Raw genomic sequence first — 72,089 nt, forward strand, 5'->3', positions numbered from 1 at the left:
GAAATTAAATGTCAAAATTAAATTTGGGGATCAATGTGGAAGCATCAACTTTTAATTTTGTCAAATGAGAACAATAACCCTTTTTTATCATATTCATAACTTCAAAAAAGAAAGACATTTGAACATAAAAATATTAAGTAGAAAATAAGCTCAAACTAAAGAACGAATCTTTATGGAAAAACTCTGTACATTGTCTTATCTTGTTTTTTCCATATAGATTGGGAAGAAAATGCATAATTGATAACAAAGATGAAGGGAATTAGAAAATCTAAAAATCTTAAATAAAATCAGAAGGGTCATTTGCTGTGTTTAGATAAAAATCATTTGAAACTATTCTTTTATAGTAAGTGAAGTTAAAGAGCGAATGATTTAAGGGTTTTAAAAAAATCTGCCCCTTCAATTACTGTAATTCTATGGGACATGTTCCTTCAATAGGATAAGACTGTTCTTAGAACATCATCCCTAAAATTAGACTGCAGGGAAATTTATCTCAGTATTTTCTAAACTTTTCAGGTGGCCAAATGAAAGTCATTATTCAAGAGGTTATTAATATGGTGACTTTAACTGGTAGTGATAATAATAACCATATATAAATGTTAAAGAATGGCAGTCCTATATAAAACAGTATTTCCTGGTAAATCTATTTTTAAAACATTTTAGACGGAAAATTATCATACCCCACAGAACAAAAAATTTGCAAAAGATGTTTTCAACTCCTTTCCTATCCAATTCTCATTTCCTGTCCACTGGCCTCAGGGGTATAAGCCAAGCAAAATTTCAAAAGCTCTTGGAAAAACAGAAGCTCTGTGTGTGTGTGTGTGTGTGTGGTGGGGAGGTGGAAGGCCATTAAAAGAAAAACAGATTTAAAATATCCCTTTTTGGGGTAATTTGTGTATCTCTTGCAAAGGCTCAGACACACACACCCTCTGGCTTTGTGAATTTCCCTGTGATTGCAGAGGCTGATTGATGATGTGCTGTGATGAGAGAATCCAGTGGAAGCATTCACTGAAGGAACAGAAATGATTTGGGAGACACTGAAGTGATCTTATCATTTGGGTTATCAATAAATAAGCCTCTATAAATATCAACACTTCATCCACTACATAGTGAAAAACACAGAGGCTACCAACTGGGATCTGGACTGGGTGTAATGCAACAATTCAGTACCCTTTGGAGTTGGAGGGCCTGGCTGAGAGAGGGCCACACAGTGGGGCTGTGGAGTAGAAACGGGTGGGAGCAGCCGTACCCACAGTTAGGGGTCAGTGTGTGTTCAGACACTACAGTGAGCATCGCTGCGAGGATAGGTTTATGCAGAAAGAAGAGGGATCATGAAAAGTGCAATCCTTGTGTCCTGAGATACTCCAGCAGTATAGGAAATTGACATTAGTGTCTATGGTTTCCTGTAAACGGGGAATCTAAGAGAAAAATGTAAAAAAAAGCCACTTGTTTCAACTATAAAGAGATGTTACCCAGCTTTCTCACTCTGTAAGTGCCAGGGACAAACATATGACAGGCAGAACAGGAGGTCAGAGAACAGTAATGCTAAAAGATAGGAATAGGATGTGTGTAAAATATTCCCTCAGTACATTGCTGATAACCTGTCAGGAGGAGTGGGGCCGGCTAATGAGCTAATAAAAAAGAATAATGCAAATTAGAGTTCATATTTACTATGAAATGATTCTGTTTCAGGCTCTATGCTCAGGGTTCTATTCAGTTACCAAACCTGTGCTTCTGCAAGAGGACAGGGTAGATTAATAAGGAAATCAGTTATTGGTAGCTGCCTTTTGTCATCAACACTGGCAAATTTGCTGTCTTTACTATGCCTTCCAAGTGACTAATATCAGTAGATTTGGTTAATAGAAAGAATGAAGTCTAAATACTGAAAAAGAATAAACAAAATGCAGATAAATATTTTGAAATGATTCAGATTGGGAAAGTCCTAATACCACTGCTAAGCTTTCAACATTTTCCTTGCCACAGAATGATTCCTCTGAGAACAAAGTAATTGTTGACTTCAAAGAACTCTGAGGAAGTTCAGTGGATGGAAAGAATTTGGCTAGCAACAGGATGAATCAAATCTAGATTTTTTTCCTATCACTAGTGTATGTGTGTGTCTCTGTGTGTGTATGTGTAGAGCACATGAATATTTCTATACAATTTAACTCACTACCTAAAGTGTTTCTCAATATTAAAAATGCACTGAATGGAAATGCCCTTCCTATTTGGTAACTACTCCAAAGCTGCCTTGGAGTTGTTCCATATCTGGGCTACACCTGGACTCTATTAATTATGGATAGTAGTGGTCCCCAAATCTAGCTGGGCCCCAGAATCATATGAGGACCTTTAAAAGTATTTATTCTTTTACCATAGTCCTACTGAATTGGCTTCTTCAGAGGTGGAGGTGGAAATAGATATATTTGTGCAAGTGATGCTGAAACCAGTCTGCGTGTACACTTACATTTAATTCAGGTTGGCAGTGAATCTTGTGAGACACTCATTTAAACAACTCAATTGACAGGTTAAGTGACTGCTACCTGTTCCAACTGAAGTTATTCCCTCAATAACAGCAGATCTGGGTAGACCCCATCAAGGACTTTAACGGTAATTGATTGACCCTCCATACTCACCATCTGAGACCCTGCTTTTCATTCTTGCATTTCAAAGAACATGTTCCACTGTGAAATCCCAAGATATCTTGGCCAACCTGGCTTTGAAATTGCCTGGTTGTGGGAAATGATGCCCCCAAAATGGATTTGGAGAATATGCCTTAATATGCGCCCTCAGCAAGATAGATTTCAAATAAGCAGTTCAAACCTGGACGCCTCCCACATGGTACATGAGACATTACAAATAAGCTCTTGGTTCTGTTGATTCTTCCTCTTTTAGTTTTCTATGTTTATACAGTTTCTTGGTTTTAGAAACCTCCTCACTACAAACTCTGCTTATCAGTCTATTATAGCTCTCCACCACACAGAATTGCATGCATGAGACAAGAGCAATCTGCCTGGTGAAAGCCTGAGACCACAGTTGCTTAGATTTTTTGGGGGCACTAAGTGTCACCGGAGGACAACCCACTTCAATTATGGTTTTTCTTTCTCTCTTTCTTTCTTTCGTTCTTTCTTTCCTTTCTTTCTTTCTTTCCTTCTTTCTTCTTTCTTTCTTTCTTTCTTTCTTTCTTTCTTTCTTTCTTTCTTTCTTTCTTTCTTTCTTTCTTTCTTTCTTTCTTTCTTTCTTTCTTTCTTTCTTTCTTTTTTGAGACAGAGTCTCACTCTGTTGCCCCAGCTGGAGTACAATGGTGATCTTGGCTCACTGCAACCGCTGGCCTCCAGGGTTCAAGCGATTCTCCTGCCTCAGCCTCCCAAGTAGCTGGGATTACAGGTGCCTGCCACCACACCCACCTAATTTTGTATTTTAGTAGAGACAGGGTTTTGCCATGTTGGTCAGGCTAGTCTCGAACTCCTGACCTCAGGTGATCCACTTGTCTTGGCCTCCCAAAGTACTGGGATTACAGGCATAAGCCACCACACCCGGCCGGTTTTTCATTTTTTTAAAAGTATTTCATCAGCATCTCATATTGTGTGTTTGCGAGTCTGGCAGAGCACAGCAAGGCATTTCAAGATCTCAGCATTCATTTCTTGCCTGGAGAGACAGGAAAAGGTGCACTTGTTCTCGTCCCTGGGGAAATGGTCCCTCATGAGTGAAAAATCCTTTGTTCCTGGTCAAGGCAGTTTCAGAGATACCGACACTGCCTTTTTCTTCCTAGTCCAATCACCCCCTTCCTTTTGGGTCTCAGCAGGTATAGAAGTTGAGAAGACTGAATTCACTGTTGAATTCATTCACCTATCAATTCACCTCAACATTGATTTCTCATTGCCATGTGCCAAGCACTTTGAGGAATACAAGGTAATCCATGGAGAGAATAAATTATATAGAATTTCCAATGCAAAGTAGAAAGGGGTTAGCAGCATGAAAGAGGAACACAAAAATTGCTATGTGAGCTTTGTGGTCAGAGCTCATATATTATACAGTGGAAGAGAAGGTTATGGGGAAAGCTTCCCTTTCTTTCTCTCCCTATATCCAGTCCCCCAACTCTAAAGTATTGGGTGTAACATAACTTTTGGAAAGCCTATAAGGCCTTATGTTTCAGGAATCTCTGTGACAATGCCAGCATTTGTGGGATTCAGGAAGACTGAGGCCAGCTTTGCAGTAGAATGTTGCAGAATCACCTGGGAAGTTTGGGGAACAAAAAGATTCTTGCTTGGACTACAGAGATTGGGATTCAGTCCTAGGGTGGGTCCCTCATGTCATCTCCAGGTACATGTGCAAAATTCTCCCAGGAGTTAGGCTGGTATCTCTCCACAGAGAGCCACAACACTGACTTAAAATGATTTTATGTTTCCTGCAACAGCAAATCCAGAAGAAGATAGGAAGAAAAGTAACAGTTGGCCATGTAGCAGCACAAGCTTTATGGCATTTAGTGCTCACATTAAACCCACCTCACAGATGTAGAGACACACTGAGAAAAAGACCAAGTTGTTGACCTACAGTCGTAGGTGGTCAGTGATAGAACCTGGCTATCTACTCAGATTTCCTGATTCCAAGTCCAGTGCTATTCGCTTGTCACCTCACAATGTGCATGGTAGTTATTCAATTAGTATCCATTGAAAGGAATTGAATCAGAGACAAAATAGTGCTTCCAGAGCACTGGTGAAGAAAGCTGCCCTTGTGGCACCTTTTCTTAGAACAGGGCTCTCAGACATTGGCGCCTGGGTGATCTTTCACTGGGGCACCTAGGTGATCTTTCCACAGACACAGCTAGATGGCATCTGCAGCCAGTGGCGGGTGGCTGGAGCCCTTCCCAGTCTAGCCATCACAATATCTTTTTTCTTTCTCAATTCTGTCATTCTAACAATGGCTGAGTAGAGGTTCAGGATGATGTTGGCAAAAGATCTTTTCCTGGGCCTCCCCTTTGAGACAGAGAAAGGGAGAATCCACCATAGAAGGTCCTTCCCACTGTTTTTCCCTTCAAACTTACCTTCATTTGTAAGGGTGGCCAGAGCAGATTTCTCACCCTGATTTCTGAACAGGTTATGCTATCCATCAAAGATGCAAGCATCATGTGAATGATTGTGGTAACTGGGAACTTTGCACCTGTAGCCAAGGCAGAGTTTGCTGCAGTGCATATTTACAATGTAGTTTTCTTTCAAGATATTAAAAATCATATTTATCTTTTATTTCAAGTAATTTCTACTAGTAAAGGATGTTTTTATAATAATCTGCAAATCAATTGCGGAAGAAAGAAAACTGAGTATTGGATGCATAAGTTGACTAATATCTACATGAAAATTTTTGACTTGAGGTATTTACATGAAAAAATTCAATTATTCTTCTTCTCATTAAATATTTTCTGTACCCTGAGATAAAAAAATGTTTATAAGCTTTATTTCCCCTTCATGGTTCAAAGTCTTTATCTTGATTAATCTGATCTTTTGGCTTTCTTCTTCGATGCTATGATTCATTGGTTTCCTGTCATTTCACTCTGCAGAGAGTCTGGTTTTCCCATTGACAGCCTGCCATATAGTCTCAGCAACAAGAATTAGCCTGAAGTAATTTGGGGCTGTTACTGTGGCTCCCTGACTTGTTTGGATCTACAGGGAGACGGCCATGACCAAACAAAACAACAACTAAAGGAAAGCTATCAGGTCCTCCTGTATTTGGACAGCCCAGATGTTATTTACAGCCTTGTTTATAAAGTATTTTCTTGACCCCGCTGGCTAGGATCCACACACTTTGTCCTTTTAGAGCCCACACGTCCTGTCACATGGTGACAATGTGCCCTGAACAAGTAAACAGGCTGGAAGACTATGATAACAGTAGAAAAATCTTTTGGCCTAACACTGCGCTCCTCCGCTCCACCTCTAAAAAGGACAAAGGAAAGCATGGAGGAAGAGAACCAAGGACTGTTTTAGTTTTAGATTTTCAAATGACCATAACTCATGCCACCATTTTGAAACTCCTACTATGTGCAAGGTGCTGTGAATAAAGAAGTTACATAGTCCACAAGCCCATCTCTCCACGATCTCAGGCTCCCATTCTAGTGGTATTAATAAGCCCAGTGGACCACCTACAATCTGGGGGCATGGTTGCTGTAACACACTTGGGCAGGGGTACCAAATATTCTCAGTATTACAAATAATCTGTGCACCCTACCGTTTTTCAGTGACCATTATCTATCCCATTATAAATAATATTGAGAATATAGGGACTATCACGTGTCTCAAATTAGGAGAAAAATTAACTAAATTACAGTCTGTCCCTACAATAGAGGGCGTTGCCGTCCTGTTTACTTCTACTACCAGCAGAAGTCTCCTTGGCCAAACCTCCTCCCCAGCCTCTTACCCAGCATGGCAAGGTACACTCTGTAATCTGATTCCGTCTCCCATTATTCTGATCATTTCCCACACCCCTCTACTAGGCTGTTGCCAGCAGACTCCTCTATGTCTTGAATACATGCTTGGAACATCCTTGTTCTAACTGAAACCTGAATAGTACCTGAGAATTATGCAGCCCACTGGGCCCTCTTAGGAGAACGTTGTTGCTTTGTCACCTCTGGCTCTCACAGCGGCTGAAGGTGCGTTGGAACCTACCTTGCTCCTCTCTTGAAATCTGCAGTTCTTTTGATGCTTACATGCCATAAGAATCTGGCTGCTATTCATACTTATTGCTGTAATTAACTGACAGCCTCATTATTCTTCCTCACTCACTAAGGGTTTTGGCACATGACTCTCTACCTTTCCATCTACCACCCCTCCTGACATCATTCTTGAGGACTTTAACACCCCCATAGTTGATCAGCTAATGTCCTGTCTTCAAAGTTTCCTGCTATCATCGTTCTTTTTTTTTTTTTTTTTCTTTTTTTTGAGACAGGGTCTCACTCAGTTGCCCAGGCTACATGATTCACTGAAGCCTTGACCTCTTGGGCTCAGGCAATCCTCCCGCCTCAGCCTCGCTAGTAGCCAGGACTGCAGGCACACACCAGCACACCTAGCTAATTTTTGTAGTTTTTGTAGAGACAGGATTTTGCCATGTTGTCCAGGCTGGTGTTGAACTCCTGGGCTCAAGAAATCTACCCTCCTCGGCCTCTCAATGTGTAGGATTATGCATGAACCACCGTACCCGATCTAAGCTCAGTTCTGATGCTCATTTCCTTTACAACCCCATTTCCAACTTCTTCAGTGATTATACCCTAGAATTTACATAATCAATTAATGCACCGCCTCCAACATTTCTGGCTTCCCATTCTCTGTCCACCACCTGCTTTTCCAGCTCACTTACTGTAGTACCATTACTCCATTTAGGGTAGGCCAATCTATGTGCCTTACCATTTTTCAGTGACCATTATCCATCCCATTACATGTCCTTTATCCCTTTTCTTATTAGACTCTATGGTTCATTGAGGTAATCACTTCTTTGCATATGCCCTCAATTCTTATAGTGAATTGAACAGTATCTCCCCCAAATCCATGTCTACTCAGAGCCTCAGAATATGACCTAATTTGGAAATAGGGTCTTTGCAGATATAATGAGTGAAGATGAAGTCTAAATTAGGGTGGATCCTAAATCCAATAACTGGTGCACTTATAAGAATAGAAGAAAGATACAGGAAACATAGACACAAGGAAGAGGACCATGTGAAGATGGAGCTAGAGAATGGAGTTTTATGCCGCCACAAGCCAAGGAATGCCAAAGACAGCAGGCAATACCAGAAGACAGGAGAGAGTTACCCACTCCATCACTTTCCTCTCCTTTATAATAAAACTCCTCCAAAGAGCTGTCAATATTAAATCTCTCACATCAACCTACTTCCATTCATGTCTTCATTCCTATCAATAATGTTCATTTTGTCAAATGCAGTGGTCAGTTTTTAACCCTCATCTTAGATACTTCTTAGCAGCATTTGAAGCAGTTGACCACAAAATCTTCTGTAAAATATATGTTCTTAAATTGGCTTCTGGGATATTTGTTTTCATATCTTCCTCTATACTCATTGGACTCTCATGCCTGGTTTCTAAGTATCTGAATGGCAGAGCAGCCAGGGTTCAATTCTTGGAACTCTGCCTCTGTACCTACATTCATGCATTCTTTAGGTAATCTCATCCTGTTTCATTGTTCAAAAACCATCCATATATATGAAAAGGTGCCCAACATCATTGATCATCAGAGAAATTCAAATCAATACTACAATGAGCTATTCCCTCACCTCAGTTAAAATAGCATATATCCAAAAGACAGGCAATAAACAAATGCTGGCAATGATGTGGAGAAAAGGGAACTCTCGTACATTGTTGATGGGAATGTAAATTAGCACAACCCCAGTTGAACAGTTTGTAGGTTCCTCAAAAAACTACAAATTTAGCTACCGTGTGATCCAGCAATCCCACTGCTGAGTATATAGACAAAAAAAAAAAAGGAAATCAGTATATCAAAGAGATATCTGCTTGCCTATGTTTGTTGCAGCACTGTTTACTACAGCTAAGATTTGAAAGCAACCTAAGTGTCCATCAACAGATGAATGGATAAAGATGGTACACATACACAATGGAGTACTATTCAGTCATAAAAAAGATTGAGATCCAGTCATTTGCAACAACATGGGGTGGAACTGGAGATCATTATGTTAAGTGAAATAAGCCAGGCACAGAAAGACAACATCACATGTTCTCACTTATCTGTGGGATCTAAAAGTCAAAACAATTGAACTCATGGACGTAGAGAGTAGAATGGTTACCAGAGGCTGGGAAGGGTATTCTGGGGGCTGTGAGGGAGGTGGGAAAATGGGTACCAAAAAAAAATAGAAAGAATGAATAAGATCTACTGTTTAATAGCTCAATAGGGTAACTATAGTCAATAATAACAATAATACATTTAAAAATAACTTAAAGAGTGTAATTGGATTGTTTGTAACTCAAAGGATAAATATTTGAGGGGATGGATACCCCATTCTCCATGATGTGCTTATTTCACATTGCATGCCTGTATCAAAACATCTCATGCACCCCATAAATATATACACTTATGTACCCACAAAAAATTTTAAAGTGTTAAAAAAATTAAAATGCTTATTAGCAGGTAAAAAAATAACTAAAAAATAAAAAAAACACCATCCATATGCTACTGACCCAGATGTTATCTACAGCTCCTCAGAGCTCTAGACTCATGGGTAACCAATGTCCTATTCAACATTTTCACTAATAGACATATCAAATTCAATATGTACAAAACCAGACTTGATTTCCTCACTTACCAAGTTCAGTGCTCCCCCATTCTTCCCAATCTCATTTATCCCTGTCTCATTCAGCCCAAAATGTTAGATATTCATTATCCTGGGCTCCTTTTCATCATTCCACATCCAAATCTAGCACCAAACTTTGTGAGCATTACTTTCAAATCATGTACCCTTTTAGCATCTCTACAACTACCACCCTATCCCAACCCCCATGTCTCTTGTCTGTTACTGAGTCAGCAAGATGCCTCCCAACTGGCTTTTCCCATTAGACTCATTTGCTCTTGTCTTATCGTTAGCTCCTCACACATTATCCAGAATGGTCTTATTAAAATATGAATCAGATCATGTCATTCCCCTGTATAAAATGTCCCAATGACAATTCCATTATACTTGGAATAAAAGCCATACTCCATACCGTGGATCCCGAGACCCTACCTGGTCTGGCCCCTCCCAGTCTCTCCGACTCATTTCCTCCCCCTCTGCTCCAGTCATCTTTGCCTCCCTGACATTTCCACTAGGGCAAGTGCATCTCGAGTTCAAGGTCTTTGTACTTGTAGTTGTCTCTGTCTGGGAGGCTTTTCTTCTCTGATATCTGTAAGTCTTATTCCCTCACTTTACTCAGAAACTTTTCTTAACTATTTCCTCCTCAGAGAGGCCTTATCTGATCGTATTATTTAAAATAATATTGCATCTATACCATATCCAATCATTTTCCATATCCTACTTTTATTTATGTGTTTTTGGGGTGACATTTATTGGTACTTGAAGTTATATACATATATATTTTTTAATTTTTATTTTTATTTGAAGTTCTGGGGTACATGTGCAGAATGTGCAGTTTTGTTACATAGGTAAACATATGCATGGCGGTTTGCTGCACCTATCAACCCATCACCTAGATATTAAGCCCAGCATGCATTAGCTATTTCTCCTAATGCTCTCCCTCTCCCCACCCCACCCCCCGACAGGCCTCATTATATGTTGTTCCCCTCCCTGTGTCCATGTGTTCTCATTGTTCAGCTCCCACTTATAAGTGAGAACACGTGGTGTTTTGTTTCCTGTTCCTGCATCAGTTTACTGAGGATAATGGCTTCCAGATCCATCCATGTCCCTGTACAGGACATGATCTCATTCCTTTTTATGGCTGCATGGTATTCCATGGTGTATATGTACCACATTTTCTTTATCCAGTCTATCATTAATGGGCATTTGGGTTGATTCCAGGTCTTTGCTATTGTGAATAGTGCTGCAATGAACATATTCATGCATGTATCTTCATAATAGAATAGTTTATATTCCTTTGGTTATATACCCAGTAATGGGATTGTTGGGTCAAGACATTATATATTATATTTATTGACTTACTGGCTTATTACCTGTCTTTTTTACTAGAACATAAATATCAAAGGGCAGGGGCTTTGTCTTGCTCACTATTTTAACTCTAGAAGCTTAAACATGGTCGTCATTAAATAAATATTTGTTTAATTAGTTGAGTAAAATCTCTATTTATGAAAAATTTAAGAGCATGGAGAAAATGTATAAAATAACACTAATAATCAAAATCGCTAATAATCACTGGATATATGCCAGGGAGTCTGCTAAGTACTTTACAAATACGATCTCTTTAATCCTTGTATCAACCTGAGAGGTAAGGTATTATTATCTCAATTTAACAAATGAAGAAAGGAGAGTTTAAAAAAAGTTTAAGAAACTTACTGCAGCCAAACAGGGCAGTGGGGCATGTTCCCTTCTGGGTCACACTATGCACCTCCATGGATCCCTCAAACCCAGGAGGTCATCTCAAACCCTTTATTCAGAGACAACCAGCTTCTAGGCCGAGGCTTTCTACTTAGCAGAGCAGCGCCCTCACTGTGGACACAATTAAAAACAAACAAACAAATGGATGAACAAACATCTAACTTGCCTATGGCCATACAGTTGTAGGTCAAATAACTGAAATTCTAACCTGAAATTGAGTGGTGTCAAAGCCCGAGGATTCAATATCTCAACCATGTAAATGTTTATTCTTATTTATGGTAGAAAAAGGACTGGTTATGCTTCCCATAGTATGCTGGAGTAGTACCCTAGGTGGCTCTCCTGACTAAAACAAAATCTTGGACAGAATGAAAATGCTGCATTGAGCTGGCACAAAAGTAAGGAATTCACTAAGCCTATAAAAGAAGGGAAACTAGGAACCGTGGGAGGTAACCAGATGCTGGAGGCTCTTAAACTGGGGAATTCTGATTAAACCTGGAAACCTTGGTTGTTGCTTGAGGTTCAGGGAATGAAAGCTAAACCTCAGAGTTCTGCCAAGGTGAGGAATCCTTGTATAAACTTAGGAGAATCTCGAGTGGTTGCATCCTCTATGAAAAGCTGCTGAATGAGAAATAAACTCCACTGTTCAGGAAAGCTACAAAATAACTTGCTTCATAACTTTTGGTTTTGAAAAGAAGGAAAAAAGATCTTCATTGAAAATGCATAATCATATTATAGTCCCATGAAAGATGACCTGTCAGAATTCATGCCTTCAAGCTGAGAATTGAATTAAATAATTTTTATTTGGTAGCACTTCCAGGTAACTAGCAGAAGTAGACACAAATCCACTATAGAGGAATGGAAGTTCAATTCAGGTCTCAAATAATTTTCGTAGAAAAGGTTTTAAGAGAAATGAGCCACTTGTAGTCACAAATCACACACACAAAGCAACATAAAGGAGAATTTCAAAGAGCAGACAATAGTCACAGACTCCGAAAGACTCAACCAGCTTGATTTATCAATGCTAAATAGAAGTTATACTTAATGTTAAAAAAAAGATAAGTTGGAAATTGAAAATATGAACAGAGAAAAGGCAGATCTTTTTTTGAGGCAGAACTTCTAGAAATTAAAAAGGTAATACTTGAAAATAAATTTTGGCTGATGACTTCATTAGCAGGTTGAATAGAACTGGATAGAACATACTGAGATGGAATATGGAGCTCTAGTCCAGAGAGCCAGGAGTGAACTGCTGAGCCAACAGGTTTATTAGAGGGGGTAAGGGACAAGTGAGGGACAATAGCCCAGGGCATTCTAGCAGGCTGTATGGAAGCTGAGAATCTCAGATCTCAAGTTGCTCCAGCAGCAGGCTAAGGATGGGGCCATCAGGATGAACACTTTCCAGATGATAACAGGCAGCTCTGCAAAACAGCAGATACTATGAGCATTCACCAAAAGCAGCATTCACCAAAGGCCCAGCATGAGAATAGGATGTCCTTTCTCCCTAATGTTACAAGGATACATAAGCCACACATCTCCCTCCATATATTTGGACTCCCTCCTAAGGGGCAAGGGGCTCTGAGAGCTCAAGCATTTTTATCAAAATGAGGTACTATTACCCGACTTTAAAAAATTTTGCAAATAATATCAATATTAAATCAGAATGCAAATTTAGTTAATTTTTATCCACAAAGTGGCTAGGGTTATAAGTAAAATGATATTAATTTCAGACAAAATTATAGAGCTACATTTTTCTGCCACATCTCCATATATGACATCTCTACATTTGTATGATTTTTTTGTTTTTTGAGACAGAGTTTCACTCTTGTTGCCCAGGCTGGAGTGCAATGGCGCAATCTTGGCTCACTGCAACCTCTGCCTGCTGGGTTCAAGTGATTCTCCTGTCTCAGCCTCCCGAGTAGCTAGGATTACAGGCTCTCACCACCACGCCCAGCTAATTTTTGGTATTTTTAGTAGAAACAGGGTTTCACCATGCTGGCCAGGCTGGTCTCGAACTCCTGACCTCAGGTGATCTGCCTGCCTCAGCCTCCCAAAGTGCTGGGATTACAGGGGTGAGCCACCACGCCAGGCCTTGTATGATCTTTTATTTAAATTGGCTAAAATTCCATCTAGTTACTTTTTTTCTTCGCCTAGGCTGGAGTGCAGTGGTGTGATCTTGGCTCACTGCAACCTCCACCTCCTGGGTTCAAACAATTCTCCTGCCTCAGCCTGCCGAGTAGCTGGGATTACAGGCGCCCGCCACCACGCCCAGTTAATTTTTTGTATTTTTAGTAGATACAGGGTCTCACCGTGTTGGCCAGGCTGGTCTCGAACTCCTGACCTCAGGTGATCTGCTGCCTCAGCCTCCCAAAGTGCTGGGATTACAGGTGTGAGTCATTGTGCCTGGCTCCATCTAGTTACATTCAAATCTAGTTAGTTCTCTTCCTCATACATTTATAATATCGAATGGAAGATAAAACTAAAGATATAGTGGACGACGGTTTTATTCCAAGTTTCACTGTTTTAGTGTTTCTGAGACCTCCAAGTGGGGCTTGAGAATGTAAGTTTTATGCAGCATTCCTTTATGCACCACTCAGATCATGAAGTATGTAATAAATTGTTTGATTCTTTGGTCCAGAGACCTGCCTTCAGTAAACCTTTTAAGTAATTTCACAAGTTTGGTAAGGGGAGGCTAGAGGAGACAGAGATCTAGAAATAATGTTTCTTTTTTCTGCTTCTGTGCAAAATTCCTGGCCCCTAGATGTCAGAAAGGAGAGGGCATTTTGAGTAGGCTTGGAGTGACAGTTGAGACACTAAGACAGACCCTGCAATACCCTGGTCATCATTGCATCTTCTGTCTCAGGGCAGTCATTTGGAATGAATAAAAAGACAACTGACTGAGTAGCAGAAAGAGGGGTCTTCGCATCCCAAACAGTGCCTCTGATAGGTAGGTGATGAAAGGCCCACAAATGTATAAACATAGATGCTGACATGGAGATGCTGAGTCATGACTCAATGACTGTGATGTTATTATCTATTTTGCTGACTCATTGTGGCTAGTTGTCCTATAGTTGTACCTGGCCCATTGGCTGGGGGTTTATCACTATATGACTTGCTCTGAAAGAATTCCTAAAATTATTCTGTAGCAGAGGGATATGATGGGAGGAAAAAGAGTTTTCTTTCTGGCATAGACTCAATGGCTGTACTCTAAGTAAGGAGGAAAGATCAGTATGGATGTATCATTTTAGCTCATATATTTCATATCTCACTCATTCTTGAGTCCAAACTATAACTTACAGAGAAACTCTGGATGAGTATGTCAGAATCTCACAGAGTGAAACTGAGGAGGTGTGGTAGATGTTGCTAATTCCAGTCTTCTACTGTAGGAGAAACTGTTCCTGTCTCCATGGCCTCTGCCTCACATAGGACTTTCTCCCACCAGCCCTGCCTGGGAGGAGTGGCCGGGAGTCCAGTCCCTCAGGAGGGCACATGTTCTTCTCCCGATCAAGGCCTCTCTTTGTTTTATAAACTGGTTTATATCCAGTTTAACTCCTGGGATCACCTATGATAAGATTTCCCCTGATCCAAACAGAACCCTTGTCACCACCTGTATTCTCTTCACTACGTTCAACTGTTATCTCTGGTGACTCTTACTACAATCTGTCCAAATTTGGCTAACATTCTAGTAGAAGTCTGTTTTCTGACTTGTAATTTTCTTGCTTCGAAATTTTATCTGTACTCCGTTAAATTCTATCTTAACTGCCACCACTCAAAAAAAAAAAAAAAAAAAAAAACTATTTCAAAAATAGTACAAAAGCTTTGGGAAAGCGTCAGAAATGTTTATAATTAAATTTGGTCTGATACAATGCTAACTTAATATTAGATTCACCACAAGCTATAAGGAATGAATGAATAAAATAAATAAATTTTTAAACTGATATAACTGAAAGCAAGAAAGATGGGCTCCTTCTTAAAGGAAGAGGCATGACAATATTTCTTACCTCCTTTCAGTTAATGACAGTCTATCCAATTTCTTAAATAGCTCTAAAAATGTATTTCCACCTCTACATTTCTTTTTTTTTTTTTTTTTTCAAATAAAACTTTTTTTTTTTTTTTTTTTTTTTATTATACTTTAGGGTTTTAGGGTACATGTGCACAATGTGCAGGTTTGTTACATATGTATCCATGTGCCATGTTGATTTCTTGCACCCATTAACTCGTCATTTAGCATTAGGTGTATCTCCTAATGCTGTCCCTCCCCCCTCCCCCCACCCCACAACGGTCCCCGGAGTGTGATGTTCCCCTTCCTGTGTCCATGAGTTCTCATTTCCACCTCTACATTTCTACCATCACTTTTAGTTAAGATTTCATTATCTCTTGCCTGCATTCTTATGAGATAAAAAAAAGTAGAGAGTAGAGGGAAAGAGACCAGTTATTGGAGGCTTACTATGTGTTGGGCAGTTTGGTATATGGAGATAAAGGACTGAATAAGACACAGCCCTTGTCCTTAAGGAGATCATAGTCTTAAGGGGAGATACATGCAAACAAGGAATTATTTTATAGTGTGATTAAGATGACAATAGTGACAGTATGAGATAAAGCATTAGCACTGAGGAAGAAATAACTAAGTCCTGTTGAGGGGTGTTAGAGAATCCTTTCCAGAAGTCATGCCTGAACTGGTAGTTAAGGGAGTAGGGCAAAGCAACCCAGGAAGAAGGCACAGACAGATACTTGGCCTGCTGCAGATGATCCAGGCCGTGCCCGTCTTCTCCATCCTTTATGTCACATACATGAGCTTGGGCAACCTCAAAATGCTTATGGCTTCCCCAGAGATTCCATGTGGTTTCATGCCTTTGTACTTTTGTGTGTTTTGCTCTCTTCATTTTCTACCTTTTCCTGTAAGTGGTGATAGTTAGGGAAAGTTTTGAACAAAAGAGGAACATGATCAAGCTTCTATTTTAGAAATAGAGAAAGCTTGATTTTAGAAATCAACCTTCTATTTTTGTGGTTTTGTTGGGGATGAATTGAAAGAGAAAAAGACTATAGTTAGAGAAACCAATCACAATCCTGCTACGAGAGTTGATGAGACGCTAGACTAAGGAAGTTGCAGTGGAGAGGAAAGAACTGTGTGGATATGAGAGATGATAAAAGGTGGATTCAAAGAGACTTGATGATTTATTGAGTGGGATGAGTAGGGCAAAGGAAGAACAGCATGGAGTGAGAGGAATCTATGATGAACCTTTTCTGTCCTAAGTCGTTGGGTGCTTGGTGTTGCCACCAACCAAAGTCAGAAATAGCAGATGAAGAACATATACTGGGGGAATGTTAATTTTGTTTTTTGACATAAATGGTCATGTAGGGTGACTTGGGTAGAGATGACAGGAAGTAGCTGGATTTGTGGCTAGAGTTCAGGAAAGAGCTCTGGGGTAGGGATTTGTACTGGGAGGCTTCATCAAATAAGGGGTAGTTTAAATAAAGGGAATGCATTTGAAAAGTAGAGAAAATAAGGGTGAAACTCCTGGTTTGTGGCTGAGGTGACTGATTGACATGGTTGACTTCTACGGGGAGGGACTCACTGCTATTGTAGAATGTTTTTTAGGAGTAGCCCAGCTGGACAGAATGCTACAGATACCAAAATAAAATAGTGCTGGTTTTTTCAAACTGAGGTGACTGAGAATGATCCATCTGGCATAGGAAACGTCCACCCTCCCGGATTGAGGCCCTTAAGCACTTTCATCGTGCAATTAGGATTATCTGGGTGCAAGAAACTATCATAGGTGTGCCTGACTGAGATGATTTGCAAATAGTTTAATGATTGAGGTACTTTCCTCTCTAAGTAATTACAGGAAGACTTACAACCTTATGAAAGACACCAGGTTAGGAAATTATTTTGAAATAAAGTAGGTATGAGTGTAATAACAATAAAAACAAAACAATAGTAGTCTTACAGCCCGGTAAAAGAGGTCCAGAAGAATGCCCATATTTCTCTAGTGCTATTCTAGATAGGGCTATATCGACTTGCCAACACAATGTATTGATGGAGTTGGCAGGAAGAGAAGATCTCAGAATAGTAAAGAGAGACACACCCAGCAACTGTAGTGAAATAAAAATCTCTTAAGATCACTCAGCGACATTTATGCTGATGAGCACATAGTAAAGACTTAACAAATGCTTGTTAAAGGAATCAATGACTTATTGTTTATTAAGCAATCTTCTAACCTTAATTTGCTTTTCCAAGTAAATTTCCCTTTTGGAAAGAGAAGATGTTGACTATCAGATAGGTAACTGTTGTCAAGGAGATGCCTCCTATGTATCTGGCACATAGTAAGTGTTCAATAAATATTTGAGGGAGGAAAGAAAGTATGGGAAAAAGGCGAGGAAGAAAAGAAATGAAAGGTTAGGTAAATTAGTTTTCCCATACATATTCGTTCTTAAGACCTTGAGCTGTCTAAACTTATGCTCTAGAATTGTGCTTTTTCACTTAGGTTGTGTCTGAATTACTTGAAATGCTTAAAAATAGAGACTTCACTGGGTGTGGTAGCTCACATCTGTAATTCCAATACTTTGGGAGGATTGCTTGAGTCCAGGAGTTTAAGATCAGCCTGAGCAAGGTAGTGAGACTCCATCTCCACAAAAAATAAAAAAAGTTAGCCAAGCATCCAGGTATGGTGGTGCAGGCCTGTAGAGGTTTGAGGCTGCAGTGAACTGTGACTGCATCACGGCACTCCAGCCTGGGCAACAGAGTGAGACCACATCTAAAAAAAAAAAAAAAGAAATTCAACAAGGCTCCACCCCAGATGCATTGATTCAGAATTTCAGGAGATGACGTCAGGCCGAGTATACACTTTTAAACCTCTGCTGATGATTGATGCTGTTGCATAACCTGGGTTGAAAATTGTTATTTTCAGATGCAATAGCTCCTGGTTACATTCATTAAGTAAAGCTCCAAGCCTATAGAATTGAGAGATCTGATCTCAAACCCAGATATCCTCACTCACATGTAGGACACTATGGGGCTCCTCTAACCAATCTGCCAGGTCTTGTTTTTGTCTGCATTTTACTCATATTATATAACACCAAGCTACCCAGTGGATGGGGATAGAAACCCAGACTGATTCTTGATTAATTTTTATGTTTGAGGGTTGACTGATTGTACCAAGCTTAACTATCTCTCCTCAGCAATGCTAGTCTGGAACTATCCCTCCCCAGCAATGCTGGTGTTGTTTTTACTTAAACTTCCAGCTCCTCTACAACTATTAGGACAAATGAAGTGGCTGAACACACTTCATTCAAAACATTAAACACCTAATAATCTTTGTAAAGTTGTATCTTCATCATGAAATCTTTGCCCATCTTTGCCACATTGTCTTCCACAATGGTTGAACTAATTTACACTCCCACCAACAGTGTGTAAGTGTTCCATAATACATCAGGAATGTCATTATGTATTATGACATTCCTGATGATCAACCCCAATGTTTAGATTTCATTTTCATTCTTATAGGAAAAAGAAATACCAGCAAATCAGCACTTCACCTGTCCTCAGTTATCTAAAAGTAATTCTTTTTTTTTTAAACTTTTAACTAAAAGTAATTCTTTAATAAACTTTCTTGCCCCCAAATCCAAAGCTGGTGAGGCAGGAAGATAGTCAGGGCCCCCAGGGCTAGACAAGGCTGTGGCCAGGGAGGTAGACCTTCTGTTGTCACACTTTTCTTTTTGGGCAACTTCCTCCAATTAAAACATGGCTCCCCAAATAGCCAAGGCAATCCTAAGCAAAAAGAACAAAGCTGGAGACATCACAGTACCCGACTTCAGACTATACTACAAGGCTACATTAAACAAAACAGCATGGTACTGGTACAGAAACAGACATATAGACGAATGGAACACAATAAAGAACCCAGAAATGAGGCCACATGCCTACAACCATCTAATCTTTGATAAACCTGACAAAAACAAGCAATGGGGAAAGGATTCTCTGCTCAATAAACGGTGCTAGAATAACTGGCTAGCCACATGCAGGTGATTCAAACTGGACCCCTTCCTTACACCATATACAAAAATTAACTCAATATGGATTAAAGACTTAAATGCAAAACTCAAAACTATAAAAACCCTGGAAGACAACCTAGGCAATACCATTCTGGACATAGGAATGAGCAAAGATTTCATGATGAAGATGCCAAATGCAATTGCAACAGAAGCAAAAACTGAACAGTGGGACCTAATTAAATGAAAGCGCTTCTGTATAGCAAAGGAAACTATCAACTGAAGAGAAAACCTACAGAACGGGATAAAATTTTCGCAAATTATGCAGCTGATAAAGGTCTAATATCCAGCATCTATAAGGAACTTAAACAAATTTATAAGAAAAAAAAACCCATTAAAAAGTAGGCAAAAGACATGGCAGACACTTCTCAAAAGAAGATGTATACGCAGCCAACAATCATATGAAAAAAAGCTCAACATTACTGATCACTAGAGAAATGCAAATCAAAACCATAAATGAGATGCCATCTCACACCAGTCAGAATGGCTATTATGAAAAAGTCAAAAGATAACAGATGCTGGTGAGGTTGCAGAGAAAAAGGAACACTTACATGCCGTTGGTGGGAGTGTAAATTAGTTCAACCATTGTGGAAGACAGTGTGGCAATTCCTCAAAGACCTAAAAACAGAACTACCATTTGACTAAGCAATCCCATTACTGGATACATACCCCAAGGAATATAAATCATTCTATTACAAAGACACATGCACATATGTGTTCGTTGCAGCACTGTTCACAATAGCAAAGACATGGAATCAACCTAAATGCCTATCAATGATAAACTGGATAAAGAAATTGTGGTACATATATACCACAGAATGCTATGCAGCCACAAAAAGGAATGAGATCATGTCCTTTGAAGGAACATGGATGGAGCTGGAGGCTATAACCCTTAGCAAACTAACACAAGAACAGAAAATCAAATACTGCATGTTCTCACTTATAAGTGGGAGATAAAGGATGAGAACCCATGGATACATACAGGGGAACAAGACATGCTGGGGCCTATTGGAGGTTGGAGGCTTGTGGGAGGGAGAAGTTCAGGAAAAATAACGAACGGATACCAGGCTTAATACCTGGGTGATGAAATAATCTGTAAAACAAACCCCCATGACACAAGTTTGCCTGTGTAACAAACCTGCACATGTACCCCTGAACTTAAAATAAAAGTTAACAAAACAAAACATGGCTTCTACTGCCTTGGAAACTTTAATAGAGGGGCAGAAGCAGGAAAAACTATGTTGATCCATGTCAGTGACAACCTGAAATAGCCAATGTTTCTTGTACCTTTGAGTAGCAAGTATTCTCTAAATGACTGAAACTAGTTTGAAGCTTTTGAATACTTTTTTCTCTACTGAAACATTTTACTTTCTAGTGGATTAAATAGCTTACCTAGGGGTTACAAAAAGTCTTTACTGTCGCAAATATCAGAAAGTTTTTCATTTTCATAGATCTGCTTTATTTGTGTGCTAACAGCCCTGTCTAGATACAACAAGGCAATCAGAATGCTTTTGATCAAAGAAAATCAGCCAACTGGAAATCCTTCCTAATTCCAAAGATGAATGTTGCACTCATTTATGGCTATTGTTGACTTTTCCAAAATCAGGTTATCTTTCTGATGGAAAAAAAATGGATTTAGTTTGAACAGCTGCACATAAATGTCCCTGGAATTGAAGTTGGAAGGGGAAAGACTCTTTAGATCATGATGAAGCATGAAGTTGTGTCTGACAGGAATAACAGCTCAGGAAAAACTACCCATGAGAACGGACTTCCAGACAAAGGTGGTTCATAGTCCAGGGGGAAACACCCCTGACAATAGACACACAGATTCAGAACCACACACCCCCTACTGATGCCAGGGAGATCCGTGGGCAAATCCGGCCTTATTCCATGGAAGACTAGTCCACATCTAAAAATGTATTTATATTCCATTTATGTCAGTAGGAACCCATATCATTAAGTAACCTAGAAAGAAAAAAAGGCAATTTTCAGGAAATACTTGTAAAACACTGAATGAAAACTTCTGAAGTATAATTTACACATTCCTCCTTTATGATGACTTGGTGCTTAGAAGAGATTAAGATTTCTTAGAAGAGATTAAGATTTCTAGGCATAATGATTCATAAAACAAATTCAGAAAAGGAAAGGAAAGATAGCCATCTCCACAGATTCATATGTTTGAGTTTATTATATTATGTACACATACATATGCATACTCCTTCCCCAATACGAGGACAGCTCCTATGTTTAAAACTTTCTTTCCAAATTTGAGGTGATGATGGATCCATTACAGTTCCAGTAAAGATTCAGATACCATATTAAAATATTTAACTGAAACTAGTTTAAAGAAGGAATTATTTATAGTGGCATGATCAAGATTAGGGAAATCAATAAGGAATGGTGGAACGTCAAGGGACTAGGAACAAGAGGAAGCTATTCCTGGCACTGGTCCTGAATGAACGGGGGGCAGTGTTATCAGAAAGGGATGGCCCTGGTGCCCTGAAAGAAGCCCCTCCACAATAGAAGCTGGTAGTAGAGAAACTTAATGAGGCAGGGAAGAAGCAGTGATGGAGTGGGAGGGTTTATCACCTGATCAATTTCAGATACCTTCCATTGGCCCAATTCATCTGGTAGCCAGAGGGCAAGGCAGGAGATGATGCAACCCAAAGGCTGGCCTCTTAAGGCCCAGAGCAAAGCAGAGAATAGATTTGGGGAGGTAAACGAAGAATAACCACCTTAATGGGAGAGCAGACATACACAGATGAGTCAACTAATGACACAAAACAGAAAATGGCCCTGCAAACCCATCGTGACAATCTATATGGACAATAGGTGAAAACACAGTCTAGTAGGTAAGAGCATGGACTTTGAAGGTCAGCAGGTACTTCTTCAAATCCAGGCTCTGCCACCTCACTCCTCTATGTGCGACCTGGGTACATAACTGATTCTCTTTGCTTCATACAGATGAAAATAATAGTGCTTACCCTATAGAGTAATTTTAAGATTTAAATAAATCCTTTGACTTGGTTCCTGGCACATGGCAAACACTCAATCAATGTTAATTACTATCATCATCATCATCATCATCATTTTTGTCATCATCATAGCTATCAATAGGTGGATTTAGTAGAGGAATAACTTACCAATAACTTCTAAGGTCAGAGAAGGATGGGTAAAATTCGGAAAAGCAGGAAGTGATAGGAAAGAATTCGGAAGGGGTTTAGTTGGGGAGGGATGGAATGAACAAAGGTTAGGATGCAAGAATTCACAGAGTATGTTGATGGGGTTATGTCAGGGGCAGTAGATGCAGATTGGGAGTGATAAAATATAGGAGGAGGGGATGATCCAGGGATACAGGCTCTCGGCTGTCAAGACATATAAGTTTGGCCTTTGTCTTGTGCATCGTGGGAAACAACCAAACATTTTTAAAGCAAATTACAAGGTAATACTAGTATTTTTAGAAAGATTTACAATGTGGCAGAATTTAAAATGAATTTAGGCATGAATCCGACTACTAGTCAAATTATGGCAGTGAATTATCAAATTCCTTGAAAAAACATGGGGAATATTAATACAAGTAAAGCTATTAATTAATATCTATGAGTTAGTATAATTATACTTCCCTATTCATCCTCCTAACAGTTACTGGGATCTTTGTATTTTCTGAGTCTTGGATGTTGCATCTGTTGAAACTTCAGTCTGCTTCGGCATTCACTGACTCCAATCATAGCGACATTTGACCATTAGTTTCTTATAACTTAAAAATTTTAAACAGAATAGTTATTCTCGAGTCCAAGGAAGAAATAAGGGCTTTAAATGATAAAAGCATAAACTTTTTTTGATGACTTACAATGTTCTAGGTGCTATGTTTTATAGATTTTCATGTATCTAATCTTCACAATAATCCTATGAGGAAATTCTATTACCATTCCCATTTTACAGATGAGAAAATTAAGGCCCAAGGCTTTAAAGCAACATATGCAACACATACAACCAATAAGAATTTACAGAATTTGTATGCAGGTGTTTGTGTTCCATGTTTCCCAAGAAAGACACCCATAGAATGCACAGCTTCAGTTATTAAAGTTGATATCAATAATAGTGTTTGTTTGAGCTACATTATATTTCATCTCTGTATCTTTGTTATAGTTTCAGAAGTCCTTTACTATTTGCAAGGTTTACATCCATGATTATATCTGATCCTCACAATGATGAAACAAGTTTAAGGTGGTTAACTAATTTGTCCAATGTCCTCCAATTAGTAGGTAGCAGAGTTGAGACTTGAGTGCAGGTCTTCAAATTCCAAATTCTGTATTCTTTCCACTAGATTAAAGAAGAATTAAGAACACAAAACTTAAAGAGGCATCTATTCATTTATGTAATAAATTATAATACTCATTTACAAAGCACAGGTTATGTCTCTGACAATATCCTGATTCTGATACAGAAGAGCAAATAATTTCTACCCTTAAGGTAGTCATTACTTAGATAAGAGACAGAAAAAAAAAGGCAGTCCCCAGCTTGGAGTTGGTTGGGGGAGATAGCAGTTTTGGTGGCTTGTGGCTGGGTTGGGAAGAAATATTTACTGGAGAAGAAACATATGGTTGAATTTTGAAAAATATATGCATGGAAGTGGTTAAAGAAAAGGAACATGTGCAAACATTTGGAAGCTTGGGAGAACACAGCATTGGGGAGGTGCATGAAGCCGGATTTGGCTGGAGCTCAGAGGGGAGAGATAAGGCTGAAGGGTGAATCCCGGACCTTAAGGTCCAAGGTGTGGAACTAGGACTTCGGGCCGAAGTAGGGAAGTGACACGCTCACATTCGCATCTTAACAGACTCACTCTGGAAGCAGTCTAGAGGACGAACTGGAAGGGACTGAAACTAGAGCTTCAGCTGTCACAAAGGTAGCTTCTTCATGGTAGTCATGAGAGAAAGCATTGCATGGAGATGTACACGCAGTGATGGAAGGACAGATTGATTGAAGAGTGAGTAGGAGGTAGAATCATCAGGATCTTATGATTCTTTGGACACCAAAGTAAGGGAAAGAGAAGGATGTCAAGAATGATTTTCCAGATTCCTGACTTACACAACTGTAGAATTTAGTGGAAGTAAAAACTATGGTGATGGGAGAGAGATTAGTCCCGTGGGAATGTTGAAATCCATTCTGCACAAGCTGGTTTGAGGTGACTGTTGAAAATCCAAGTGGAGGTATCTCATAGGAGTTCGACACGTGTGTTTACAGACAGAAAGGTTAGTGTGGGCTGCTGATAGACATTTAGAATTCAGCAGTACATATTTGGTGCCTGACAATAACAACAGTTTTAGTTGACAACTACGTGTTGGGCATTCATTTTTCTGGGTATTCCAAATGTTTTATCATCTCATTTAATCATCACAAGAACATTTTATGAAGAACATAATTTTTCCCATTTTATGGGACAGGAGACTGAGGTTCAAAGAACTTACTTAATTAGTATGGCAGTCATGTCGGTGGATGAATTAGGGAGATTATGTAGAAATGAATGGAAGATAGCATCAGCTCAGAATTCCCAGAAATATCTGTATTGTATTGAATTGTATCTGTATTGAATACTCATCATGTGCCAGACACCATTCTAAGTACTAATAATATTCCATAGAATTGAACACTTCAAAAAAGCCCGTGCTTTTGAAAAATCTATAAATACTTCCTTAATGATGATGTTAGAAAAATGCAACTGCTGCATTTCAAAGTGGAAGTTTGTGTTTACCTATCATGAATTAGTGGTAGGATCTTGAAGAGCAAGACAATGTTAGAGAATAATGCCAAATCATCCATGAGGAAAAGAAATACAAAGACTTCAGATTTCAGTCAGATGTGAAAGCTCTTTGGGGCAAGTTAGCAGAGGATGGTGACACAGGGCCCAGCATTTGCACTTTGGTTTTACTCTTCATTATCTGTGTGATCCACTTAATAAATACACAGCAGGGTGTCAGTGTAAAGAATGAGATAATGCTTATTACAAACATGATTTGGCCTAAGGCAAACACAATTGAATGTAGATGTCATCAGAATCTAACTCTGAATCATATGTTGTCTTCTATGGTGTTACATATGAATTTCCTAATTCTCCAAAACAGTAGGTTTCATTTAATGGAGGCTAATCACGTGCCAGACTCAGTACCAAGAATGTTATAAACATTATTTTATTTATCTGCCTAGTGATGGTTCTTGGCCTCGTATCAATCCTGTAAGGTGGTTCTTGTTTATCACAAGGACCTTGAGTCTCATAAAGGTTAAATGACTTGCCCAAAGTCATATAACTAAGTGCACGGACTCTAAAGAAGTGACCATCTGATTCCATCAGATGGCTTCTTGGAGGTGGAAATCCTCTGGGGGCAGGGGGAGGGGCCAGTCAAGGAAAGCCTGTCACAACTTCACTTAAAAACACTTATTTGTTTTGCCCATAGCTTATGGTTTTCAGCAAAAAGCACTTGGAATATGTGCCTTATTCTCATCATCCTTTTACTCATACATTTTAACCATCTTCCTCACCATCATCATCATCATCAATGTGAATGCACATAGCGAAAAGCAGAGTCAAAAACACGAGATGCTTTTTTTCTTACCTATTTATAGACTTAGAGGCTAAAAATGACTCAGGTTATCTATTTGTCTTTGTATAACTAACAGGCCCAACACTGTGGAACTATATATAAAGAAAGTGTGTCATGACATATATACTAAGGGAAGAAAGTGAATTTAGAGGAAATTACAGTGCTTAGTTTGCTTGTCACCTCTTCTAATTAACGAATATAAAAGAATTCATAGAAGATGTGGAATTTCAGGAAATGTATAATTTCACACATCACTGTATATCATTGTGCCTGGCTGCCACAGGATTTGTATGCAAATAATATATTAGCTTTTCTTTTTTCTTTTTTTCTTTTTGAGATGGAGTCTCGCTCTGTCACCCAGTCTGGAGTGCAGTGGTGCGATCTCGGTTCACTGCCACCTCTGCCTTCCAGGTTCAAGTGATTTTTCTGCCTCAGCCTGCTGAGTAGCTGGGACTGCAGGTGCGCACCACCACTCCTGGGTAATTTTAGTATTTTTAGTAGAGACGGGGTTTCACCATGTTGGCCAGGCTGGTCTTGAACTCCTGACCTCGTGATCTGCCTGCCTCGGCCTCCCAAAGTGCTAGGATTACAGGCGGGAGTCACCGTGGCTGGCCGACTAGCAATTTTTTTTTTTTTTTAAACATGATGGCCATCCATGGTTTTCTCTGGGTATTATGTCGACTACTTTGATTTCCATAATGTTCACCCAAATATGTTACCTGAATTATCATATTGCAGAAATATATTAGATGAAATAAAATATTCCCAGTCAAATACAAAGCATTTAAGTTTTATATTTGCTAAGTTTTTTTTTTTTTTTTTTTTTTTGAGACAGAGTTTTTCGCTCTTTGTTGCCCAGGCTGCAGTGCAGTGGCGTGATCTTGGCTCACTGCAACCTCCGCCTCCTGGGCTCAAGTGCTCCTTCTGCCTCAGCCTCCTGAGTAACTGGGATTACAAGTGAGCGCTACCATGTTCGGATAGTTTTTGTATTTTTAGTAGAGATGGGGGTTTCACCATGTTGGCCAGGCTGGTCTCGAACACCTAACCTCAAGTGATCCACCCACCTTGGCCTCCCAAAGTGCTGGGATTACAGGGGTCAGCCACCATTCCCGGCCAGTATTTGCTAAGTCTTGATTGAACCCTGTGGCAGTTTCCTTTGTCCCTTACTTAGTAGTGACAATACAGTTTAGATAGAAAATATTATCATGGGAAATATTATCCATTAAGATGTTTAAGATGGTTAGTTTCTCTTGAAGCCAGTGTATTTCCTCGGAATTGCTGAAGGAACTTTGCCAATATTTATGATCTGGAGAACAATGTGTGCTATGCACTTCACTTTTGTACTACAAATAAAATTAATTTTAACTATTCACATGGAGTTTCAACTAGTTTTGTTCACTTTTTACAACAACCAGCTTGACGTTAATAAAATAAACAACTTCGCTACTTGGTTTGGAATTAATTTGACAGCTTAGTGAATATTCCTGTATTAAGTTAGGAGGAGAAAACAGAACTCAAATTGCAACTCAACCAAAATGTCAATTATATATGTTCTTGGACTTACTTTTAGCCATTCTGTGGTTATAAAATTGTTTGTAATAAATACATATGAATAAAATATCGTTATGGCGATATATCTTCATCATATGGCCACATGAAATTACTTTGAGAATTAAATGATATAAAATATTAGGCATAGCCATAATAGCAACTAATACAGTTATTATTCTTATTATAAATTATTTTTGTCACCATTATTATATTTTCATATCTGAAGGCCAACTTCCAGCAAATGCCTTTTACGGTAGAGAAAATAAGTCTGGGTACAGTGGCTCACACCTGTAATCCCAGTGCTTTGGGAGGCTAAGATGGGAGGATTGCTTGAGGCCAGGAGTTCAAGACCAGCCTGGGCAACAGAGCAAGACTCCACCTCTATAAAAAAATAAAAAAAATTAGTCATGCATGGTGATGTGCATCTTGTAGTCCTACCTACTTGGGAGGCTGGGGCAGGAGGATTACTTGAGCCCAGGAGTTCCAGGTCACAGTGGGCTATGATCCTGCCACCACAGGCCCAGCCTGGGTGACAGGCATCCTGTCTCTTAAAACAAAAAAAGAGAAAATACAAAATTCATTTAATAGGATAATGCTTCTTAGTTCATCGTCATCATTTACTGGGTTTAACTGAAATGTGAAATTCATTACCATCATCAACAATGTGCTTAAATTTCACAAGTGTGAGTGAATTTTATCCTTTGGCAGCCCCTGACAGCAACTCACTCACTTACTGTGTTCATACTTAATTGCTGTAATCACGGCACAGGATCTTTCTAAAAGCTAAGAAATTATTATCCCCCATAATATATCTACTAGGACTGTAGTTATTAACAATGCTTCATATTTTCTTATAATCTTCCTTATTGATCATTGGGTTCAAAACATCTTGAATAACAAGTTTATTAATCATTTATACTGGGGTTGATAATGCAAAATTATTGAAGCATATAACTGTTTTTACATTTTTAAATTTCTGAATCTCTAAGACTTTTCTAAATATTATTTTAATTGATTGTGCTACATAATTTCTCAGCAAGTTGGTGACAGAATCACAATTATGAACTGACTTATTTACATACAGATCTTAGTTTCTTGGACACAGTTTTCAATTTAGATACACCGGCTGAAATATGGAGTGAGAAGGATTTGAAGAGGATTTTTAAGGATAGAAATCCAACAAAGAAGGGTCCTATCCAAATTGCCTCAGATAATAGTTCAATCAGTATCCACAGCAATATGTTCTCTCCAGAACAACATAGGTGATTACCAGGATACTGTTTTGGACTACAGTAAAGTAGGGGATAACATCTTTCCAACTCTCAAAAATATTCAACCCCAAAGGGTTTTTCTGAAGAACTGCAATGACTGAACTGCACTGACACTGCATAAAGGCGAGGGAGTGGTGCTGTAGATGGATCACAGACCAGTTCTTCCAGGGAAAGCCTAAAGTGAAAAGAAGTAATCCAAGTCCCAACTTGCACACTCTGTCATCGGAGTTTCCAAGTAAGAAATACTTGGCTTCCAGACAACTGAATGAGACTTAGACTTTAAGCGGATTACCTGAATTGTTTCTCTAAAAGCCTTTACACCCACACCCTTTTCAATAATCTACTTTAGAAAATATCGGCAACATACTTTTGGATTTAAAAAAAAAACCTCTCACCACTTTACTTCATTATGTTATATTTTCTATTAATTGTAAAAAGACAGTATCTCCACATTTGGCAATGTTAAATGTGGCAGAAGTAACATTGTATTATAGCTCATTGATGAGTTGACATTAGTCTGAACTATTTGGACACACTGCAGGGAGTGATGAGAAAAGAGAATATTACACCATTATGCAAAGTTGAAAATTTTGAATTAATGAATTGTCACATTTAAGCACTCTATTTCTGTAACTCCTTTGTTAAAATTGCAGAAAAAAATTTCCTTAAAAAGCAAGGGATGCAAGGACATGTTCTCAATAAAAAAATGGGTGGGCAAATTAAATACCATGCAAACACATAAGAGAGAAGAACATAATGGAAGTTCAAAATCCGTCAATCCACCGTCAAGCTCGGTGGCTCACATCTGTAATTCTAGCACTTTGGGAGGCCAAGGCCATCAGATCACCTGAGATCAGGAGTTTGAGACCAGCCTGACCAATATGGTGAAACGCTGTCTCTACTAAAAATACAAAAATTAGCCAGGCAAGGGGGTTGTGTGCACCTGTAGTCTCAGCTACTTGGGAGGCTGAGGTGGGAGAGTCCCTTGAACCCGGGAGATGGAGGTTGCAGTGAGCCGAGATCATGCCACTGCACTCCAGCCTGGGTGACAGAGTGAGACTCCATCTCAAAAAAAAAAAAAAGTGTAAAAATAATAATCTGCCAATCCCCAAAAGCTGTCAGAATTCAGAAATGAGACTGCTGCTTGATGATGCTGTATGCATGCTGCTCTGATGCATCTGACCATAGGAATTTGACTCCAGGAAATATCCTACTACATTAGCTATTTAACTATCTCTGTACCCCACTCTACCCTTATTAAATCCATCATTTTCTCATTTTTAACTAGAAAAGGCTGTGAAGAGTGTTGGGCTCCTTGGAATATTGAAGTTTTGCCCCCAAACCTGCAACTGAGAAAATTATTTACACTTGATGGAGACATATTTCAAGTAATGCAGAGCCTTTTCCATTCATCCCACGTGTCATACCTGTATCAAATTAATATCTACCTGGGCTTGAGTCATTCTTACCTGTCTACCTGCCTTACCAAAATATACCCATCCTTCAAGATTTGGCTTAGATACCAATCCCTTGGGTAATTCTCTCCTAATACCCCAATTCAGTTAACTTTCTACTTCACATAACATTCTTAATCAGTCTGTACTGTGGTTATGATTTATTTGGCTACTTCCCCTCTGTAAGTTTCCACAGGACAGGGGTCTCCACTATCAATCACTTTCTCTCCAGTCCCCGAAGCAAGCCTGGCACGTAGAAGATCCTCAAAATATATGGTTGTACAATTGTGGGAGACAGTGTGGCGATTCCTCAAGGATCTAGAACCGGAAATACCATTTGACCCAGCAATCCCATTACTGGGTATATACCCAAAGGACTATAAATCATTCTACTATAAAGACACATGCACACATATGTTTACTGCAGCACTATTTACAATAGCAGAGACTTGGAACCAACCCAAATGCCCATCAGTGATAGACTGGATAAAGAAAATGTGGCACATATATACCATGGAATACTATGCAGCCATAAAAAAGAATGAGTTCATGTCCTTGGCAGGGACATGGATGAAGCTAGAAACCACCATTCTCAGCAAACTAGCACAGGAACAGAAAACCAACCACCGCCTGTTCTCACTCATAAGTGGAAGTTGAACAATGAGAACACATGGACACAGGGAGGGGAACATCACACACGGGGGCCTGTCTGGGAGTGGGGGGCAAAGGGAGGGAGAGCATTAGAACAAATACCTAATGCATGTGGGGCTTAAAGCCTAGATGACAGGTTGATAGGTGCAGCAAACCACAATGGCACATGTATACCTATGTAACAAACCTGCACGTTCAGCACATGTATCCCAGAACTTAGAGTAAAATTGAAAAAAAAGTATGGTTGTATACATTCTGAAAACCATAAAAATGGGCATTATCACTTGTACTAAGGCTATTTTTTAAGATTAAAAATTTCAAAAATTATGTCGAATACTGAAAAGTTAGAATGAAAAAAAATCATGTGATGTTATTTTGAAAAAGCTTGGTAAATCAGCAAGGAAAGAAAAGACATATTCATATACTTTGTAAGGTATGTTTTTATACCAAAAATATGTTGCAGTGTGTACACATGTTCTTAGAAAGAACAGATTTGCCATGAATACCCAAAAGGAAGGTGTGCTTTGAATGGTTGTTTTAATCCATGAAGTGAGAAGGATTTTACTATGAAAAGAAGTACCCAATTAGGCGATACTTGCTTTTTGAGATGGGGTTTTGCTCTGTTGCCCAGGCTGGAGTTCAGTGGTACCACCATCTTGGCTCACTGCAGCCTCCATCTCCGTGGCTGAAGCTATCTTCCCATCTTAGCTTCCTGGGTAGCTGAGACCACAGGTGCAGGCTACCATATCCAGCTAAATTTTAAATATTTTGTGGAGATAGGGTCTCACTAGGTTGCCCAGTCTGGTCTCGAATCCTGGGCTCAAATGGTCCTCCCACCTCAGCCTCCCAAAGTGCTGAGATTACAGGCGTGAGCCACCACATACGGCCGTGATTCTCGTTTAAATATTCTCTATCTATATTGGGGTAGGTTCAAATCTAAATACTAAAAAGTCTGCTATTTTATTTTCACACAACCAAAGGCTGCGAAACATAGCTTTGAAAAGATAAAATGCTATGACATAACTGAGAATTACAACATTGGTAATTTGGAGAGGCAATACTACTCAATGAAGAAAGACCAGTCAGAGGCAAATAGTTCTGGGTTCAAATCCCAGCTCCATCCTTTAGCTGCTTGACCTTATGAGAGGTATAAAATTCTTTTTAAAAAAATTGCTAATTCATCTGCAAAGTGGGAAAAATATTACCTATTTTTCTAGGTAAAAAATGCATTTATAGTACTTGACACATAGTATATTATCAACAAATATCATTGATTATTATTTTACTTCAGCTCACTTGTCCTGTTAATTACCACTAAGAACTCAGGCACCAGGATAAGAATCAACACAGCTGTATTGCCTGGTGATAAAAATGGCTTACCAGGCTGGGTGCGGCAGCTCACGCCTGTAATCCCAGCACTTTGGGAGGCTGAGGCCTGTGGAATGCTAGAGCTCAGGAGTTCGAGACCAGCCTGGGCAACATGCCGAAACCCTGTCTGTACAAAAACACACAAAAAAATTAGCCAAGTATGGTGGCAGGTGCCTGTAATCCCAGCTACTCAGGCGGCTGAGGCGGGATGATCATTCAAACCCAGGGGCAGAGGTTGCAGTGAGCTGTGATCCTGCCACTGCACTCCAGCCTGGGTAATGGTGACACAGTAAGACTCTGTCTAAAAAAACAAACAAAACAAAACCAGGCTCACTAGTTGGGAACGTATGTAACCCTACTGTAAATGAGTGGGAATGGACTGAGGGGCAGCACTCACTAGACTAGTACTGCTACCAGCAACCTGGACCAGCATAGTAGCTGAACCTAATGTCTCTCCCAAAGGTGGAAAAATCTGGGTAAAAAGTGGAGAAAAAGAAGAATCATAGCTGAGGGTAAAGAAATGAATAAATAGGTTATAAATGGAGGGGCATCCAATATTACATTATCAACTCTAAAGAGCCTCAGAGAAAGACATGGCCTTGTCTCTTAGCTCAGTGATTCCAGATGCCTGAAAGGGTGAAGCTGTGTGTTTGCCGAGACCACGCCTGCTTTTGGAAACTGACGAGATTGAAGGAAAGCCTACAAACTTGAGTGGCCTCACCCTGGGAGACATTCAGGCAATATGATGGACTGGACTACTTATTAAAAATTGTGTACATTCGTTTTGCCATAAGGGATATGTGGTCCACAACCGGGGTGTGACCTGTGATGTTATGACATATGTACTGGTTTTTGTTATATATTTGGTTTCCTGGCTTGTAACTCCCATAGCCTTTGTCACGGTCTTGCTATAATGCGGAGTGTGTTAGGCCTCAGGGGCAGGCCTTAGGAAACGGAGTCTCTCTCACCTTCTCCTACCTTCCTTTCACCTGCCCCAAGGCAGGACCCTAATATTCTCCTACCTTTCTGACTGTAGGTCATAAGATCCCCCCCAGAGAGGGTCCAGCTTTATACCCTGGGAGAAGAAATGCTGGCTTGATGAAGCTTCCATAAAAACACAAGAGGAATGGGTTTGGGGAGCTTCTGGGTAGCTGAACACAAGGGAGTTCCTGTTATGCCCAGGGAGGGCGTGGAAATGCTACACCCCTTCCCCCATACCTTTCTCTAAGCATCTCTTCATCTGTATCCTTCGTAATATCCTTTATAATAAACTGGTGCATATATTAAAAAAAAGAACTCAGGCACATATCTTAAATCTTCTCTTTTGGATCTCAGTGTGAAAAGTACAGCTAATAATTATACACATCTGATTATAAGGACTGTTATAAGACTTCAAGTCAATAAGCTACCATATCAGTATAAAGTCCTAAGTATAAAGTATTATGGAATATAAACACAGAAAATAATTTTCAAACTCAAAGAATAGATGAAAATTGGCAATGGCAGAGGTCCAGGGAAGGGAATTACACCAAGTTGTCATTATGGGTTTATTTACTATTCGTTCTTTTTCTGGAAACATGGAGAACTTATCATTTACAAATTAAAAGAAAGCCACATTTAATAGTGCTTTTCAAAAATATTCGAAAGACAGACTTTAGTTGGCACGCCACATAACCAAAATAATATGTATATCAGTAACTCTCCAGACATCAAAGTTTCTATTCAGTAACTAGTTGCTCTATCATTTTAGGAATCTTGCCTGTTTTGCTTTAGCTGGTGATCTTTTTTTTTTCTTTCTTATTTTAGCTAATGGATAGAGGCATCACTACTTCCTGGGTTTCTGGTGGTTCTGAACCTTGGCCCACAAATGTGCTAAAGTATAAAATGAACGCTTTGGCATTCTGTTTTAGGCACATTATGAGAAAGAAAGAGACCATGTCCAAAGGTCACACTGAGATCCTTAGGGAGAAAAAGCTCAGGGTAGAAAGATGGGATGTCAGAGGAGCCCCTGGCCCTCGTACAGGTTACATCCCGACTTGTGAGTCTGTTGTGCCACTTACAAGAAAGTCATCTATTTTTTTCTTACTTTCTTCTTTAAAAAACAAAAGATGATAAAATATTAACAACAGTACATGCAACTCTGCTGTTTAAGAAATGCTTTTGACCCCATTATTTCATTTCCTTCTTCTCATCTCCCTTTGAGACAGGGAGAAAATGGATTCTTCCCTCCCCACATTTTCTAGGTGAGGTCTTATGGTTTGTCCAAGTGACACTTGTAATATTTAAGAGACAGAAATTTAGACTGACTTCTTAGATCTTGAGCCCTTTCTCCTGATGACTAAGTTTCCAAAGTGCTCTGTGGAATATTAGCTTCATGTGAAACTGTATGATAAACAGTTCCATTGCCAAAGAAGATAGGAAACATTGTATTAAAGAACATTCAACTGTTTTCTCTATTGCAGGCCCCTATATGGTAGCATGTGATATGAACAGGATAGAAGAAGGAAAATGTGCCTTAATTCCCTAAACTCATTCATCCAGGATTGTCTACAACTCAGATAAGATGATTACTTTAGGGGAAAACTGTTCTATATATCATACTTTTCAAAGAGCACAGATACTTCAGTAGATGTTTAATAGTTAAAAATTCTGCTTTAGCCCCTGGCTGTGTCCTCGGCAGTTGATTGCCATGTTGCAACCATAATCCCCCTGGCCGTGGGGAGGGAGGAGGCACTGCCTTTTGGTCCAGGTACCCCGATGGGTTCACATTTTCACAAAGGCCCAAGAAAGTAGAGAAATTTGTTTTAATTTAAAAACTATTATGATATAGAGAAAATAGTCTTCAATTTCGAGCATGTGTATTATTTTAAAAGTTGTCTTGCCTTAGACTTTAGTACAAAAGTTAAAATAAGCCATTCCTTATGTTTTTGAGTCGTATTGAGTCTGTCCGGGGAGTTCTCAGGGCATTTCTGAAAAGGGAGATGGATGTCACCATGTGGAACTAATAGTGTTTTTTTGGGGGGGACAAAAAAGAATATTATTTTGTGTTATGTGGACTCATTCCCACGGGAACATACACAGAAAAATTAAAAAGAAAACCTTTCCACTATTGGTGAAACAAATGACAGATTCTGTTTTCACTGGCTTACAAAATAATCTCCCAAATGTTTAACAACAGTATTTTATTTCTCTCATTTTAGATGCTTCATGGGGATAAAAGATTGAATTTACAAGTGGAAAATTGCCATACATACAATTTCAACCATCCAAATTAAAAACTGGTAGCATCTCATGTTTTTAATTAATAACATTACTACCATTCACTTTAACTCGTATGGGATTAATGCTAGTGAATGTGCTATAATCTCATTCCAAACAGAACTGCCAAAATAGAAAAACAGCTACAGAGACAGATGCAGTAGATATATCCCTGTCATTATGGTTTTTACCTAAGATACTTCAAATGCATAGCTGGTATAAAGGAACTGTGAATGTTAAGGATATATCCATACCCTAAAAGATAAGGATCAACCTAAAGGAATAAGAATCCATCCAATGAGATGGGCTAGAAAGCAATTTCAGTTACTCATCTGGGTACTTAGAGTCAGGACTGGATTCAAACCCAGTAGTGGGTTTTAACTTCTCTCTAAGCCTCAGTTGCTTATTTGTGAAATAGGGATTGTCTTGCCTATTTTTCAGAGGTGTGGTGACGATGAAATGAGATCATGTATGCAGAGACTAAATGTTCTGATTTAGCCTAATTACTAAGTAACTATTTTCTTCACCTGAACGATAATAGGGGTAAGATAGGGAGATTGACAATTTGAGAAATCTTTAATAAAACTGCTGAATTGGCCTGTGCAGTCAAATCAAATAAGCCTTGCTCTCTGGAAATATTCCTCCAAACAATGCAGTATATTTTATTTCTTTCTAGGCCATTATATATCTCCATGTTCACTACAAAGATTCCCTATTAAGCAGTGAGCAAACACGCCTGTGATCCCAGCACTTTGGGAGGCCAAGGAGGGCGGATCACTTGAGGTCAGGAGTTCGAGACCAGTCTGGCCAACATGGCGAAACCCGTCTCTACTAAAAATACAAAAAAATTAGCCAGGCGTGGTGGCGGGCACCTGTAATCCCAGCTCCTCAGGAGGCTGAGGCAGGAGAATCACTTGAATCCAGGAGGCGGAGGTTGCAGTGAGCTGAGATCATACCACTGCACTCCAGCCTGGGCGACTGAGTGAGACTCTGTCTCCAAAAAAAAAAAAAAAAGTAAGCAAAAAGGAACTTTGCTCTACTTCTGAGATTCTGACATTTATAGGTTTTCTTGATAGTCCTACTAAAATGGCCAAAAAACACACAAAACAACAACAACAAAATACTCTTTAGTCTGGAAAAGCAGAGGTTGAGATCTACAAAATTATCCAAAGTGTGGGGGAAGAAAACACATTTGTTTACAAATGTGATTTAATTGAATGAGAAAAATCACCTGTAAAATTCAAGCGACAGAAATTTAGTTCAAATAAGAATAAACCACTTCACACAGTAAGTAGTATATGTTACTTATTATTGGATGGAGATATAAATCACTTCTCAAATAGCTGAATTCATGGATGACAGATCCATGATGAACTTCAGAGACAAATGGGAATGCTTGTGGTTCATCTAGAATCTTTTGAGATAACTAGGATAATGGGGAAGCATTGCCCACAAAACATCCTGGGTCCAGCATGGTATTGATCTTGTTATCATAAAACTTAATGCTCTTACTTGGAGGAGATTTTTTGGTACACTTTTCATTGTAGTTATGTTGCTATACACAAGGAATGGATTATCGGGAGGCCAATCTTGTGTTTTGCTAAATTCTGGATTACCTAAGGTCCTTCTCCTCTCCTCATTCACACACTGGGTTGGAGACAGTTACTCAAGTTCCTGGAGACAGCTGATCTCAGTGAAGAAACCATAGCTCAGCTTCTTACTCATCAAGCTAAGACAAAGGAGAGCAGTGCATGACTGAAAGATACATTCTTTATCCAGGCTTTTGGATTATGATCATAGCTGGGAAACAATTTATTTGATATTAGTCTCCTTACCAATTTTGCTTCATTTTCAAAACATTTCCTAGTTCCTGGAGACACCTGAAGCTCAGAAGAGACATGTAAAGTTACTTTTCTCTAGAAGACATCTGAATTGCTTTACAGTATTTGTTTTCTCAAAAACATTGATGTTTGCTTTGGACTAACTTTATCAAGATAAAATAGCAATCTTATTTTATTGTTTTTTTTTATTACATTACTCTCCTGACTGAATGGTAAACACCAGCTTTTAATATGGAAGCTACCATGGCAATACACGAGTGATATAGTGATATTTCTCATGCAATTGGTTCTGGAGTTCGATGTCCATAAAAGCTGGCCTGGGAAAGTGGTTCCCCAATTGTTTACTCTCCTATGCTATTTATACACAGCTATTGAAAGTTAGAGCCTTTCTCTGGGACTTGGCCTCTTTAATTGGAGTGTGAAACACAATTCCCATTAAGATGCCACTTGAAGCAAGGAAACCGTATTCATATCCTGTGAGCAAATGTGGATTTTTCCACTCATGCCCATTTAAATGTCTCAGTTCCTGAACGCAAGAATGGGGGTGTCCGAAGCTTAGCGTTTCCAGGATTTGGGATGAGGGAATCCTGTGATCGCTGTCTCATGACTTGAGGAAACTTATCTATTCTGAGAAACTCAGTTATTTATCCCTATAATAATTACTCATTTCTAATTTAAGACAGAGTCATCAGGGATGCGCGTCTTGCTGCAGTGATTCATTTCTTTCTTTCATGAGGATTAAGTGCCCTACTGGACAAAGTACAACGTGAGTTGCATCATTTTACACTGCAAATGAGAGCAATATGCGATATTAAGGAATGGATACTTTCCAAAGTCGAATTCTGCTTTCTGTCAACAGCAGGATTAGCTTCAAGAGTATTCTTTTTTTTCTTAAGTACCTCCAATTCTGATGTCATGTGCAAGGGGCTCTCAGAAAGGCCACCAGTACAGAAAATGTGGGGTAAAACCTCCTGTTTCTAATCTTATAGAGGACCCTTAAGTGGTGGTCCTTTTGAGGCAGGCCTTTGTATGAATCGTGGGAACACAGCTCGAGGACAGGGACGGTCTCTGAGTGAAGCTCAGACCATCTGCGTGCTGGTACACAGACACAACACAGACACAGTGAACACAGTCAACCGGCAGAGCTGCAGGCAGCTATAGGAAAAGGAGAATACCTTTACATGACAAAGTTACAAGTGTGTGGCTGTGAAATTAGGGACCAAGATGACAGGAAAGTAGGTGATAGATGTAAATAAATAATACAGGGAGCAACCAATACAATAGGTAGACGTAAATGCAAATACAAAGGTATAGAATGAGGAGAAGGCAAATGCCTTCATTGCATACAGTTCATCCTCCTACAGCTCAAGGCACTTTGGATGCCCTTCTAGTTACGGACAAGAAACCTCTGGGAGTTAAATGGACAGCATTATTATATTCCTTTCAAAACAATAATAACTTGGTTTAGGAAGAGGAAATCTTTTGGGGTAGTAGTGGTTGAATGGAGGTTGAGAGAGAATTTTTTTTTGTCCTGGTCATATAATTAAACAAGTCACCAGACCTCTCTAGGCCTGTTTTCCCATCTGTAAAATGGGCTAATAAATTCTAAAGTTCCTCTTATTGCTGAGGTAATCAACATGAAAGTATGATTTTTAAAGAACATTTTGGACCTTTGTTCATATAACAATGAATGTTCTCTCATTCTTCTGATTCACTTTAACCTTCACATATTTCCTTCAGAAGATAACTACAGAAGATTTGCTTTTTAAGAAAGCAGGCCTTCATTTAAAAGATAAGAACTCAAAATAAACAGAAGTACTTGGATTTGAGTTTACAAATTCGAATTATTGCTGCTATCTGAAGCTTTGGTTATTTATTTCTTAAATTTTGTACTTATTCTTAATTCCTTTGCATTACCATATTTTCTTTTCTGCTCACTGAAGATAATTTGTTATCTCTTCTTGTATTACTAAAGAAGGAGAGGAAGGAAGGCAGAAAAGAAACAAAGGGAAGGAGAGAGAAAAAAGGGAGGAAGGAACTATTAAAAAATGTAGGGTGTCTATTGTTACAATTTTATGTGCTAACATCATTCTATCACTCTTAAGCTAGACGAATAAATGACGGGGTTTCTCTTTGGAGATGTGTCAGGGAGTATTATTTTTACTCCAAAACATAAACACAGACCTACACGTTTACTAACCACTCTCTCCTTTAGGAAGACAGATCTTCAAAAAAGTCTACACTTCTTATTTCTACCCCCTCATCTCTAATTGTTTTATTGTATTTTAATTTTTTTGAGACAGAGTCTCACTCTGTCGCCTAGGCTGGAGTGCAGTGGTGCGATCTCGGCTCACTGCAACCTCCACGGCCTGGGTTCAAGCGATTCTTCTGCCTCAGCCTCCTGAGTAGCTGGGATTATAGGCGCGCGCCACCAGGCCCAGCTAATTTTTGTATTTTTAGTAGAGACAGGGTTTCACCATATTGGCCAAGGCTGGTCTCGAACTCCTGACCTTGTGATCCACCCACCTCGGCCCCCCAAATCACACCTGGGATTATAGGTGTGAGCCACCATGCCCGGCCCCTCACATCTAATTAACTCCTCACTCTCCTGCAATCCGACTTCTGGTCCCGTCCTGCCACTGAAACTGTTCCTGCCACAGTTACCCAATAGAGACACCCCACTCACTCTCTGTAGCAATGAACACTATCCACTATGTTTTCCATCCTGAAATTCTCTCCACTGTAAAATGACACAAATCTTTTCCTGTTTTACATTTTCCCTTCTTCTTGGTCATCTAGAAGAATTCCTTTTGTCTGCTTAGCCCTTAAATGTCTATATTTACCAGACTAAGTGTCCCCGATCCTCATTTTTCTTCACAGGTTCATGGTGGGTGATTTCCCTCACACACTTTTTTTTTAATCTTAAGTCTCAATCTCTTCTCTGAAGCTCCAGGCCAGTGTTTGCAGCTGCCTGGCAGAATTCTCCACTCAAAGGCATTTTACATGCATCTTAAATTTTTGTTCAAAATTCAACTTTTTATCTTAGACTGAAACCTCCTCCTCTCCCCGCATTTCCCGTCTCAGTAAATGCTGCCGTTGTCCACTTCATTATTCAGCGCAGTCTGGAACCATTCTCTTATCCCTCACCTCTGACCAACGTCTCCTCCACTCTGTTCCCATTGTCATGGGGCAGGACTTGCTCATTTCTCACTGGAATTGCTGCAAAGGCTTCCTACTTTATCTATGATTCCAGACTTCTCTTTCTGTGATCAATTCTCCACCATGCAACCGAAAGATTTTCCTAAAAAGGAATTACCTGACGTCATCCGACCCCTTCACTCCTAAGGCTTAAAAGCCTTCTGAGCTTCTCCAGTAACTTCATGTTAAAATCTAAACTCTTTTATCCTGTCTTGTAAGTCTTCTTCCGGCACACACGCTCTGCTCTGCCAACCTGTATGAATCAGGGTCTCAAGAACCAGTCATGTTCTTTCAAACAAGTGTGCTGTGCCTCACAAATGTTCTCTGATGGCTACGAAGTGTCTTCTCTCCCTAGTGTGGTGTATCAGGATTGCCCACTTGTCTTCTATGCCACCTAACAATGAGCTTCTGAAGGAGAAGCCTGAATCTTAACCTTTCTCCGTTGCTGAATAAAGCACAACTCAATACATAAACTGAAAGCTAATATTTAATTTTCAAGTTGCTTTTAGAAGTTAGTTCAAAATTGCTATATAATTAAAGCATGCTTTATTTCCTCTTCTACCCTTAGTTTCATTAAATTATGTATTTACATTTTTTTCTGATAGAAACTAAGTTTTAGTTTACTTCCATGTCCAATTCCTAAATGACTTATTTAAATCATCCCCTTCAGTGATCATCCACAACCAGTAATCATGAATCATTTAAACATTTTTCTTGACTATTCTGAACAAAGTATAAAAATTTAGTTGCTTGTTATTAAATGAAGGAAAAGACAATTTTAAAATTTCACATAAGGAAGAAGTTCATGTGCAAATTTTCTTCCAAGAGAATAGTTACAATTCTTTTGTTTTTTTTGCTGATGAATGTTGCTCCTCAATTTACTTTGTGAATAATGAACCAAACTTACACCTGTTTCTGCTCATTGAGTCTCCTGTCTCTCCCTTACTCTGTGAGTTCCACAGGGACTTTTTTGTTTGTTTGTTTGTTTGTTTTTTGAGACGGAGTCTCTCTGTTTCATCAGGCTGGAGTGCAGTGGTGCAATCTCGGCTCACTGCAACCTCCGCCTCCCAGGTTCAAGTGATTCTCCTGCCTCAGCCTCCCGAGTAGTTGACATTACAGGCGTGCACCATGACATCCAGCTAATTTTTGCATTTTTAGTAGATACAGGGTTTCACCATGTTGGTCAGGCTGTTCTCGAACTCCTGACCCCGTGATCCTCCCGCCTTGGCCTCCCAAAGTGCTGGGATTACACGCATGAGCCACTGTGCCTGGCACAGGGCCTATCTTTTCAACACCATATCTCCAGCACCAACCATGCCTTGCCTATTAGTCTCTTCATACATATTTATTTAATGTGTTCAAATATTTTGTTTTTGTTTTATGTGTTACCTTATAAAAACCCTAGTTTTTACACACATAAAAGATGAAATTAATTTGCAAAAGATGAGAGAAAATGTCACACCTGGTCATAAAAACTGTGCTGGGCCAACTGTTTATCATAAAGAGACAAAAACAGGTTATTTTTTCTATTCCATATATGTCATTCTAAGCTTGACTCTTAAGCACAACTTGTTGAACATTTTGCAATTCGAAGTTACCTTTTGGTCAGCCATAGCCAATCCACTAAATGAATCTGGAAAGAGTTTAGTACTGATTAAACTTGGCAAGTATTTCTATGAGAAACAAGGCACTACAACAAAGTAGATTTCTATTTCTAAGTCAGCAAAGTGAAGGAAAACTTTTCAAGAATGACTCTGCCTATAACAACATGAACATTAGGTTCAGAAGTACCCATTAACTCAAATAGCTTATTCAACAATAAACTTTCTCAGTATTATAAAATAAGTTCTCCTTCTTCAGTTTCTTCATTAGTGACCATTTGTCAGGAAGTCATACCACATCAAGGGATGCTCATAATAGACTCAATATTCTCCATTTAATAACATTTAAACAGGCATTGTCTTCACATTCATGGTTGTTAAAAAAAGAGTCTTTTCAAAATATGTGCATCTGGTTAGGATAGAATAGGATAAACCCAGAGTTATAAAAAACTGACAGTTTTGTTTCCTGATTCAGCACAAAGAAAGCCAGAATCTGTAAGTCCTACGTTTTTTTCTGGTGTGGGGTCTTAGAGTTTAAACCCTGACCCAGACGTGGATATTGCAGAAACAGAGTGAGGTATCTTGCTAAGGTGACAGTGCTTGAAATGGTTGAAATATTTTCCATCTTTCTGGGAAATGTCACTCTGTTTTGTAATAAAGCTGGAATGACTTCCCAACAAAGATGCAGTCAATGAAGAAAAGCACGAGCTTTCCAGTTTTCCAGATCCAGGGAGAAAACAAGTTAGATAACTGTTTATAAAAATGAATCTAGTGAAAAAGGGACTCTGTCAATGATAAATATTTATTTTATTCTGCGTGTTTAGCATGGGAAAGGAACACGTTAAAAGTTGGCCAAATATGGTAAGTATCAGTCTCCACAGAGTCCCAAACCTTGTGTTGAGAATGCTAAGATCTTTGTTTTATTCCAGAAGGGATTAATAGCAGACAGGGGAAAAAGTGAGGGTAAACTAAAATAGCATAGAAACCATTACGCTTACTGTGCAACTTAAGTGATGTCATTTCCCTTTTCTAAGTCTGCTGTCTAAATTTTGTCTAATCTCAGAAGCTGGCTCTTCTCTGACTTAGATGGATATCACCTCCAGCACTTCATATCCTCAGATACATACCTGTATTCTGCATTATGTGACTGTGGCATGTGTACTCACACTTTGGAGTTGCATGTAGACATCCTTATTTACCTCTGTAATACCCAGCATGATTTCTTCTCAATGGAATATAATACATAACTGAAATAATTATCTCTTTAATTAAATTTATGAGCATTTGATCATACTATAACTGCTATAAATAATCCTAAACTGCTATAAACTTGAATTTAATATAGGAAAATTTGATGATATTCTTAATATAAAGCAATTTATATAAATGAAGGCGACTGGCATGAAAATGGCATAATTTTTTTTCCTCTTTTATGTCATTGTTCCTAGTGTCTATGACAGCATTTCTGTGGATGATCTTTCCTACTTCTGTGCACTGTTTAATTGTAATGGTCATTTTTTGCACACAGTGATATTCACATACATCTAGTATTTTCCTCCCCAATATCTGGGTTTCCTCTTATTTTGAATCCCTTAGATGTCACTCCTCTGGGTGTGTCATTCACATGTTTCATTCACATCCTCATTTTTATTTGACCTATTCTCTGATTCCCAACACTCAAAGACTTTTCTTCCTTAATTCACTGGTAAATAATTGTGTTTGGGGGAACTCAAAGAAAAATAAACTGTGACTCTTACAGGGTAGAGGGGTGAAGGCAACTGTTGAATTACCATTCTGCAACAGGAGACTCACGTTAATGCTGATATTACAGGGATAGTCCAAGGGAAATGGAGAGGTTTCAAGAGAATGAACACTGGATTCCCAGGATCTGAGATAAGAAAAGCTAAAATTATGAGAGGCTGAAAATGGAAGGAGTGTCATAATCCATCTGGCTTTGTCTGTGACATTTGCTGGATTAGAGAAAGGACTGAAATCACGGCTAAAGGAGCAAGTAGTCGGAGAAAGAGCCTGACAATAGGAAGGCTTTCTACTGGGAAGAGTAGCCAGGGATCCCCATCCCAGAGGCCAAGGGCTAAGCTCAGACCTGAAGTAGGCCAGAATCAACAGCTTAGTCAAGTTTAGTGATTACAAAAGGCAAGGCTGCAGGAATATCTGGGTGAGGGCTGTGGAGGTGATTTAATCAGATGCAATGAGGTCTTTCCGTGCTACAAAGAGCCTCCTGAATGGCAAGTGGCTGAAGATTCAGAGATTTTTAGCCACAACAAAAGACTGGAGTGCAAATGAGAAACCAGAATAAAAGTCCAACCATGCAAAATAAGGAACAAGTACTAGGAGATGAGGGAAGGAGTTATGACTCAGTGCACACAGTAGCCAGGGCACACCATAAACCCCACTGGAAAGAGGAAATTATGGTCAGCCCCACTCCTTCAGGGCAGACAGAGCTCTGAATTTATTGTTTCGTTTGTTCCCATTAATGTGCAGGGCCATGATTACAGGACCATTTGTACCTGTGTTGCATGACTCAGGCACAGGCAGGGAAGACCCAGGAAACCAAGACAGGAAATGTGAGCTTGGCTTCGGACGCTTATCATCCCGAAAAGCCTGAAATGCCTAGCACACTTCAATGTACCATTCAAGACCCAGGTCCAGCGTTTGTCTCACAGCAGCTTTCAACATGTTCCTCACACACAGTAGGCAGCTAGGAAGTGAAATCCATCACTACCACCACTGTCATCATCATCCTCATCCTCAATAGTATTATTTCCTTCAGGGTCAGTACCATCATCTCAGGAATTAGATGGTAACCCCTCTGGACTTAAAATGTCATCCTGTGAATGATGTTTAAAGTATAAATGGGGAGTTCAAGTTCAGATGGTTTTAGCTGGAGAGAGCAAAATATCTGTTTCCCGTAGCTTAAAAAATAAGGACAATTGATTGGCTCGAGTGATGACAAGTCCACTGGAAGAGTTGACTTCAGGTGTGGCCTGATCCAGCAGTTCAAAGATACCACTAAGCACCAGATTTCTTCCCTTCCTTGTTTCTAGTCTTGTGTGGTTGACTTCTCTTTGAGGCAGGCTTGTCAGAATTGCTAGGCTTCAGGCATCTTTATGTACAGCAGGAAAGATAGAATATCTTTGCCTCGGCATTCCTAGAAAAGGCCTGGCACTTCGCTGTGATTGGGTCATCTTCAGAAACTTGCCTACTTGGAAAAAGAATCACTATGTAGAGTAGCTAAACAGATGTCATATGCTCTACCCAGGATCCTGGGGTGAAGTCATTTTCCCTAGAATCACGTGAATCCTAAAGTGGACATTAAAACTGTTGAGAAAGAGAAAGAAAAATGGATACAAAAAAAAAATCAATCAAGGTCCTAGGGGGTAAACAAGAAGTTAAGAAAAGGAATGTATTAGAAGGACATTGGGTAGCTCAAAAAAAACTGTCAGAAAGGCTAGAAAACTAGGTTTGGTAAAAGTGCATGTATTAGTTTGCTAGGGCTGCCATAAAGAAGTTCCACAAACCAGTAACTTTAACAGCAGAAATGTTTGATTTCACTTCTGGAGGCTAGATGTGTAATATGAAGGAGTCAGTAGGTTGGTTTTTTCTGAGGGCTGTGAGGGAGACTGTTTCAGACTTCTCCAGTGGTTGGTTGGCAATCTTTGGCATTTCTTGGCTGGCTGATGCATCACTCCAATCTCTGCCATCTCGTTCACATGGCCTTCTTCCTCTATGTGTGTCTGTCTCTGTGTCCAAACTTCCTAGAAATGGCAGGCTGGAAAAGTCAATGACAAACTTCTGTCCTGCATTTTGTCTTAGAGGTGACTCAGTTTGTCTTTCTCTACCCATGGAAGGAAAAAAGCTGTGTCTTGTGGTTCTTTTATGTGAGCAGGGACATGAGCATGCTCAGGAGTGAGGGTTTCTGCTGATGGGGTCTGCAGAAGAGCAGCAGAGGCTGAGCTGCCCTGATATCTGCACATTGCAAGCTCATGGGACACCTTGTGAGATAAGCTTACGCAGGTGACAGGTTAACATTTATATTCTGATGATGCCATAATGCATTTCCAAATATTCATATACTGGTTGTACTTCTCCCTAGTGACAACTTATCTCTTTATAGGCCCACCTACTTTACAGAGTTGTATCTTTCTGGAGTTCAGGGGATTTCTTAATTATTGCAGTATTTTCAGTGCCTAGTCCAGCACCTGGCATTTGACTTTGAGGATGAAGCAGGAACAAGGGGAATTTATAAAGTAGCTTTAAAAGGCTCTCAATTTGAGAAGAACATTTCCTCAGAGCAGTTCTACTGTGATCCATGACTATGCTTTATTTTTTAATTTATTTTTTAAAGCATAGTCATGTATACAGTATGACAACAGAAAACAAACAGAAGTAGTAATACCCTAAAAAGTGCAGGTCTTGCTGGGCCCTATTTCCATCTTAGCAGAGGTTTCTAATGTTGTGGCATTAATCTACTTCTGCTCATTCTCCAATGAGAAACACTGGACACGAGTAGAGACACAGATTTGCCAGTTTGCACCTTCCTAAAGTGACCTTGAACTAAGTTTTCACTATATCTTGATTCTAGATATTATATCAATATTCCAAGTTATTTATTGGTATGTATTTTTACTTGTATCCCCAAAATCAAATAAATAATTTAAATAAAATGATTTCCAATCTGAACTGAGAACAAAACTTAAAATGTTTTAGCTTCTGTTGCCTTCAAATCTGACAATGTATTAGTTCAGACTTTTGAATTTGATTTTCCTAGTAGTTCCAGAAGCAAACAAGAATTAATTTCAAACAAAAACCTGTCTTATTTGTATAATACAAGTTTGAATTTAGTTAAAACAACATTTTTTTAAATTAAATTTCCTTTGGAAAACAAAGGCTGAAGTTAAGGGGAAAATGTTTTAGAAAACTTGAAGTTTCGGGGGTGGAGCCAAGATGGCCCAATAGGAACAGCTCTGGTCTCCAGCTCCCAGCCTGAGCGACACAGAAGACGGGTGATTTCTGCATTTCTGTTTGAGATACCAGTTTCATCTCACTAGGGAGTGCCAAACAGTGGGTGCAGGACAGTTGGTGAAGCGCACTGTGCATGAGCCGAAGCAGGGTGAGGCATTGCCTCACTCGGGAAGCACAAGGGGTCAGGGAGTTCCCTTTCCTAGTCAAAGAAAGGGGTAACAGACGGCAACTGGAATATCGGGTCAGTTCCAACCTAATACTGTGCTTTTCCAACGGGCCTGGAAAACGGCACACTAGGAGATTGTGTCCCGCACCTGGCTCGGAGGGTCCTATGCCCACGGAGTCTCGCTGATTGCTAGCACAGCAGTCTGAGATCAAGCTGCAAGGAGGCAGTGAGGCCGGGGGAGGGGCGCCCGCCATTGCCCAGGCTTGCTTAGGTAAACAAAGCAGCCAGGAAGCTCGAACTGGGTGGAGCCCACCACAGTTCAAGGAGGCCTGCCTGCCTCTGTAGGCTCCACCTCTGGGGGCAGGGCACAGGCAAACAAAAAGTCAGCAGGAACCTCCACAGACTTAAATGTCCCTGTCTGACTGACAGCTTTGAAGAGAGTAGTGGTTCTCCCAGCATGCAGCTGGGAGAACGGACAGACTGCCTCCTAAAGTGGGTCCCTCACCCCTGAGCAGCCTAACTGGGAGGCACCCCCCCAGTAGGGACAGACTGACACCTCACTCGGCCAGGTACTCCTCTGAGACAAAACTTCCAGAGGAACTATCAGACAGCTGAATTTGTGGTCTCACGAAAATCCGCTGTTCTGCAGCCACCGCTGCTGACACCCAGCCAAACAGGGTCTGGAGTGGACCTCTAGTAAACTCCAACAGACCTGCAGCTGAGGGTCCTGTCTGGTAGAAGGAAAACTAACAAACAGAAAGGACATCCACACCAAAAACCCATCTGTACATCACCATCATCAAAGACTAAAAGTAGATAAAACCACAAAGATGGGGAAAAAACAGAGCAGAAAAACTGGAAACTCTAAAAAGCAGAGCACCTCTCCTCCTCCAAAGGAACGCAGTTCCTCACCAGCAACGGAACAAAGCTGGATGGTGGATGACTTTGACGAGTTGAGAGAAGAAGGCTTCAGACGATCAAACTACTCTGAGCTACGGGAGGAAATTCAAAACAATAGCAAAGAAGTTAAAAACTTTGAAAAAAAATTAGAAGAATGGATAACTAGAATAACCAATGGAGAGAAGGGCTTAAAGGAGCTGATGGAGCTGAAAGCCAAGTTTTGAGAACTACGCGAAGATTGCAGAAGCCTCAGTAGCAGATGCAATCAACTAGAAGAAAGGGTATCACTGATGGAAGATGAAATGAATGAAATGAAGTGAGAAGGGAAGTTTAGAGAAAAAAGAATAAAAAGAAATGAACAAAGCCTCCAAGAAATTTGGGACTATGTGAAAAGACCAAACCTACGTCTGATTGGTGTACCTGAAAATGACGGGGAGAATGGAACCAAGTTGGAAAACACTCTGCAAGATATTATCCAGGAGAACTTCCCCAATCTAGCAAGGCAGGCCAACATTCAGATTCAGGAAATACAGAGAACGCCACAAAGATACTCCTCGAGAAGAGCAACTCCAAGACACATAATTGTCAGATTCACCAAAGTTGAAATGAAGGAAAAAATGTTAAGGGCAGCCAGAGAGAAAGGTCGGGTTACCCACAAAGGGAAGCCCATCAGACTAACAGCTGATCTCTCAGCAGAAACTCTACAAGCCAGAAGAGAGTGGGGGCCGATATTCAACATTCTTAAAGAAAAGAATTTTCAACCCAGAATTTCATATCCAGCCAAAGTAAGCTTCATAAGTGAAGGAGAAATAAAATACAGACAAGCAAATGCTGAGTGATATTGTCACCACCAGGCCTGCCCTAAAAGAGCTCCTGAAGGAAGCACTAAACATGGAAAGGAACAACCAGTACCAGCCCCTGCAAAATCATGCCAAATTGTAAAGACCATCGAGGCTAGGAAGAAACTGCATCAACTAACGAGCAAAATAACCAACTAACATCATAATGACAGGATCAGATTCACACATAACAATATTAACGTTAAATGTAAATGGGCTAAATGCTCCAATTAAAAGACACAGACTGGCAAACTGGATAAGGAGTCAGGACCCATCAGTGTGCTGTATTCAGGAAACCCATCTCACGTGCAGAGACACACATAGACTCAAAATAAAGGGATGGAGGAAGATCTACCAAGCAAATGGAAAACAAAAAAAGGCAGGGGTTGCAATCCTAGTCTCTGATAAAATAGACTTTAAACCAACAAAGATCAAAAGAGACAAAGAAGGCCATTAAATAATGGTAAAGGGATCAATTCAACAAGAAGAGCTAACTATCCTAAATATATATGCACCCAACACAGGAACACCCAGATTCATAGGGCAAGTCCTGAGTGACCTACAAAGGGACTTAAACTCCCACACAATAATAATGGGAGATTTTAACACCCCACTGTCAACATTAGACAGATCAACGAGACAAAAAGTTAACAAGGATATCCAGGAATTGAACTCAGCTCTGCACAAAGTGGACCTAATAGACATCTACAGAACTCTCCACCCCAAATCAACAGAATATACATTTTTTTCAGCACCACACCACACCTATTCCAAAATTGACCACATAGTTGGAAGTAAAGCTCTCCTCAGCAAATGTAAAAGAACAGAAATTATAACAAACTGTCTCTCAGACCACAGTGCAATCAAACAAGAACTCAGGATTAAGGAACTCACTCAAAACCACTCAAAACTACATGGAAACTGAACAACCTGCTCCTGAATGACTATTGGGTACATAATGAAATGAAGGCAGAAATAAAGATGTTCTTTGAAACCACTGAGAACAAAGACACAACCTACCAGAATCTCTGGGACACATTCAAAGCAGTGTGTAGAGGGAAATTTATAGCACTAAATGCCCACAAGAGAAAGCAGAAAAGATCCAAAATTGACACCCTAACATCACAATTAAAAGAACTAGAAAAGCAAGAGCAAACACATTCAAAAGCTAGCAGAAGGCTAGAAATAACTAAAATCAGAGCAGAACTGAAGGAAATAGAGACACAAAAAACCCTTCAAAAAATTAATGAATCCAGGATCTGGTTTTTTGAAAAGATCAACAAAATTCATAGACCGCTAGCAAGACTAATAAAGAAGAAAAGAGAGAAGAATCAAATAGATGAAATAAAAAATGAAAAAGGGGATATCACCACCGATCCCACAGAAATACAGTCTACCATCAGAGAATACTACAAACACCTCAATGCAAATAAACTAGAAAATCTAGAAGAAATGGATAAATTCCTCGACAAATACACCCTCCCAAGATTAAATCAGGAAGAAGTTGAATCTCTGAATAGACCAATAACAGGCTCTGAAATTGTGGCAATAATCAATAGCTTAACAACCAAAAAGAGTCCAGGACCTGATGGATTCACAGCCGAATTCTACCAGAGGTACAAGGAGGAACTGGTACCATTCCTTCTGAAACTATTCCAATCGATAGAAAAAGAGGGAATCCTCCCTAACACATTTTATGAAGCCAGCATCGTCCTGATACCAAAGCCTGGCAGAGACATAACCAAAAAAGAGAATTTCAGACCAATATCCTTGATGAACATTGATGCAAAAATCCTCAATAAAATACTGGCAAACCAAATCCAGCAGCACATCAAAAAGCTTATCCACCATAATCAAGTGGGCTTCATCCCTGGGATGCAAGGCTGGTTCAACATACGCAAATCAATAAATGTAATCCAGCATATAAACAGAACCAAAGACAAAAACCACATGATTATCTCAATAGATGCAGAAAAGGCCTTTGACAAAATTCAACAACCCTACATGCTAAAAACTCTCAATAAATTAGGTATTGATGGGACGTATCTCAAAATAATAAGAGCTATCTATGACAAACCCACAGCCAATATCATACTGAATGGGCAACAACTGGAAGCATTCCCTCTGAAAACTGGCACAAAACAGGGATGCCCTCTCTCACCGCTCCTATTCAACATAGTGCTGGAAGTTCTGGCCAGAGCAATCAGGCAGGAGAAGGAAATAAAGGGTATTCAATTAGGAAAAGAGGAAGTCAAATTGTCCCTGTTTGCAGATGACATGATTGTATATCTAGAAAACCCCATCCTCTCAGCCCAAAATCTCCTTAAGCTGATTAGCAACTTCAGCAAAGTCTCAGGATACAAAATCAATGTACAAAAATCACAAGCATTCTTGTACACCAATCACAGACAAACAGAGAGCCAAATCTTGAGTGAACTCCCATTCACAATTGCTTCAAAGAGAATAAAATACCTAGGAATCCAACTTACAAGGGATATGAAGGACCTCTTCAAGGAGAACTACAAACCACTGCTCAATGAAATAAAGAGGATACAAACAAATGGAAAAACATTCCATGCTCATGGGTTGGAAGAATCAATATCGTGAAAATGGCCATACTGCCCAAGGTAATTTATAGATTCAATGCCATCCCCATCAAGCTACCAATGACTTTCTTCACAGAATTGGAAAAAACTACTTTAAAGTTCATATGGAACCAAAAAAGAGCCCGCATCGCCAAGTCAATCCTAAGCCAAAAGAACAAAGCTGGAGGCATCACGCTACCTGACTTCAAACTATACTATAAGGCTACATTAACCAAAACAGCATGGTACTGGTACCACAACAGAGACATAGATCAATGGAACAGAACAGAGCCCTCAGAAATGATGCCGCATATCTACAACTATCTGATCTTTGACAAACCTGACAAAAACAAGAAATGGGGAAAGGATTCCCTATTTAATAAATGGTCCTGGGAAAACTGGCTAGCCATATGTAGAAAGCTGAAACTGGATCCCTTCCTTACACCTTATACAAAAATTAATTCAAGATGGATTAAAGACTTAAATGTTAGACCTAAAACCATTAAAATCCTACAAGAAAACCTAGGCAATACCATTCAGGGCATAGGCATGGGCAAGGACTTCATGTCTAAAACACCAAAAGCAATGGCAACAAAAGCCAAAATTGACAAATGGGATCTAATTAAACTAAAGAGCTTCTGCACAGCAAAAGAAACTACCATCAGAGTGAATAGGCAACCTACAGAATGGGAGAAAATGTTTGCAACCTACTCATCTGACAAAGAGCTAATATCCAGAATCTACAATGAACTCAAACAAATTTACAAGAAAAAAACAAACAACCCATCAAAAAGTGGGCAAAGGACATGAACAGACACTTCTCAAAAGAAGACATTTATGCAGCCAAAAAACACATGAAGAAATGCTCATCATCACTGGCCATCAGAGAAATGCAAATCAAAACCACAGTGAGATACCATCTCACACCAGTTAGAATGGCCATCATTAAAAAATCAGGAAACAACAGGTGCTGGAGAGGATGTGGAGAAATAGGAACACTTTTACACTGTTGGTGGGACTGTAAACTAGTTCAACCATTGTGGAAGTCAGTGTGGCGATTCCTCAGGGATTTAGAACTAGAAATACCATTTGACCCAGCCATCCCATTACTGGGTATATACCCAAAGGACTACAAATCATACTGCTAGAAAGACACATGCACACATATGTTTATTGCGGCACTATTCACAATAGCAAAGAGTTGGAACCAACCCAAATGTCCAACAACGATAGACTGGATTAAGAAAATGTGGCACATATACACCATGGAATACTATGCAGCCATAAAAAATGATGAGTTCATGTCCTTTGTAGGGACATGGATGAAACTGGAAACCATCAATCTCAGTAAACTATCACAAGGACAAAAAACCAAACACCGCATGTTCTCACTCATAGGTGGGAATTGAACAATGAGAACTCATGGACACAGGAAGGGGAACATCACACTCCGGGGACTGTTGTGGGATTGGGGGAGGGGGAGGGACGCATTAGGAGATATACCTAATGCTAAATGACGAGTTAATGAGTGCAGGAAATCAACATGGCACATGGATACATATGTAACAAACCGGCACATTGTGCGCATGTACCCTAAAACCTAAAGTATAATAATAATAATAATAATAAAAAAAGAAAACTTGAAGTTTCAAACAACAAAACTTGAAGGAAAATAAAAATGGTTTTAGGGCTTTCTGAAAAATCCCTGATACTGCTAAGCCCCACTCCGTCATTCACAGTAGGAACCAGTTTAAATGCTCTTGCCGTCCCAACATTAAAATAGAACTTCTTTGGAGGTTTCAATAAAGTTATTTACTCATTTGTTTGTTACCTCATTTCCTCCCTTCTAGCTTTGATTATACTCTTCGATTAAAATGGAAATGATTTGACATTGCAAATACAAAAAAATTCAGACATTTACTTCTCAGTGTAGAGCAAGTTTGTGATAGTGTTAGGGTGTTGATATGTGATCTTCTAGCTTTCTGATGTGGGCATTTAGTGCTATAAATTTCCCTCTTAACACTGCTTTAGCTGTGTCCCGAGATTCTGGTACATTGTGTCTTCATTCTCATTGGTTTCAAAGAACTTCTTGATTTCTGCCTTAATTTCATTATTTACCCCAGAGTCATTCAGGAGCAGGTTGTTCAATTTCCATGTAATTGTGTGGTTTTGAGTGAGTTTCTTAATTCTGAGTTCTAATTTGATTGCACTGTGGTCTGAGAGACTGTTATGATTTCAGTTCTTTTGCATTTGCTGAGTAGTTGTTACTTCCAGTTATGTGGTCGATTTTAGAATAAGTGCTATGTGGCACTTAGAATAATGTATATTCTGTTGATTTGAGGTGGAGAGTTTTGTAGATATCTATTAGGTCTACTTGATACATAGCTGAGTTCAAGTCCTGAATATCTTTGTTAATTTTCTGTCTGGTTGATCTGTCTAATATTGACAGTGGGGTGTTAAAGTCTCCCACTGTTATTGTGTGGGAATCTAAGTCTCTTTATAGGTCTCTAAGAAATTGTTTTATGAATCTGGGTGCTCTTGTATTAGGTGCATATATATTAGGATAGGTAGCTCTTCTCAATGAATTGTTCCTTTTATCATTGTGTACTGTCCTTCTTTGTTTTTTTTTTTTATTTTTGTTGGTTTAAATTCTGTTTTGTCAGAGACTAGGATTGCAACCCTGCTTTTTTTTTGCTTTCCGTTTGCTTGGTAAATATTCCTCCATCCCTTTGTTTTGAGCCTAGTGTAGAGGAAGTTTGTTTGAATCGCCAGCAACAGTCAAAAGTACATGAACTGAGCAATGTCCATCAGCTTTTATCCTAAATTATTCATTTGAAGTTTCTTCAAATTTGAAACAAAATATCTGACTGACCTACAATTTTAAAAATATATTTAGAAATGTTTATTTAACAAGCAGGTATTGAGTGGTGTCCTATTAGGTGCATGTCCAACTGGAAAGATGTTTAAAAGATATTCCTGTATATCTCTAGTACATAAGCTTTATTCATATCTTACTTCACGCTTGGCTCCTAGATTTCTAGAATATATCTAACTTCATTTTTATAAAAATCATTTGTTTGCCTCGGGTAGTATCTTGTGGTCATTCTATTATAAATCTTCCACTCATGTCTCATTTGCATGAATGTTCTGCTTATGCTACTACAGCAACCTTTATATTATTTTATGATATGGGGTTTCACTCTGTCGCTCAGAGTAGGGTGCAGTGGTGCAATCATTTCTCATTGTAACTCTGAACTCCTGGGCTCAAGGGATCCTCTTGCCTCAGCCCTCCGAGTTGCTAGGACTACAAGCACTCACTACCACTCCTGGCTAAGTTACAAATTTTTTTTATTGAAATGGAGTCTAGCCATAATACCCAGACCGGTCTTGAAGCCCTGGCCTCAAATGATCCTCCTGCCTCGTCCTTCCAAAGTGCTTTGATTACAGGTGTGAGCCACTGTGCCTGGCCATACAGCAGCCTTTAATCAACTGACTGGTCAGTATCTGTACTAGTTTGTGGTAATAATAAGAATCATATTTTTATTAAGTGTCTTAGGCCATTTTCTGTTGCTTATAACAGAACACCTAAAACTGGGTAATTTATAAAGAAAAGAGGTTCGTGTCTTACAGTTATGAAGTCTGAGAGGTCCAAGGTTGAGGGGCTACATTTGGTGATGGTCCTCTTGCTGGTGGGGACTCTGCTGAGTCCCGAGGCATCACGTGGTCCAGCACATGCTAGCTCGGGTCTCTCTTCCTCTTCTTATGAAGTCACCAGCCTCACTCTTGTGATAATTAATCTAGTAACCCATAATTTACTAATCCATTAATGGATTAATTTAAGTGGGCAGACTTAATTGGGTATCATTTTTCAAAATGTGGGTCTCATGACCCAATCACCTCTTAAAGGCCCCACTTCTCAATACTACCATAGTGAGGATCAAGTTTCAACATGAGTTTTGGAGGGGACAAACATTCAAGCCATAGCATTGAGTCTCCTGATGATCTGGGTAGGGGTAGTAAACTCAAATGCCTTTACTGACCAGGAGGGCAATGTAAAATGTGAAATAAGGAAATAATAGGAAATGATCAGCCTTTGGCAAACTGGGAAATATATGCTCTGCCTAAAGACATTCAAATTCATTTAAGAACATGGTGCTAGCTAGATAGAACATATCTGTGAGTGTTTTTGTTTATTTGTGGATTTTGGTTTTCTTTCTTAACATTTTGGACAATGACAAAACTATATATAGACCTCTCCCTTTTTAAAACACAAATACACAGATGTGTGGTCTGTGGCTTACTTTTAACTATGATAAAAATAAGTACTTTAAAATGTTTTCTGATGAGAGTGCTATTAACTAAAATAATAAAAATACAAATAGCCGAAAACCAATTTTTATGGCCAGATTGATCTGTGAGAGCCATATGGAATACTGAATTCCCAAAACTGTTGTAATTATATTGTTCTTTTTTATTATGAATTAATTGCTTGAGAGCTCTTGTGGGCAAATTTTTACTTTGTGTGTTTACTAGGAGTCATTAGAGTGTTTGTTTTCTATAGTGTTAACTACAAAGTCAACCCAACACTCTTCTAAATTCCACCCAAATTCAGAGGGAATGCTCAGTTTACCACCACAGAGGAGCCGAAAAAATAATGGGAAAGGACAGCAGACAATGTAAACAAATTTTACGAACACAATTTAGCATAGACGCAAAACAGGAAGAGAAAATAAAGACTAATCAGTAGCGGACTTGGTTGCGCCTTGAAGCATTGAATCAGGAAATTATTAATTCCTATGTTTTCCTCTCACCTTCCTAAAGGTTCAGTGTATACATTGATGTCTGGAGTAAAATCCACACAAGATGCATTTTCACCACAGCATCTGGTCCTCTGGGAACTCCGTTGCCTGCTTTCTTGATAGCTTTAAGCTTTTTGTCTGAAGTATGTTCTGGCAGCCAAAGATGTGTCTGAATTACTTTGTGTTTTTAGGAATCCCACTTTCTCTTCACTCGTAAAGTCTGCAACCTGGTGCAGGGATGTTGGAAATCTGTTTCCTGAGTGCATACATTTTGTGGGGAGGGTAATGGAACTGTCCGCTTTAGATCCATCTACATTTCAGTTTTCATCCCACCCAGAGACTGGGGTTTCTTTTTGTCAGATGGTCTGCAGTTAAAACTACAAACCCTCTGGTGATCAGTGAAATCATGTCTTTGTTGTCTTTGCCCTGGTGAATGAGGTAGCTATGAGATTGCTGTTCTTTTGTAAATAGAATACTAAATGAATTGAGTATAAAAAGGAAAAACCCATACAGTTTTTAAGGGCAAAAGTACTCGTTTGAAAAGTACTTTGGATTTATTACACTATTGTTGGCATCAAATCCAGTTGCTTTGTCATATTAAAAACATCTTTTTTAAAAAAAAATCAACCATTTTAAGAGAGGTGTGAAGAGCCTAATGTGTCTCTCAAAAAAGCTTCTTCCTTTTCTGAACTAAAACCAAATATGTTACATAATATGAATAAGATAAAACCACAATCAGTGGCCTTCCTCCTCCAAATGGAGGTGATATCTAAAATGATATGGCCTAAATACATTATCTTCAGTGTCTTAGGATCACGGGGAAGACCATAGCTATAATGATTAAAGTTTTCCAAAGGATATTTCATAAATCCTTATAGAGACACTTACTTTTGGATTTCAATACCAGACTGCGGGAGGTTACTTATGGGTCAGTATTTCTTTCTTTCTTTCTCAAATGGTGCATTCCATTTTTTCAGAGTATCTAGACTATGCTACAGAAGTTTATTGCAAGCATGGTCCATCAACTTCACACTGATTAATATGTAAACCTGGATATTTAATGAGCCTTTATGATTCTTTAAATTACAAATTACTTTTCTAATCATTTGAGGGAACCCTCAAAATGGCAATTGTTCAAAGGCATATATGTTCTTAGAGTGGGAAGCTGGTTCGTATACTGCTACACAGCACCATTCTCTCAATACAATACCATGAATAGTGTGATATGCAGATATTTGTTAGTGGTGCTTGTTATTATCATATATATTAAGCTATAACCTGTATTTGAAAGGCTTGTATGTAAACCACTTATTCTGATAGAAGAGAGACTTCATATCTCTCAAAGTACTTGAGCAAACCAGGAAATAATGCTCAATTAAAATTAAAAAAAATCGTTCCATATTTGATGATAGGATTGAAAATCTTCATTCACATATCACTTTTATTCAGCCATTTGTATAAAATTACTAGAGTGAATCATCAGCTTAGGCTTAACTTAATAATTTTTTACCTAGCACATCACTCATCCAATTTGAACCTCATACATATGAAGAAACTTGGGCTCAAATAAGCGATGTCTTTTAAGGTCATTGACAGTAATAGAAAAGGGATTGAAGTGCTTTATGTCTGACTCCACAGCCCATGGGCTAGTCCTTAGAACAGTGGTTTCAATGACTCACAGCAAGAAACAGACACATAGATACTCATATTTGAATTACAAGTTTCACAATATGAGGCTTATCCTTATTTGTAAAACACTTCTATTTCTAAATTATGTGTGTATGTATGCATGTGTGTTAAAGTTGGCCACAGACCACATTTAAATAGGTTTAACAACCACCAATGGATCACAATTTACAAATGAGCTAGAAGCCACATTTTGAAAAATGATACCACACGGCCCTTCTTTGCAGGGTCCTTCATTGCTTGCAACCTGCATAGTCACACAGGGCTCAATGCTTAGAAGGACCTCATGCTTGGTTTAATGCTCTAAGGTTGTCATCTTGAAATTCTTTTTTCAGATGGAGTTTCACTCTTGTTGTCCAGGCTGGAGTGCAATGGTGCGATCTTGGCTCACTGCAACCTCCGCCTCCAGGGTTCAAGCGATTCTCCGCCTAAGCCTCCAGAATAGCTGCGATTACAGGCATGTGCCACCAGGCCCAGCTAATTTTGCATTTTTAGTACAGATGGTGTTTAGCCATGTGGTTCTGGCTGGTCTCAATCTCCTGACCTCAGGTGATCCGCCTGCCTAGAAATTCTTAATAATTTTATCTTTCAACTTGTGGAAGTAAAGTCCAATAGTACAATAGAACATGTACGTGAGCAGAGATAAACCTAGTATGCCTGCTATTCCTTGCCACCCATTCACATAACTGCATTCATGATGCCACACTAGCACAGAATTCTGGAAGACCTGCAGTGTGTGGGAACGCAAGGAGACTCAGTGAGTACAAGCTAAGTGTGTAATGTCTATGTGAGTGAGGGTGGGTCCTGATACTGTTGAAAGGCCATGCTTTTCATCAGAATCAGAACTTGTTTCCAATGTGAAAGAAGGCAATGGCATTCTAGGCAACATGTATTACCAAGTGGCCTTCTCATATCCTTTCTTACTCATAATACTTCCGTGTATTAGCCAACCACTTATGTGGAAAATGATGACGTGGAAGAAAAGGGGAAGATAGGTCAGCCTAGATCTCCTTTTCCTTTCAGTCCTTCCTTAATCATCACTCAGCCAAAGACAGAGTGTCGGTAGAAAGTGTGTATATTGTGGTCGAGTGCTGTGGTTTATGCCTGTAATTCCAGCTCTTTGGGAGGCCAAGGAAGGAGGATCACTTGAGGCTAGGAGTTCAAGATCAGCCTGGGCAACATAGTGAGACCGCATCTCCACAGGGAGTAAAAAAAAAAGGCAGTTATGGTGGCACACACCTGTAGTCCCAGTTACTCAGGAGGCTGAGGCAGGAGGATTGCTTGAGCCTGGGAGGTCGAGGCTGCAGTGAGCCCTGATCACACCACTGCACTCCAGCCCAGGCAACAGAGCAAGGCCTTATCATGAAAAGAAGAAAAAGAAAGAAAAAGAAGTTATGTGTATCCACAGATATAATAAAAAGGGTTGAGTTAGTTTTGTGCAGCATTTCCATGGTTCTGGTAAGAATAAAACATGTAGGCATGTATTTGTTATGAAATACCAATTGTGCAATTTTGATGGTTCTGCATATAAGTTAAATACTGTTATATTTGTATTTAAAACTGGCATTGCACAATATAAATATAAATGGCCAAATTCATGCAAAGTGCTTAAAATTTAAATTTCCTTTTTTTAAAGAATGACATTAAATAGCAGAGAAAAAAATCATAAGTGAGGGAGACCATCAAAGAAAGCAAGCTTCTCAGTACTTTTAATGACACAATTTTCCTGGTTTTTGAATGAATACGGAATCCAGTATTTTCATTTTGCAGTAGGCCCTGCAACTTATGTAGGTGCCAACAGTGGGTTGAATGGCAGTCCCCTAGGTGTTATGTCCATGTCCTAATCCCCAGAACATGTGAATATTATAATAACTTATAGGCCAAAAAAGCGAATATGGCAAAATATATGATTAAATTAAGGATTTTGAGATGATGGGTCTATACTGGATTATTTAGGTAGGCCCTAAATGCAATCATATGTATCCTTATGAGACAGACACACAGAAGAGAAGACACAGAGAAAAGGAGGAGGCAATCTGACCATGGAGACAGAAATTGGAATGATGTGGCCACAAGCCAAGGAATGCCTGGGGACACCAGAAGTTGGAAAAGATAAGGAACAGAATCTCTTCTAGAGCCTCTGGAGGGAACATGGCCCTGTAGAAATCTTAATTTTAGACTTCCTGCCTCTAGAACAGCAACAGAATAAATTTCTGTTGTGTTAAGCTATCTAGTTTGTGGTAATTTGTTACAGTACCCCTTGGAGGCTAATACACTGATTCTTCCTCATTCTTTACTCAAACAAGACATATAGACTGTACTCTGGAAAGCTTTATCCATGACACCAACCCATGGAGATCTCTTTCTTCTCTAGATGAGGCTGCTCTTCATAATCCCTTACCCTGAAGTTGGTATCCTTAAATCATTTCACACATTAATTCTGCCCCTTCTCTTGGCTTTGCACACAAAACTCCTTGGGAATGAAGAGCATACCTCAATGCCCTTTAAACACCCTGGACTGTCATAAACAATACTAGTTTCATAGAAAATGCTCAGTGAATTCCTGTTGATTGGCCACAGACTTGAAATACTGATGAGATGTTTTTAAATCTGAATTTCATTTTCTTCCATTCAACATCTAGAGAATTTACACTAGGAAACTAACCTCCCATTCCTACTTGAAATGGATAGAGAAACCCTTAGTGTTGAATCTCAGGCAAATAGAGTTTACTTTAACAAAGGAATTGTTATTGGAGGCCCAAAGGTAATTTAAATGGAAAAACTGCTATTGAAGGGGGCCAGTCCCAGGTGGCACGTGCAACAGAGGCCCTTCTGCTCTGTCAGATGTTGCCCTTATTACACATGATGGGATTTAAGTCTGATGATGGATTAGGACATTTTAGGGCAAGGGCCATTCTACATCCTTTGAACAGCAACTTGAAATGGGGCAGTCTATATAGCAGATTCAGTATAGAGTCTTAATTAAAGGATACGTAAACCTAAATTTAGCTTTAATTGTGCAGAATTCTTTTAAACTTTAGAGGATGGTCTAAATTTAGTTCAGCTTTTTTTTTTTTTTTTTTTTTTTTTGAGATAGAATCTCGCTCTGTCACCCAGGCTGGAGTGCAGTGGCACAATTATGGCTCACTGCAACCTCCGCCTCTCAGGTTCAAGCGATTCTCCTGCTTCAGCCTCCAGAGTAGCTCGGCTTACAGGCACCCACCACCATGCCCGGCTAGTTTTTCTATTTTTAGTAAAGATGGGGTTTCGCCATGTTTGCCAGGCTGGTCTCAAACTCCTGACCTCAAGTGATCCACCTGCTTCAGCCTCCCAAAGTGCTGAGATTACAGGTGTGAGCCACTGCACCCGATCTAGTTCAGCAAATATTATACTCTTTAAGAGAGGCCCTTTACTAGTCTGCTGTAGAGTTCAGAAAAGTGAATAAGACACAGGTCCTGTCCTGAAGGGGCACACTCTCTAATAGGGTCAATAATTTATATAAGTAACAGTTTTGTCATCAAATCTATTGACACACACACACACACACGCACGCACGCACGCACCAAAGATGAGTCAAGGAAGAGAATAATTCATTCTGAGAGGAAGGATTGGGGAAAGATTCATTATAGATTGTGATATTTGGGTCACATCCAAAGAATGGAAATTTTGTCATTAGTCAAACAATTTTAGAGGAAGGATGTTCTAGGAAGAAACCTATCAGAAGCCAGGAGAATGTAAGCACTTGTTCTCTGCAAGGCCCTGCAAGTGTATTGATGATGATTCTGGAGGCTGGCGTGTGTGGAAAGATGTGGCAGGAGACAGGTTTTAAGAAGTATTTGAACTCAATCATTCAGAGCCTTAAAACTCAGGCTAAGAAGATCATACTGTATCCCATAAGGCCTGAGACGCCATGCAGATTTTTGAGCAAAAGAAACAGGGAACCTGACATTTGTGTCACGTTAATGAGGTGTGGACGGAAGAGACAAAGGCTTAGTTGCAGAAGGGGCTATTGCTATGGTCTAAGGAAGAGCTGTGAGAGCATGAGTTTGGGAAGTAGCTTGGGAAATATAAAGGAAGAGACAGTGTTGTTTGAGAGATAATTAGAAAGTAGAATCAACAAAATGTAGTGACTAATGAGGCATGAGTGTAGAGAGAGGAATTAAAGACAACTCCAATAAAAGTGGCCTGAGAGCAGGGAGGTTTAAGTGGGGTATATGGGAAGCATAGGAGGTACAGTTCTGAAAAGAAACTGGCCAGAAGAGTATAGGGTTTCGACACGGTGATTTTGAATTGCCCCCAGAAACTTCAAACTGGGATTCAGGAGATAGAAAATTTAGAGTCACCAGTATGGAAACTATGCTTAAAGCCATAAGAGAAGATGAGAGCCCAGGAAGAAAGCACAGAGGAAAGAAAGAAAGCAAAGAGGGGAAGCTCTGTGGTAGAAATCTTTTTTTTTTTTTTTTTTTTTTTTTTTTTGAGACGAGTCTCGCACTGTTGCCTGGGCTGGAGTGCAATGGCGCGATCTCGGCTCATTGCAACTTCTACCTCCCGGCTTCAAGCGATTCTCCTGCCTCAGCCTCCCAATAGGTGGGATTACAGGTGCCTGCTGCCACGCCCGGCTATTTTTTGTATTTTTAGTAGAGATGGGGTTTCACCATGTTGGCCAGGCTGGTCTCGAACTCCTGACCTCATGATCCAGCCACCTTGGCCTTCCAAAGTGCTGGGATTACAGGCGTGAGCCACTGCGCCTGATCTGTGGTAGAAATCTTAAGCTGGCATCCCTGGACCACAACAGCAGCAAAATTGTGAACAAAATAAATTGTTTTTCGCTCAGGTTTATTAAGGTATAAGTTGACACAGTGACAGTCATCCTTTTTAGAATGTATAGTTCTATGAGTTTTGACAAATATATACAGTTGTGTCACTATCACCATAATCAAGATCTAAGGTATTTTCCCTCCTCTCCAAATATTCCTGCATGCTCCTGTAGCCGATGTCTCCCCACACCCAAGCCCCTGGCAACCTCTAGTCAAGTTTCTGATCCTATATGTTTTCATTTCCAGAATGTCCTGTAGATTGAACCATAAAGTATAGTATTTTTTTTTTTTTTTTTTTTTTTTTTTTTGAGACTGAGTCTCGCTCCGTCACCCAGGCTGGAGTACAGTGGTGCAAGCTCAGCTCACTGCAAGCTCCGCCTCCTGGGTTCACGCCATTCTCCTGCCTCAGCCTCTTTGAGTAGCTGAGACTACAAGGCGCCTGCCACCACGCCCGGCTAATTTTTTGTATTTTTAGTAGAGACGGGGTTTCGCCGTGGTCTCGATCTCCTGACCTCGTGATCCGCCCGCCTCGGCCTCCCAAAGTGCTGGGATTAACAAGCGTGAGCCACCGCGCCCGGCCCAGTACAGTGCTTTTTGAATAGGTATGTAGCCTTTTGAGTTTGGCTTCCTTTGCTGAGCATAGTGTACTTGACATTCGCCCATATTCTTATGAGTATCAATTGTTCTTTTCTTTTTACTGCTAAGCTGTATTCCATTGTGTGGATAGACTTCAGTTTATCCATTAACCAGTTGATGTTCATTTGGGTTGTTTCCAGTTATTGTTGATTTTGAATAAAGCCACTATAAACATGTGCATATCGATTTTTGTGTGAACATAAGTTTGCCTCTCTCTATGTTAAATACTTAGGAGTGGGATTGTTGGGTCACATGGTAGGTATATATTGAACTTTATAAGAAACTGCCAAACTTTTCCAAAGTGGCTATACCATTTTGCATTCCCATTTGTAATGAATGAGAATTCTAGTTACTCTGCATTCCTGCCAGCACTTGATATTGTAGGTATTACTAGTTTTATTATTTTTAGCCAATAGATGTGTGTGGTATTTCACTGGGGTCAAATTTTTCTGTGTATAGAAATATCCACAGTCCTCTGGGAAAAGCTTCCATAACTCCATCAGATTCTCGAAGGTATACGGCCCAGAAGGTAAAGCATTATCAAATTCAGAGGCTGGAAAATGAAGGGGTCAGCCAAACACATTGAGAAGACTGGAGAAGAATTGTGAAATGTAGAGTCTATAATACCAAGTGAGGAAGAAAGCCTGTACCATGAGCTAAGAATAGGATACTGTACTTAGCAAGAGGATTCCTGGTGATCTTTGAGAAGTCAGCCATCTCACTGGAGTGGAAGGGAGGAGAGGTGAAAAAATAGGGGTGTGCTGGGGTGAAGCATAAATGAAAAGTAAATGGAAGCACCACGTGCAGACTGAGGAAGTATCATGATAAAGAATAACCCAAATGTCCCTATTTTACTAGAAAAAAATCACTTATAGGAGTCCTTAGCAGAAGAACTTTTGACCATGGTGAGCAGTGTTACCGGTATTAACATTATCTATTTAAAAAATCTGTTTTTACTGGCATTTACTTCAAGTTTCCCTGAGAAGCAAATTCACTTTACCACTGATGCCACTAACTTGGCTGACAAGAACTTTTGGGCACATAGAGTGTAATTGTGGCAATGAGATCTTTCCCCAAGTACATGTCCAAGGGTTTTACAACATGTAATAAGTGTGCTGTCAGGAAATTTTACAAGTCAGCTGATGTGTGCCACAGTGCCACAATCATTACCCTTTCCCGTACAGCGTGCTGTCACGCGCAACCTCAGCTAATCTATCTGGGCATTTCTGCCCCACACAAAAAAGATGATTACACCGAAATAAGAATGAAATCAGCATGTGGTCAGTAAGGATTCACCAATCTCATTTAGCCCCTGCTTGGATTACAAGAAAAGCTGCGGAAGGAAAAGAGACAATATTTTGGTAAACTCTGACATGTGCACACAGAGAACGCTTTTCTTAGTCATGATGTAGAATTTGAATGTAAGGATGATCCATTCCTGGCTCTTTCTCTCTCTCTGCTCTTTGAATACATTGTAGAAACCAGGACGCAGAAAACAGAGGTTGTACCACTTTCGCTATCACTTCTTCTCTATCAGATACACACACACACACAGCCTGTATCCATATTTTGATTCCTGCTAGTTCAATATCTTATCCTCCACTGTTTTGAATAAGGTCATCACATTAATGCAGTTTAGAAGACTGAAAACGTCATCTTACTTCCTCCCCTTTACTTGTCTTAGATGCTAGATTCACAATTACACTTGAATGTGTTACCTATCAATGCTATGCCCTAGACCATTTCACAAAATAAGTTGTTGCAGCAACCATGGTCCTATGAAAGGAATGCAGACTATGGAGTCAAAAGAGATGGGTTTGAGTCATAGCTCTTTCGCTTTCTAGCCATGTGACTATGAACAAGTTACTAATTCTTCTGTTGTCTCAGGGTTTTCATCAATAAGATGGAAAAAAAATAGCTCCTAATTCATACTTTACCTTGAATTGGGCATTCAAACAATGTTGTGAAGGAACTGTAGAGTTTGACAATTACTGGACATTGCTATCCTCACTCTTTGCAAATGTGGAGGCCAGTGTGCCCCTGCTAGCATGCTAGGAAGGCTGACGGGCCCTGACAGTCTTGTTTTCACTTTGACCCTTCCTCCCTGGGAGCTGCCATCAGAGCAGCTCTTGCATGAGAATTCTATCCCCTTCTTCTCCCTGCTGTGCCTTCCTTCCATCTATCTTCCGGAAATGGACTAATTCCCATTGAAAACTGTCCTTCCTAACTTGGACATCCTTACAGGAGGTGAGATACCATATTTGCTGGGCTGTCACTCTTTATTAATTATGATTAAGTATAATCTTTGCAAAGTACCCCTTTCCCCCACACCATCTGCTATTCCTTTCCCCCATAGCATCCATTTCAGTTAATGAGTGGGATACCCTTGAATGGAGAATTTAGGGAAGCACTGGTGCATGTGAACACCTCCGGCCCAGGAGGAGGAGAAGTGGATCCCGCTTTCTGACACATTTCAGGGCAGGTAGTTACTGTCCTGTTATAGACTGTCTTTGCTCAACACCATTAGTCCACAAATATTCCCAGTCTCTGCTTAAGCAGTTTTAAAAATAAATGTTCTATCTGCATTTACTTGATTATTGAATACGGTTTTTAAAAAAGATTATGAGAACAAAAAGCCCTTATCATCCAGAGTTTCAGACAAAGCACTGTGTAGTTAGACTCGTAGAAACAGAAAACATGCCAAGGTGCAAGGTAGATAAGATAAGCTAGCTTATGAGAAGCCAGGACTAAGATAATGTCTATGTGAATCATGGTTTTTCTTGCAGAATTGGGGCTACAAATTGCCCTTTGCTACTAATGAGAATGGCATGTTTGGGCCAAGGACAGATGCGGTCCTTGGGATTTCAAAACTGGGTGAAGACTTTGAAATAATGGTTGAGCAGCAGGTTAATATGTTGACCATCACATGACGGAATTAGAGACTATGATCTCTTCTTGCTTCAAGTTCTCTAGAGGAATCATGTGATTTTTTTGGTGTGTTCTCTTACCTGCGCCATGCCAAAAAATAACGTTCAAAGTACAAACACGATAGAATGATTATACATATCAAGGAAATTTAGTCATTTTTGCCTTTCATTAGATGAAATTGGGTGTGTTTTCTTTTTAAAAATAAACATGATTTGATCAACCTTATTTCTATGCATAAAGTCTAGTAGATAAAAGGCATTGGTAAATAGTCACTGAATGAAGTAATGTATGATACTAACTATTTTAAGTGTTAGGTTAGTGATACTAACTTGTTAACTTGACCTTTCTCCCCAGCTCTTTATTTATAAAATGATTCTTGTGCTATTCCAAATGCCAGTTGGAGGGTAAAGTATGAACAGGCCCCAAGGGAAACTCCAGAGAAATGGAATTAAAATTCTAACTTATCTCAAATCTTCGGCAAATTCCTTTTCCCATTTTATCTACTTGTAAAGTTTCCAAATTGCTCTGCAATTAGATTAAAGTTAGAACCAACACCAGCATTACTGAGCCTCTTAGAAGTAGTCTATTTCAGTTCTACTTTTTACAGAAGGCAAACTGACCCCAGAGAGATGAGTGAGTTGGCCTCTCTTTACTTATGAATGTTGGGAAGATTTTTAGTTTTGGATATTCTTTTTGTTTAATTGAAATGGTGAGTTAATATATTTGCCCATACTCACCGCCCAGGAGAAAAGTCCCCAGAGTTTTCAACTTCACAGTTGAACAGTTCTGGGGCAACTTCATTTGCTGGTCAAACTTTGAGGGCTGTTTGTCTGCATGGTGGTCCTTATGGAAGCTGGCTTGTGGGCACCCCCACAGGTAGTGTATCCCTCCCACCCCAAAGGGCCAACCCTCTCTGGAATGGGCATTGCCAGAAAACAATAGGTTATAGATTGGATAAAAAATTCACAAACATCATTGTAGAACCTGCTTTCTTGGGAGAAAAGCATCTTCAGGTAGAAAATTTAGATGAGAAAACATTACATATGTGCAATGAAGATAAATACTGTAGGCTGTACATTTTTATCTATGGTTGACTTTATGGGATTAGCTTTTCGAATGAGTGCAAGGCACTTTCACAGCTAACCTGAATTTTATTTGAAAAGTCAGCAGGATGTACACATTTGTTTCAGAGAAGAGGAGATTCATAGGTAAACAGACAGAGAGCTATGAAATGGTTAATACCCAGGCTAAGTATAATCCTGGCCAGTTATTTATATGATTCATGAAAGTCAAATAGAAGGAAAAAGTTCACTTTTAAAACCATTGGCCCAATGATAAGGTCTTTGAGAATTTCATCCCAAACACTGTTCCCTGACTATTCAGATCCTCCTAATGTTGACGGTAGATAACCTCTTGACTTTTTTTTGGCAATATGCCTTGTCTTGTGAACCTGGAGTTAGACAGAAAAAGATAACACCTTCCCTCCTGTGAACTTTGACAAATGACAAGTTCTGAGTCTACTGGAAACTCTTTACTCTTATCCAGAGAAATCTACTAGTCAGCATATTCTTTTTAGTTAAATCACTCACTTTCTAAGTTTGGCTTAACCTTTGACATAGCATTTTGTTAAGGGGCTATGGATTCTTTGTAGGTTTAACACAGATTATATCAATAAGGATTTTAATCTCATGTGGGCTTGTGAAATTCAGTGACAATGAATATAAACTAATTTGTGATGTGGGGGATGGAAGTGGGATTGAGAGGCAGTTTTTCACACGTGAAGCTACTTTAGTGGCACATTTAACACACCATGTGCCTAGGGTGGTATATGTGACTGGATGTGGGCTCTGCAGTCACGTGTCCCAGTGTTCAAATCCTGATGCTGCCCCTTTCTGGCTGGGTTTTCTTTTTGACAAATTATTCAATTTTGTTAAATTCAGTTTTCTCATCAAAATGGAGTTACAATTCCTATTTCATAGATCTATTGTGATGATTCAAGAATATATAAGAATTCCTACACATAGTGCTTGATAGTGATAGTAGTTCAATACAAGCTACTTTTCTAATCTCTCCATCTAGTGTCCATCAAACCAGCTTCGATTATCAGAAAGTCATCATTATTATGTGGTTTTGACTCTACACCGATCCTTGAGTATAAGCCTTAAGAATGATAAGAGAATAAAGCTCTAATATCCAAAGCTTTAAAATGGGTTAATCATTTATGTTTGCATGATTGTGAAAACTTACAATACCTTGGAAACATAAGTTTCATATCCCTTAGAGGGTATCTTTCTGAAAGCATGTATTTCTATCACTGAGAGAGTCAGCTCTTCTTAGCCATTCTTTTCTGTCTCTCCAAAGAGCTGGGGAAGTTTGTTTCATAATCTTCTCTGCCACAAAAACATCTATAATTGACAGGAGAAATGTTGTCTTCATCAATCCCTCAGCCTTCCTTTCCTCGCTGAAATGAAATCTATTTGTAGTTTGGGGATTTAAGAAGCAAAGCAGATAAGCAGAGAAGGTAATGGTATTACTATCAGTTGTGATAAAAATGGCTGCATTTATGAAACCACATATGCCATGTATTTTACATATCTTCGAATCCTGACAACAACTTTAGGAAGAGAATTATATGATCAACTTCATTATGCAGATGAAGAAACTGAGGCACAAAAAGGCTAACTCACCCAAGGCTTTCTCTAAGAACGTGGAGGTGGGAATTTAAACCCAAATCACTGAATGAAGAGTCATGATCACCAGTCACCACACCATTGGGAGATTGATGGCAGTGAATCAAGCAAAGGAATAGCTGTAGTAGAAGCTCACCAACACATTCCCCTAGTGGGCTATTTCCCAGCTGTGGTGTCCCAGAAATGGTGAGGTGTCCTAGAGATCCTCATTGTTCTTTAATTAAAATGAAGACAGCTATCTCATCTACATCAACTATCATATCTACATCCCTTACACAAACAAAAAGAGTAGATTTCGGGAGGATAGTATTTGTATTTGTTAATATCTGTTTACCCTGGAAAGACTGAAGGGTACTTGGGTATCCCCTGGACCTAGCTCAGGATCTGGCACATGACTTAAATACTAAATGAAACAAATGATAATGTGTGGAATCCTAGTGCTTTCCTGCTTAGGTGGGGAATCTCAGCCTTACTTTATATCCTTCATCTCTTTCTATCACATGTGAAAACCTATGAAAGCCCAAATGGATGGATAAACATATAAGCCTGAATTACGCTGGATACAACCTGACATATTTCCCTCTATTTCAAGCTGAAGACTGACAAGAATGTGAAGAAGTAGGATAAAAATCTAAACTAGATACTGAATGGAAACAAAGGAAAGAAAGAGGAATAAAAACAGTCTTGCTTTGTTTTCTGTTGCTGTAACAGGATACCACAGACTGGGTAATTTTTAAGGAACAGAAGTTTATTTGGCACATGGTTCTGGAGTCTGGGAAGTCCAAGAGCACAACACTGGCAGCTGGTGAGGGTCATCCTATGGCAGAAAGGGGAAGGTGGAAGCAAGTGCTCAAAACAGAGAAAAATGGGGGCTGAATTTGTCCTTTTATCAAGTCCGTGATAATGAATCCACTCTTGTGATAATGGCATTAATCCACCCAGGAAGGCAGAACCTTCATGACCTAGTCACTTCTTAAAGATTCCACCTCTTAATACTGTTATGATGGCAATTAAGTTTCAACATGAGTTTTGGAGGAACATTCAAATCATAGCACAAGACGTAGAAAAAGAAGGCAGTGGTCACCAATTGAGTAAGAAATAAATGTCACTAGTTACAACCTTGTCATACTGGATGTGTTAGATCATCCATGTTGGCCTCCTTTCACCTCCCCATGGGCCCTTCTCTGAGTCTCTGAGGTCTTCACCCCCTTTTTTGCAATGACTATTACCTAGGGCTTACTCTTCTTATTCCTCAGTTAATGTCTTCTTGTTCATACTTTAAACTTATGATCACCATGGACAATACTTTTTAAACGGGTTGTTGTATAATCCTTGCTGCAGCTCAAGGGAAACATTTTTAAGTTCACACTAATATTATTTAATGATCACCTGTATCTTGACTATCATGATCTACATTGGTCACCTGGAAATTTCCTAGAGGAACTGGAGGTGTAGGTCCTGGGTAAAAGCATGGGCTTTGAAGCTAGAACCACTGTAAAACATGGTTGTCTTATTTATTAGCTGCGTACATTTAGCAAGTGACCCAATCTTTCCTATCTGTACACTGGGGATGAGACTATTACCTACAATACAGAGTAGCTACCAGGATCAAAGGAAAGCAGGGGGTCTTAACTTTTTGTGCCATGGATCCATTTGCCAGTCTGGAGAAGCTCTTGGAACTTCTTATCAGAATAAACAAATTTGAAATACATAAAAGATTAATAGTATAAAGCCACCCAATCATATTGCTACCAGGATATTTTATAAGCAAAATTGCAACTAGTAATAAACTTATTAAATAGCAAGATCTAAAAGTGGTTTTGTTACCAACAGGAAATTTCAAGTTTGTGATGAGTAAAAAATGATGTTTTGAGATATCTGTAACAACTATAATACAATATCAAAATACTTGTAATTTCTATTGGGGGCAAAGACATACATAATTATCACTAACATTACCAAAGTTCACCATTTGTATCTATAATGGAAAAAAATGCCAAATTCTAGTTAAAGGTTAGTGAAAATAATATGTACAATTTTTTCACTTAAGTTAAAAAACCCTCAATTCTAGCCCCAGATTTTTGGACTCCAGGCCAATATCGTGGATTGAAGTCATACAGGGTTTAGCACAGTGTTTGGCTAATAGTGAGAGCTCTATAAATTACTCATCACTCAAACATTTTCTCTTAGGAATTGAAATGATTCCATGCTATTAGGATGAACCACATGAAAGTGCCAATTTTATAGGGAAAAAAATCATATTTCAGTAATTTCATATGATTCAATCTAATTTAGGAACTCTATAAAGTAACGTGAAACTTTTAATTCTTCGGTATATACTACGAGGGGTTTTTTTTCCTAAGAAAGTGTGTATTAGCTTACTGGGTTTTAAAAGGCATAGACTATTCGGAATTCCATATTTGACTATTTCTTTTGTTTTTTTTTTCCAGTATTTGTGGACAAAGACAAATGGACACCTTTTGGGGTTATTCTAAGATTTATTATGCTTCTTAACATACTTCTTTATCTTCTTAATTATAGAACATTTGTTATGTCTGGGGCTTACTCATTCCTAATGATTCATTTAGACCTAGAAAATCTCTCCCCCATTGCCAAAAACTTTAGTCTTATTAATTTTGAGGGAGTCTATGACCTAACTGCATTTAGGTATCACTTTAGAAAGATACTTGAAATAAGGTACCCCAATAATCTTCAAATGAGTATCTAGTATAGTCACAGCAATAATCTGTCACCTTGGGCAGCACTACTTTGTTCCCAGATGCAAAGGATGGTGACGGGAAGGCTTTCAGTTACTTGATACAATGCAAGTTCTTATAACAAAGTGTTCTTGCCAGTTTACTTGCCTGTAGATCCAGTTAGATGGTAAAATCTGAGAGCAGGGAATTAATGCTCTCGTTCATTTTGGTGTTCCCCAGTACCTAGAGCTGTGCTGGCACAGAGTAAAACACTCAATGAATACTCACTAAATGAAAGAATGAAGAGATGAAGAACTGCTCTTCTTGCTTCCAGTGGATACAAGAGAAGAGTCAGGGGGCTACGATTCTAATTAGGTTTGTTTTCAACATTCCAGTGTTATTTTTCTACTGTTAGCAATATTGTCAATTCAATAAAGTATAATTACATGAGAGGAAATTAATTTTGTGAGCATTTAAAATAGTCA

This window comes from Symphalangus syndactylus, chromosome 2 (genome assembly GCF_028878055.3).
Source record: "Symphalangus syndactylus isolate Jambi chromosome 2, NHGRI_mSymSyn1-v2.1_pri, whole genome shotgun sequence".
In the NCBI taxonomy this organism is placed as follows: domain Eukaryota; kingdom Metazoa; phylum Chordata; class Mammalia; order Primates; family Hylobatidae; genus Symphalangus; species Symphalangus syndactylus.